At 43.7% G+C, this 71,795-nt stretch overlaps 2 protein-coding genes across 2 annotated transcripts in view; one reads left to right on the forward strand and one right to left on the reverse strand.

Annotated features, from left to right (window-relative positions):
- Positions 1 to 4,559: 4,559 nt before the first annotated feature.
- On the reverse strand, positions 4,560 to 45,702 carry LOC101464323 (alpha-2-macroglobulin-like). Its single transcript, XM_076879287.1, has 36 exons — positions 45,561 to 45,702; positions 45,301 to 45,481; positions 45,050 to 45,203; positions 41,233 to 41,285; positions 41,107 to 41,127; positions 40,392 to 40,557; positions 40,233 to 40,317; positions 39,995 to 40,136; positions 35,168 to 35,285; positions 34,965 to 35,074; positions 34,700 to 34,867; positions 34,238 to 34,465; positions 24,792 to 24,855; positions 24,552 to 24,697; positions 23,997 to 24,146; positions 22,970 to 23,113; positions 22,761 to 22,863; positions 22,526 to 22,664; positions 21,931 to 22,156; positions 21,544 to 21,670; positions 20,866 to 20,987; positions 20,729 to 20,780; positions 20,422 to 20,505; positions 15,692 to 15,868; positions 15,366 to 15,441; positions 14,307 to 14,463; positions 13,654 to 13,728; positions 7,073 to 7,235; positions 6,815 to 7,002; positions 6,078 to 6,290; positions 5,461 to 5,582; positions 5,260 to 5,350; positions 5,105 to 5,173; positions 4,919 to 5,024; positions 4,729 to 4,773; positions 4,560 to 4,626 (listed from the first exon to the last, which is right to left on the reverse strand). Exons 1-35 carry the CDS (start codon positions 45,638 to 45,640, stop codon positions 4,736 to 4,738), a joined length of 4,338 nt encoding a protein of 1,445 aa, XP_076735402.1. The 5' UTR covers positions 45,641 to 45,702; the 3' UTR covers positions 4,560 to 4,626; positions 4,729 to 4,735.
- Positions 45,703 to 54,858: 9,156 nt separating this feature from the next.
- The window catches only part of LOC105940577 (alpha-2-macroglobulin), a 25,273-nt gene continuing 8,336 nt past the window's right edge, over positions 54,859 to 71,795 (forward strand). Inside the window, exons 1-25 of the mRNA XM_076879290.1 lie at positions 54,859 to 55,001; positions 55,290 to 55,414; positions 55,494 to 55,674; positions 55,770 to 55,923; positions 58,453 to 58,505; positions 58,611 to 58,631; positions 59,181 to 59,346; positions 59,421 to 59,505; positions 59,602 to 59,752; positions 61,933 to 62,050; positions 62,144 to 62,253; positions 62,351 to 62,518; positions 62,753 to 62,980; positions 64,457 to 64,520; positions 64,615 to 64,760; positions 65,166 to 65,315; positions 66,008 to 66,151; positions 66,258 to 66,381; positions 66,479 to 66,626; positions 66,996 to 67,221; positions 67,482 to 67,608; positions 68,168 to 68,289; positions 68,375 to 68,426; positions 68,652 to 68,735; positions 71,465 to 71,641. Of these exons, the coding sequence (XP_076735405.1) occupies positions 55,335 to 55,414; positions 55,494 to 55,674; positions 55,770 to 55,923; positions 58,453 to 58,505; positions 58,611 to 58,631; positions 59,181 to 59,346; positions 59,421 to 59,505; positions 59,602 to 59,752; positions 61,933 to 62,050; positions 62,144 to 62,253; positions 62,351 to 62,518; positions 62,753 to 62,980; positions 64,457 to 64,520; positions 64,615 to 64,760; positions 65,166 to 65,315; positions 66,008 to 66,151; positions 66,258 to 66,381; positions 66,479 to 66,626; positions 66,996 to 67,221; positions 67,482 to 67,608; positions 68,168 to 68,289; positions 68,375 to 68,426; positions 68,652 to 68,735; positions 71,465 to 71,641 (3,079 nt within the window). The 5' untranslated portion in view covers positions 54,859 to 55,001; positions 55,290 to 55,334. The remainder of the gene's footprint in view (positions 55,002 to 55,289; positions 55,415 to 55,493; positions 55,675 to 55,769; positions 55,924 to 58,452; positions 58,506 to 58,610; positions 58,632 to 59,180; positions 59,347 to 59,420; positions 59,506 to 59,601; positions 59,753 to 61,932; positions 62,051 to 62,143; positions 62,254 to 62,350; positions 62,519 to 62,752; positions 62,981 to 64,456; positions 64,521 to 64,614; positions 64,761 to 65,165; positions 65,316 to 66,007; positions 66,152 to 66,257; positions 66,382 to 66,478; positions 66,627 to 66,995; positions 67,222 to 67,481; positions 67,609 to 68,167; positions 68,290 to 68,374; positions 68,427 to 68,651; positions 68,736 to 71,464; positions 71,642 to 71,795) is intronic.

Genomic DNA, 71,795 nt, shown 5'->3' on the forward strand with positions numbered 1-71,795 from the left:
TATGACGTCACAACATTCTGATTGGTCACTTGCAATGTTGATCCTGGAACAACATTTAGTATGATGATCTGGGAACAACACCAACACGAGGAAATCAGATCAACCAAGATCTACTTAACCCGGCGCTGACGGATGTTCCACGCCAGTCCGTTAGTCACCCCCACAGTGGTAACTAGACTTCCTCGAAAGCGTGCAATCACTTCTGGTTGGAACTGTGTTTCATCTGCCAACTTGTGTCCAGGTTTCTACTCGGCGTCTGCCACCTGCCTGTCCTGACCTGCCTGTATAGCCCCCTCTCACAGGGGGCTATACCTCCTCCCTCACAGAGAGAATTATGACCTTGTTTTCTGCTTGGCCGTCACCTAAAGATTTACATCCCTGATAAGCAGGAGTCCCACTATCTGTTTAACGTCTCCCATTACAACGGCCTCACTGTGGTAACTTTCCACATGCATGTAAACTAGTGACAGGAGTGCTCTCACTATGGTAAAGTGAGAAAGTGATATTACTATAACTAATGAGATGTGATTAAATATGTGATTAATACATGAGAAAAGAAATCTGCCACCACATTATTTAATGGCAAACAATCAAATTGAACTAAACAGTCACAGATTCATGTAGTGACTGTGTGCAAAACGTTACAAGACTATTAACAATGACACATTTGTTCCAACAAGCTCTCTGAAACCGATCTTTGTATTTTCCCATGTAACACAGTGGAGTATACTCAACGACCAAGATGGCGCCGCGTATGGATGCCCTGGTGCTTCAGTGCGTTACTTTTGTTTTGCTTTTGTGCATTTCTTCTGTGTCTGGGCACTCCTCTGGATACTCTTACACCAGAGAAGAGCTCCTTAACTACAGGACTACAACGCCTGTGGATTTATTTCCAATATTTGTCGCATCTGCGGCAGATTTACTGCTGACTCTGATCAGGAAAGTGAGACGCCGGAAGAGAGGAAAGCGAGCGGGCGCACTCGTGCGTTTGAGGAGACGCGGACTGCGTACTGCTCTTCCTGGGATCTTCCTTTCTAATGTACGCTCACTCGGGAATAAGATAGACGAACTGGCCCTGATGAGAAGCATGAACAGAGACTTTGCCTCCTCCTGTGTCTTATGTTTTACGGAGTCGTGGCTCAGTGAGGACATCCCAGACTGCGCGCTCAAGCTGGAGGGCTTTCATCTGCTGCGCGCGGACCGGCAGGCCGCTCTCTCTGGTAAGACCAAAGGTGGAGGTGTCTGCTTCTACATTAATAGTGGCTGGTGCACAGATGTAACAGTGATTGCTCAGCACTGCTCTTCCTCTCTGGAATACCTTTTTATCCACTGCAAACCGTTTTATTCTCCGCGGGAGTTTGCTTCATTCATCCTGGCCGCTGTTTACATCCCGCCAGACGCAGATGCGCAGGCAGCTCAGTGCGCACTCGCAGAGCAGATTCTCCACACGGAGCGGACATTCCCGGACTCTCTCATCATTGCTCTTGGGGACTTTAACAAAGCCAATCTGAGCCATGAGCTTCCGAAATACAAGCAGTATATTAAATGCCCGACCCGAGAGGAGAGGACATTAGACCACTGTTACAGCACGATCAGCGGGGCCTATCGCGCGGTGCCCCGCGCTTCACTCGGACTTTCTGACCACGTCATGATCCACCTAATCCCCGCGTACAGACAGAGGCTGAAGCTCTCCAAACCTGTCGTGAGGACCAAAAAACTGTGGAGCAACGAGGCTGTGGAGGAGCTTCGCACGTGTTTGGAGACCACAGACTGGGACACATTGAAGGCTGCTTCTAACAGCTTGGACGAGTCTACGGACACTGTCACCTCCTATATCCACTTCTGTGAGGACAGCATCGTGCCATCACGCACCAGGGTGAGTTATAACAATGACAAACCCTGGTTTACTCCTAAACTCAAAAAGCTGTGGCTGGAAAAGAGAAAGGCGTTCAGAAGCGGAGACAGGGACTGCTACAGAGAGGCCAAGAGGTTCACTAAAGAAGTGGACATTGCTAAACATCAGCACTCTGAGAAGATGCAGCAGCAGATCTCAGAGAATGACTCGGCCTCTGTGTGGAAAGGTTTTAGGAATATCACCAACTACAAGCCTAAAACCCCCCACTCCACTGATGACTTGCTCTTGGCCAACACCCTCAACGACTTCTACTGTCGTTTTGACGAGCCATCAGGCAGCCTTCACACCTCCAACGACCCCAACAATAGAGGCACTTTGGACACTCATTCCCCCACCTCTCCCCCCTCCATAGAGCCACCTTCAAACTGTTCACCTACAACACCCCCCTCCTCACCCCACACAAAAGAGGATTTCACACCACCTCCTCCCACCACAACTCTTCATATTCATGAAGCAGATGTGAGGAAGCAGTTTAAGAACCTGAATGCTCGGAAAGCTCCCGGCCCAGACGGTGTGTCTCCTGCCACCCTCAGACACTGTGCAAACGAGCTGGCCCCAGTGTTTTCTGGCATTTTCAACTCCTCACTGCAGGCATGTCATGTGCCTGCCTGCTTCAAGTCCTCCACCATAATCCCTGTCCCCAAGAAACCTAGGATCACTGGACTAAATGACTACAGACCCGTGGCTCTGACATCTGTGGTCATGAAGTCATTTGAGCGCCTGGTTCTCTCCTATCTCAAGACCCTCACGGCCCCCCTCCTGGACCCCCTGCAGTTTGCATACAGAGCCAACAGGTCTATAGACGACGCCATCAACATGGCCCTACACTTCATCCTGCAGCATCTGGACTCCCCAGGAACCTACGCCAGGATCCTGTTTGTGGACTTCAGCTCTGCCTTCAACACCATCCTTCCAGACCATCTCCGAGGCAAGCTCTCCCAGATGAATGTGCCTGATCCCATCTGCCGGTGGATCACTGACTTCCTGACGGACAGGAAGCAGCATGTGAGGCTGGGAAAGAATGTCTCGGACTCCCGGACCATCAGCACCGGCTCCCCTCAGGCTGTGTTCTTTCTCCTCTGCTCTTCTCCCTGTACACCAACTGCTGCACCTCCACCCACCAGTCTGTCAAGCTAATCAAGTTTGCAGATGACACCACCGTTATTGGGCTCATCTCGGACGGGGACGAGTCTGCCTGTGATGTTGTTCCACTGTCACAAACACACAAGTACTTGAAATACATGAAATACATGAAGTACACAAGTGAAAGAGCTTTGTTGGATTCCACAGACACACTCTGTATGTTAAAGGCTCTCACACACGTACGTACACACACACACACACACACACACACGTACGTACACACACACACACACACACACACACACACACACACACACGTACGTACACACACACACACACACACACACACACGTACGTACACAGACACACACACGCACACACACAGACACACACACACACACACAGACACACACACACAGACACACACACACGTACACACACACGTACACACGCACACACACACACAGACACGCACACACACACACACGCACACACACGCACACACAGACACACACACGCACACACACAGACACACACACACACACACACACACACACACACACGCACACACACAGACACACACACACACGCACACACACAGACACACACACACGCACACACACAGACACACACACGCACACACACACACACACACACACACACACACACACACACACGCACACACACACACGCACACACACACACACACACACACAGACACACACACACACACACACACACACACACACACACACACACACACACAGACACACACACACACGCACACACACAGACACACACACACGCACACACACAGACACACACACGCACACACACACACACACACACACACACACACACACACACACGCACACACACAGACACACACACACACGCACACACACAGACACACACACACGCACACACACACACACACACACACACACACACACACACGCACACACACACACACACGCACACACACACACACACGCACACAGACACACACACGCACACACACACACACACACACAGACACACACACACACACACGCACGTACACACACGCACTCACGCACACACACACACACACACACACACGCACGTACACATACGCACTCACGCACACACACACACACACACGCACGTACACATACGCACTCACGCACACGCACACACACGCACACACACATGCACACACACACACACACACACACGTTTCTGTCTGTATTTCTGTGGACGTCACTTGCCAGCTGTCACTGAATGTCTCCCACGAGCACGTTTAGCTTTTTTAATGTTTTGCCCACTTGTTGCCCACTTGTGGCCCACTTGTTGCCCACTTGTTGCCCACTTGTTGCCCACTTGTTGCCCACTTGTTGCCCACTTGCACCTTTTTGTTTTTGTCTAAACCTGCACAAAGACAGAAATGTGGCATGAGGCCAGTCTCAGCGGTGCATTCACAGCACTATATTTTCCATTCTGCCGATTATTAATAATGAAGCCTGTTATTAAAGAAGCACTAATAATACTGGAGCTGTTAACACACACGCTTACACACATGTGAGCAGAAAAAGTATCTTTATTCAAATGCAGGTTTAAACCTCAGGACCAGCCACAGCTTCTTCAAACTGTGAGACGAAGAATACAAGTTAGTAAAAGCTCAAAGTTCTTTTCATTGATGCTGTGAACATGAACGTGTGTGAAAGGTGTGTGTTGTTACAGCTTCGTACCTGCAGCTCACGAGACAAACATGTATTGGGTCTCAGCCTGGTCACCTGACAGAAACATGGTAGAAAAACATGAACGTGTCATTTCTCTGAGTCACTGATGGAAACATCAGCTTGTATGAACTGTTCAGTCTGATGGATCCTCTGAAGTGTGTCAGTGTGCTGTTGGAGTAAAGCTTAGTTAGACTTGGACCTGGTTGGTAGTAGTCATAGATCTTGACCACGGCTGGCTTCAGGTTGTCCACTGGGAGCTCCTGGATGATCTCTAAGCTGTGGTTGATGGGTGTGTCCTTTGATAACTGGACGAGACAGAAACAATCGCAGACACAGTTTGTCCCAAAGATCATCATCTGGTGTCCCCACGGTGACTTTCACTTACCTCCTCTAAGTACACCAGAACGTGATCCTCCTTTTGCTCAACACGACTCACCAGGAGGCCACGTTTGAGCTGTGAGGAGATGACATCATTTTATTATTATCCTCACAATTATCACATGAGATGCACTCGTTGGTAGAATCTGTCTAATTACTCACACTCTTCAAAGACTCGGGGTCTGGGGAAAATCCAGAGAGCATTTTGATGTCCAGGATCACCATGTTTGTAGTTTCCTCCTTTCCACTGTACCTGTGTTTGAACAGTGTGATTATACTGACCTGTGTGCACACTTGCTTTTCATCTACCAGCAGTTCCTCCACACGGGTAAAGAGCGCTCCTCTCACCTGTCACATACTTACAGTGATTGTATTTGCACAGTGAATTTGGGTCTAGCAGATTCACTGGTGTTGACCTCTAGATGGACTCTCACACTGAGAGTGGTGACATCAGCAGGTGTTGGGATGTTGTAGGTGGCAGAAATCTGGGAAACACACTTGGGTCACGTGTGGAACAGAACTAATCACACCTCAATGCACCCTGCTGTCACTGTTCTACACCATGACACATATTAGCACACATACTTTTATAGTCATACCTATATGTCTATATTCATCTTAATATGAGGATCTCTGTTATATCTACACTCATTTATACGAGTGCTTGATGTTTGTTGTATATTTGCTGCTATGACAACTCAGTTTCCCTGTGGGATTAATAGTTTCCCTGATTCTGATACAGACAGAAAGTTCATTTGTTTTTGCTCAGTTCTCCAATTTAGTTTAAAATAGCATTGTACTCTCTACAGTTATTACTGCCAGGTCTAATGTCTTTATTGTGTATGAAAATACATGTGCAAGATGAGCTTTATTGCATGTGACAATGCTAATGCTCTCTGAAGTTGTATAAGGAAAAAGAAAAAGAAGAAACCCTTTCTCTGACATCAACCAGGAGCTTCTCACGTGATGCTGTCACTGACCTGCACTGAAGCACATGCAGTACCCTTCACCTCCAGCCTGTATTTTCCTGACACGTCCTGCAGCGCCTCCTCCTGGTAGAGCAGTTTGTTGCCCTGATTTACATCAAACGTCAGCTGACTGCTGGGAGCCTGAACTGTCACTGTGCTCCAACCTTCAGCACTGAACACCAGAGTGGAGTAGAGAGCCAGAGCCTGAAGAGCCACCACCGTGTCCTACAGGATGGATTCATTGTGGTTAACACACACAGCATGTGTCTCCATATTTCATGGGCTTAAGTGGAATAGACATTAAGTTAAAACAGCCTGTGTCACTTTGAGACCCTCTCACAAAAGAGATCCTTAATCTCAAGTTTTCCAAAGTTCACTTCCTGGTTAAATAAACGTTAAACAGGTTAAAATATCTTTAACTGAGAATTATCAAAGTATAGAAATTACAGGTATAAACTCGCAGGTGATCTGTTATTTACAGGCTGTTACGTGTAGTTGGTGTACAGAAGTCTGAGGTAACATTGCTATTCTGTAAAAACAATGAATTTTTAGACAAAACTTGTCATGTTCTAACTAACTATGTTCTAATTATTCTAACTAAAGAATAAAAACTTCTCTGCCTGGCTAAAACAAATCTGTTTTACATATCTGATAGAAAACTGAAAGCTTCAGTATTATTTCTTCTGTCCCTGGTTTTGTCTAAGACTGTACTCAAAGATGAGCTTCATACTGTTCGGGTGGTGTCGTACCTGAGTGGAGGAGAAGCCTCCGTAATAGTTCTGCTGCCCAGTCAGCCACCTGATAATACCAGAGGCATATCCCAGATCCTCAGCAGTCGGGGAGGCGCTGAGTTTGGCCAACAGCACATAAGAACTGATCTCCACTGACAGGGAGGCTGATGTTTCTGCTGCTGTCTGAGACCAGTAGAGGAAACCTCCTACAAACACAATAACAGTCACGGTGATGCTAATGAAGCCTGAATGATGTCCTGCTAAAGGATGACTCACCTTCCCTCACTGCAACTGTGTCTAAGTGCTGCAGAAGGTGAGCTCGGGTCTCCACGTCTCCTGCCAGAGTGAACACATAGGCCAGCAGAGCTGTAGTGTAGGTGTTGCTCAGGTCACTGAGAGACTCCTTGAGACAAGCCAGGCTCTGGATCATCACAGGATCCTTTAAAAGATCAAAACAAAGAACTTTAATGGACAAACAGAAACCTTCTTTCATTAAACCCAGTGTGAGAAGAATAGGAGGCAGAGTTCTTGATTCAGTCACTCAAAACATCAGCGTGATAATAGACAACACAGCAATTAGAGGAAAGTACAGATCAAGCAAAGACTGGAGCAATCTGCTAGTAGTATTTACAATATAAAGAACATATTGAAAAAACACTGTACAGGTTGGATGGTGATACCAGTCCTTGCTGGTGAGAGTTCAGGTATGTGGATGACCTGGGTGAAAATCAATTCTCAGGACGTTCCACAATTCACAGATCACATTAACTCGGTGGAACGACACATCAAATTCACCAGGGAGGATATGAAAAGTGTCAGGTTAGTCTTCTTAGACTGTGAGATTTCCATCAGGAATGGGGGACATTTAAAAGCTGATGTGTACCGTAAACCTAAGCTCCAGCCGATCCAGGAGAGAAGGACAACTGCTGCCTAAGTGAAAACCTGTAGTGATCCCGTATGTGTCAGGAGTATCGGAGCAGCTGAGGCACATTTTTTTCTAAACACTGTGTCTCTGTGGCTTTTAAACCCCAAAACACGCTGCGCCAAAAATTGGTCCACCCCGACACAAACAGAGTAACATAGTGTACGGTGTTAAGTTCCAGAAGGATTGCCAGGATCTATACATCGGGGAAATCAAACAACCTCTGGCTAAGAGGATGGCACAACACAGAAGAGCCACCTCGTCAGGCCAGGACTCTGCAGTCTATTTACACCTACAGACCAGTGGACACTCTTTCAATGATGAGGATGTAACATCCTGGACAGGGAGGAACGCTGGTTTGAGTGTAGGGTCAAGGAGGCCATTTACGTGAAAAAGGAGAGACCATCTCTGAATCGAGGAGGGGGCCTAAGGGTACATCTTTTGCCATCTTACAATGCTGTGATTGCAGCCATTGCCCAACTCTCTGTGAATGGTACTGATGGCCATTGATCAGTGGTGCTTGATCAGTGGTCTTTGATCAATGGTCATGAGAATATGCATAATTACGCTTAAGGAACTGACCTCCCAGCCCACTGTTCCTTCAGTGGGCTGGTTTCAGTCATTATGCAAATGTCCTGTTTATAAGATTGAAACCTGCAGTCAGCTGAGACTGAAGAAGTCACTTGGATGAGTGACGAAACGTTTCTCCCACAAAACGCTACGTCCAGATGAACAGAATCAACTTTTTGGGGTATATGTAATATATATATTAGATTGCAGAGGTGTGGACTCGAGTCACATGACTTGGACTCGAGTCAGACTCGAGTCATTAATTTTATGACTTTAGACTTGACTTGAAAAAATATTCTAAGACTTGTAACTTGACTTGGACTTTTACACCAATGACTTGGGACTTGAATTGGACTTGAACCGCTTTACTTGAAAAGACTTGATATTTCACCCCAAATATAAAATTTAACATGCATATTATATAGAGATTGAAAATGTGACGTCATTCACGGGTAGAACCGCAAAGGATTCTGGGAACTCGTGGCAAGTGGTACTAGCGCACGCAGGCTTTCAATTGAAATCAGTCACACAGCGATAAAAAGAAACACAAAAATGGCAAGAAGCTGTTGTATGCAATAGCCGGTCGCATGACAGCCACAGGAAGCTGACGGGTAAAGAGATCGGTTGTTATCGGATTACGTCGTTGAAGAGAAATTGTTCGAGCCATGTTTCCGAAGTAACAAAGAGGCGACTGGATTGCAGCCATTCAAAGACCAATTATAACGTCCCAGAACACTCCAGCTCACAGGTTAGTCTGCTCCAAGCATTTACACGAAGGTCAGTCTGCTGTTGTAGTTAATACATCATTTTCATAACATAATTAGTGATATAGGTTACAAGCAAGTCTGGCGCTGAACAGAAATTGTCGCGCTATGCTCCTTTATTTATTGTGCATAAATAGTGAATTGTCCTGACACAATATTGCGTTTCGCTTCTGTTATTATGGTACATTGACAAAAACATATACTTTTATTCACAGGATAAAACAGGATTTTTGTATCACTAATTGCCCAGTACGATTACAGCATACAGTATTATTGTCACTGCTACATTTCTGTGATGCTACCAGAAATTATTTCCACTACTAATTAATTACCGTTGAGCTCAAAGGTCCTATTAATAAACGGTTAAGGAATGTGTATTTATGACGACGATTTGTGAGACTGGTAAACTTATGATACGTACGATGGTCTTTCGTTCTACACTGTGCATTTCAAGGTCCTGTACCCATCCGTCGGTAAACTGTACCTGGGCTTGTTGCAGTGACCTGAAGTTACTAAACTTCATGAGTGTATGCACTCACTCCAAGAACCATATGATTATAAATATGCATATAAATATGCTAAGATGAGATAGCTGACTTCATCTAACTAGCAAATGTTGTCCAGGCTACGTTGGTGATGCAGTTTTTTTTAATGTGTATGATATTTTTGTCATGCGATTTTAAAGCCGGTCCTACAACCGCATCCAAGAATAACATGCAGCGTATCTCAGAACTGTCGGTGAAAATTATTCTTGGAGCTAGGTTTAATTGAGCTGCATTTTAAAGAGGTGCAATTTCACAATTTGTGTATATTTTCTAAGTTCACTATTTTGTCATGTGTTGAGAAAAACACAGATTTTAAAATTACATGGTCTAATATTTACATTTAGCATAACTGCAACATGCTTTTTTCGTTTTTTTTTTTTTAAAGACTCGAAAGGACTTGAAATTCAAAGTTTCAGACTTGTGACTTGACTCGGACTTTTACACCAGTGACTTGAGACTCAACTCTGACTTGCCTGACATTACTTGAGACTTGACTTGAGACTTGAGGATAAAGACTTGAGACTTACTTGAGACTTGCAAAACAATGACTTGGTCCCACCTCTGTTAGATTGTATATTATATTGTTGGTTTATACACTTTTGTGTATGTATGTATATATGCATACCAGCTCGGACGTCGCCCGGATCAACTATTGGAACAAGAAGGCATTGGTGGGCAAGAGATGAAAATAGGGCGTTGTTGGAATGCTACTATACAAGTAACCCTGGCAGAAGGGGCTACATGAATAGGATGAGGGGCCTATGGAATCTTCGATACCCAGCATCCACATTGACGGTGAAAACACTAATAGCTCAGTGTTCCAACATTCGAAAGAAGGGTATTGCTCTCACAGCTAGAGATTGACGAGGTGCAACACAAATGCTACGGCAAGGGGGAGCCAGGACGCCAGGTCAGGGGGGGAGATGTCATCACCTCCACCCGAGATTTGTACCAAGCCCCAAGTGCTATAGTGCGAGAGGAACTGGCCTGAAAGATAGGATCATGGCAAAACTTGAAAACTGGAATCCCCGTAGCTGGTTACCAAGATGTGAAGATCTGCTAGATGATGTAAATGCGATACCTACAGCCACGATTATCGAGACTAACAAGCTGATCTACAGTACAGCAGCAGTGATCAGAGAGATGCTTGGCTACAGGTTGAACAGCCACAAGAAGGAGACTAGAGGCTAAGATCAAGGAGGGAGGTTAGCCAACTATCGGAGCTGCAGACAGGTGTGACAAAGACGGTGCCCAAGAAGAAGTATAGCAAGCTGTCCATGGAAACTGCCAAGCAACGACTAACAGCCTTGGCCAGCACCTTGCCATACACTAGTATGGCTCACGTCTACTGGTGGAAGAAGCTGACTGCACTCCATGAGCATCTGGCAGCATAAATGAACCAGCTGTTAGCTGACGAGAGACACCCAGAATGGCTAACTGTAGGGCGGACAGTCCTGAAGGGATCAGTCCCATCCAACTGGCCGGACAGTCTTGAAGGGATCGTCCCATCGGTCCAATCCAACTACTGACCAATAACCTGCCTCAGTACCACATGGAAGCTCCTGTCAGGCATCATAGTGGCTAAGATGAATAGACACATGTTCCTGTGCCCCACTCATTGGCAAGAATACCAGAGGTGCAAAACACCAGCTACTTGTAACAATCAGCCGAGACTGCCTGGATTGATTACAAGAGGGTCTATGACTTAATGCCCCACAGCTGGATCCTGAAATGCCTAGACCTGTACAAGATCAACAGGACTTTAAGAGCCTTCATCAAGAACTCAATGGGAATGTGGCGTATAACACTAGAGGCCAACTTCAAGCCCATAGCAGAATCACCATCTATCAAGGAGATGCTCTGTCCCTACGGATACTGACTACGGAATAAAGCAGTTGTCAGCCATCTCCTGTACGTGGATGACATCAAGCTGTATGCCAAGAGTGAACGAGACATCGATTCACTGATCCACACTACCAGGATATAAAGCAACGACATTGGAATATTGTTCGGACTGGAGAAATGTAGTCGGATGACAACAAAGAGTCAGAACTGAGGGAATCTAACTACTAGAAGGCAACATTGCAGACATAGAGGACAGCTACAAGTACTTGGAGATCCAACAGGCAAATGGAAACCACAAAGAGGCTGCTGGAAAAGCTGCTACCACCAAGTACCTGCAGAGGATCAGGCAAATCCTGAGGAGTCCGCTGAATGTTAGAACAGGATCCGGCCTATCAAAACCTACGCCCTGCCCGTCATCAGGTACCCTGCTGGGATAATAAGCTGGCAAAAGGAGGAGATACAGGGAGTGCAGAATTATTAGGCAAATGAGTATTTTGTCCACATCATCCTCTTCATGCATGTTGTCTTACTCCAAGCTGTATAGGCTCGAAAGCCTACTACCAATTAAGCATATTAGGTGATGTGCATCTCTGTAATGAGAAGGGGTGTGGTCTAATGACATCAACACCCTATATCAGGTGTGCATAATTATTAGGCAACGTCCTTTCCTTTGGCAAAATGGGTCAAAAGAAGGACTTGACAGGCTCAGAAAAGTCAAAAATAGTGAGATATCTTGCAGAGGGATGCAGCAGTCTCAAAATTGCAAAGCTTCTGAAGCGTGATCATCGAACAATCAAGCGTTTCATTCAAAATAGTCAACAGGGTCGCAAGAAGCTTGTGGAAAAACCAAGGCGCAAAATAACTGCCCATGAACTGAGAAAAGTCAAGCGTGCAGCTGCCAAGATGCCACTTGCCACCAGTTTGGCCATATTTCAGAGCTGCAACATCACTGGAGTGCCCAAAAGCACAAGGTGTGCAATACTCAGAGACATGGCCAAGGTAAGAAAGGCTGAAAGACGACCACCACTGAACAAGACACACAAGCTGAAACATCAAGACTGGGCCAAGAAATATCTCAAGACTGGTTTTTCTAAGGTTTTATGGACCGATGAAATGAGAGTGAGTCTTGATGGGCCAGATGGATGGGCCTGTGGCTGGATTGGTAAAGGGCAGAGAGCTCCAGTCCGACTCAGACGCCAGCAAGGTGGAGGTGGAGTACTGGTTTGGGCTGGTATCATCAAAGATGAGCTTGTGGGGCCTTTTCGGGTTGAGGATGGAGTCAAGCTCAACTCCCAGTCCTACTGCCAGTTTCTGGAAGACACCTTCTTCAAGCAGTGGTACAGGAAGAAGTCTGCATCCTTCAAGAAAAACATGATTTTCATGCAGGACAATGCTCCATCACACGCGTCCAAGTACTCCACAGCGTGGCTGCAAGAAAGGGTATAAAAGAAGAAAAACTAATGACATGGCCTCCTTGTTCACCTGATCTGAACCCCATTGAGAACCTGTGGTCCATCATCAAATGTGAGATTTACAAGGAGGGAAAACAGTACACCTCTCTGAACAGTGTCTGGGAGGCTGTGGTTGCTGCTGCACGCAATGTTGATGGTGAGCAGATCAAAACACTGACAGAATCCATGGATGGCAGGCTTTTGAGTGTCCTTGCAAAGAAAGGTGGCTATATTGGTCGCTGATTAGTTTTTGTTTTGTTTTTGAATGTCAGAAATGTATATTTGTGAATGTGGAGATGTTATATTGGTTTCACTGGTAAAAATAAATAATTGAAATGGGTATATATTTGTTTTTTGTTAAGTTACCTAATAATTATGCACAGTAATAGTCACCTGCACACACAGATATCCCCCTAAAATAGCTAAAACTAAAAACAAACTAAAAACTACTTCCAAAAACATTCAGCTTTGATATTAATGAGTTTTTTGGGTTCATTGAGAACATGGTTGTTGTTCAATAATAACATTATTCCTCAAAAATACAACTTGCCTAATAATTCTGCACTCCCTGTAGAAGCCACTGACATCAAGACAAAGTTCCTGACCATGCATGGAGGGTTTCACCCTAAGTCCAGCATGCTAAATGGAAGGAAGGAGGCCAGGGTGCTAGACTGCTGGTTAAACCTAACTCCATGGCTGAGCAGCACAAACTCTACTCCTTTTTTTGTTGAATACCTTGATATTCTTTGACTCTACTCACATGTTGGGATGTATTCATTTCCAAGAAGGCAGCAGTAACGTACGCACTGAGAGTCACTTCATCAGATACACCACCCTGTCAACAGAAGACATCATAGACACTTTATCATCAGTGCACCAACATTCAGGGATATGAAGTCATGAAAATGATTTTCAGCTGCATGTGGTTTTAGTATCATCAATGTCTTCATGCATGTTCAAACATCCAGCTAAAGAGATGGACAGGAAGTTGATTTTGTTCATCTGGACATTGTATTTCCAGTGAGATGGATGTTTCTTCACCTCGGGTTTCCCCAACCTTATAAACAGTTTGTGTAGTCATCTACTAATCAGAAGGTTGGTGGTTTGATTCCCAGCTGCTCCAGCCTGCATGCCAAATATTTGTGGGCAAGATACTAATCCCAAGTTGGTCTCTAGTGCATACTTTGTATTTAGTATAAATATGTGTGAATGCTACATAGAAAGCAGTGCTGGTGTGAATGGAACAAGATGTATGGAAATAATTTCTTAAATAAAATAATAGAATATACTGATGTGAGCTATTACAGTATGTAGTACAGTGTTTTCCATGTATGCATGACATTATTAATAAAATTTGTTAAATCCAGACTGGAGGCTGTTTCCACAGTCTAACAGCGAAGAACTGCAGGTTACCTTCATTCCGTTGTTGAAGAGTTTCCCAGACTTTTCAAAACAGCCATTTTCTTGTTGTTTATGTTGCAGCCAGGTCTTAGACTCTTCGATCTTTCTGGGATCAATAAAGATGAAAGACTGAGCTTTGGCAAAACTTCTTACCACAAACGCAGTCAGCCTGACAGAAAGAAAACAACACTTACACGTCTTACAACGATGGAAATGTTTGGCTGTGAGGTCACATTAAGAGAAAGAAATACTGATCATTTTGAAAATAAAGTTGAAATTTCAAGATTAAATTTGAAAATGTATTTTGAGACAAAAGCAGAAATGTGGATATCACAGTTGTTTCAGGACAAACTGCCACGGTTGCTTTATCCTCTGAATTAGTGAAATCGTACTTCAGACTCAGTTTTAGTAACAAGGAAGGAACTGATGTCACTTGTAGCAATAAAAACAGTGTGGCAGTAAGTATAAGTACACTGAAAAGCAGAAAGTGGTGCAGAAAGCTGCATGTGGTTAGATTTGTATAAAAGGAAATGGCTGCTAATGTACAGATGCAAGGATACCGATGGTTCCACGCTCGTGGAATAAAGAGGATCTATGCTGTATCACAAGACCACTGATTTATTTCACTACATCTACTCAAGGCATTTTATACAGGGTATAGCAGTCGTTTGAAACAACAATCATTTCAACTGTTTTCTTAGATTTGAATTTGACTTTTTTCACAAAACAGTATTAAGACTTTATTATTGAAATAGCATTTAGATGTTTTCTTAAAGTAAAATAACTTTAAGCTTTAAAATTTGACTTTATTCTAATAATGATCAATAACATTGTTATGTGGCTCTAATGCTCCTTCCTACCTACTAAATTACACAGTATTAACCAAAAGGTATTGTTAATGTTGGCTTAGTCAAAGGATTAAATGGAGAATTATTTTAAGTATTAGAGGTAGACATGTTTATGTTATTAATGGGTAGTCAAACTTCAAGAAACGTCTTCTGTTTGGTGGGACATTTAAAAACCAGTGTAACCTCTCTGGTTTGTGACATGTTTGATCAGTGATGTTCTCACCAAGTGTTTCCTGGTCCTGTTCCAAATGTGGTGTAAGCACCGTCAGCACTTTTGTAGTTGAGCTGTCTTTGGTATCCTGTAACAACAGGGACACCATGATCGAGACATTGTTGCTATGGTGATGATTGGACTCCATTTGTTTATGGATCTGCATGTGTACATCGAGATTTGGGAAATTCAATGACTCTTGCTGACAGATGAGGAAAATGACGCATTTGACCAAAAGCTGTGGCTAATGTTCTGCCTCCTGTCGGCTTGTTTCTTGAACCGTGTGTGTTGAAGTGATTCAAATGATTTCCTTCTTAGAGGAAACAATAAAAACTTGCCACTGGTGAGGAAGTTAGTAGCTTTTTCCATGATGGCTGCGGTGAGCTGCTGTGTGCCTTTCAGGTAGTGGAGGATGTAGATGTTGGGGGCCAGGAGAGCCATGTTCTGCTCCCCACATCCATACGGCATCTGCAGCAATCCATCCAGGTTCTTCAGAGCCCGGCCGAGGATGTCACCTGATCAAAAACACTGATTCACTAAAACTAACAAAACTAGTGTAAAACAACTTTGTATTATTGGGCAGAAATAACCTGAATACTTCAATATGCAATTTTAAATGATGATTTCATTTGCTGAGCGAAAAAACATCCAAACTGAAAATCAAAGATTGACTGTGATTAACCTATTTTAGAATTTGTTTTGGTCATGGCAACGACGTGTTTCTTCTGGACGTCTTTTAGCCTGCTTCCCTTTGTCAAACAGATTGTACTTGAGTGCTTTCTTGATCCAGCAGGTCTGGCCTTAATCAGGCCTGGGTCTGGTTGGTGAAATGAAACTCAGTCTTCCCAGAAATATTTGGAGTCTTGAGATCTATCAGTTTGGACAGGGTTAAAAAACAATTTCTACAGCTTTGGAACGCCAGTGCACCATGTTGGAACCCATTATCCACAAACTGAGAAAACTAGAAAAGATGTGGCCGAAATTACTCCATTAGCACATCGACGACTCACCGAAAAGAACTGAAGGCCTTGCCTTCCTCTGTAAAGGTCAGAGTTTACGATTCAACAATACAAAGGAGACGGGGCAAAAACAGCATTCATGGACAAAACCACTGCTGACCAAGAAGAACACAAAAGCTTATCTCACATTAGCTAAAAAACATCTCCATGCTCCACAAGATATTTGGGAGAATATTATATGGACTGAAGAGAAAAAGTTTTGAGTTTTGTTGCATTTGGCTTAAAAGTGACGCATCATTTCATAGAAAGAACATCATACCAACTGTGTGATGCTCTGGGGCTGTGTGGCGTAGGGTCATCATCACTAAAAACAGCCATAATGCTCGGATCTTATTTTCTACAGTTGACAGGCTAACAAACCCTCCTGTGTCAGTGGCAGCTGAACTTCATTCGACCATGGCCTGCAATGACTTTGCCAAATTCTTCACAGAAAAAATCCATAAGATTAGACAAGCAATTGGTACATCAACAGCAGATCCAGGATATGTACTGTGTCCACCAAAAAACTGTTTAAACACCATGAAACAGTTTGACCCTATTAACTCATTCACTGCCAGCCATTTTCAAACGTATGCTTTCAATTGACGTCTATAGACGTCAATGGCAGTGAATGAATTAACAGCAAAGACCTGGAGGACATCTTAGGTCAACTGAACTCATCCTCTTGCTGTTTAGATGTCCTGCCAACAGGTTTTTTCAAAAAGGTCTCAAAGACTTTAGAGTCAGACCTGTTTCAGATCGTCAACTTTTCTTTATTATCAGGTGTGTTTCCGGAACCACTAAAAACTGCTGTAATCAAACCTATACTGAAAAAGGACAATCTTGACAAGACACAAATGAAAAACTACAGGCCGATCTCAAATCTCCCATTTTTAAGTAAGATCATTGAAAAAGCAGTTTCTCAACAGCTCAGTTACTTCTTAAAACAGAATAATTGCTACGATGCCTTCCAGTCAGGTTTTAGACAGAACCACAGCACTGAAACCGCTCTGACCAAAGTGTTTAATGACATGTGTCTGAATACAGACAGTGGAAAAATGTCAGTCTTAGTTTTACTGGATCTCAGTGCAGCATTTGATACAGTTGACCACAACATATTACTCAAACGACTGGAGAACTGGACAGGTCTTTCAGGAACTGTACTAAACTGGTTCAAGACATACTTAGAAAACAGGAAATACTTTGTATCAATAGGTAACTTCACATCTGAGCAGACAAGTATCACATGTGGAGTTCCCCAAGGTTCCATCTTGGGACCCCTTCTGTTTAACATTTACATGCTCCCACTGGCACAGATTATAAAGAACAACAAAATAAACTATCACAGCTATGCAGATGACACACAAATATATATCACAATGTCACCAGGAGACCGAGGCCCTGTACAGGCTCTTGGTAAATGCATTGAGGAAATTAATGACTGGTTGTGCCACAATTTTCTCCAGCTAAACAAAAACAAAACTGAGGTAATAGTCTTTGGTGCCAAAGAAAAACGATTACAGGTCACCAGAGAACTTCAATCTATACACCTAAAAACCACAAACCAGGCGAGAAATTTGGGTGTAGTGATGGATGCAGACCTAAACTTAGAAAAACACATTAAGACAATAACAAAGTCAGCTTACTATCACCTCAAGAATATTTCAAGGATAAAAGATCTGATGTCTCAACAGGACCTGGAAAAACTAGTCCATGCATTCATCTTTAGTAGGCTTGATTACTGTAACAGCATCTTTACAGGTCTACCTAAAAAATCAGTCAGACAACTACAGCTCATTCAGAACTCTGCTGCTCGAGTCCTCACTAAGACCAAAAAAGTGGACCACATCAGTCCAGCTCTGAGGTCTTTACACTGGCTGCCTGTCCGTCAGAGGATAGACTTTAAAGTTCTGATGCTGGTCTATAAAGCTCTGAATGGTTTAGGACCAAAATACATCAATGACCTCCTGACCCAGTATGAACCTTCCAGATCCCTCAGGTCATCTGGATCCGGTCTTTTATCAGTTCCCAGAGTCAGAACCAGACACGGAGAAGCTGCATTCAGCTTTTATGCTCCTTATATCTGGAACAAACTCCCAGAAAGCCTCAGATCAGCTGAAACACTCAGTTTATTTAAATCCAGGTTGAAGACTCACCTGTTCTCAGCTGCATTTGAATAAAGCACCAAATCCACACTTTTAAGCTTAAATTTCAAAACTTACATTTTAACTACTGATTTTATCTACTGTTCTGATTTTATCTGTTTTGATTTTATATACTGTTTTGTTTGTTTGTTTGTTTGTTAATTAGTTTGTTTGTTTGCTTGTTTTAATCAATTTTAAATCATGCTTTTTATTTGTTTTTGTTTCTAATGTCTCTGTAAAGCACTTTGAATCACCTTGTTGTTGAATTGTGCTATACAAATAAACTTGCCTTGCCTTGCCTTGGGGTCCAGGGTATAATTGGCCGTTTTTGACTACTTTTGATTTTACCTCTATATCTCACCTTTAAAAACAGTTTATCTTGCCTTGTTTGGTATCGTTACTTTCAGCACAGCTTTAAATATCTGAAATTTGAGTTATTTTTTCCTTTTGGCATACTATACACAGTTGATCTAAATTCAGACAAAAATGTCAAAATCCGAGTAGAAAAAGTTAAATTTTTTACTGTAAAACCCACAAACATGTTTAATGAATCATTTTCATAACTTGAAATGCAAATAGAAAGAATAAAATTATGCACAAATTTTGCAAACAACAAAGTTATATGGTACTATTTACCTAAAAATGCAGCCCAGGCCTCAGGCGTTTTTTACATAACCAGTTAAATCTATTTACAGAACAATCAGTTCTGCATCAAATAAGAAGGCACACAAATGATTTGTGTTCAGTATAAGACAGAGGAGAACAGCACAGGCCTAAACCAGGTCTGACAGCAGGAGGAGCATCAGTCCAGTTTTCCATGTGGGAACAGCGTTTACACTGGACTCTACCTTTGACGGCGTTTTTGGAGCAAATGTGACATTCAGCAGTCTAACTGACACACAATACAACACAATAACTACACAACACACTAACTACAGCCTCCAAACACGCTAAACGTCACTAATGTGTGACATATGAAAACTCGCTCTCTCTTTTGCTCGCTTTCCGTCACTACTAAAAATGCCGTTCTCCCTAAATAATCAAGCGTCACATGTTGCCATATCATTTTTTGATTGGCTGACATGGTAAACTCTAACACCAATAGGGAAGGAGTGTTTTTTATTTTTATTTTTTCACGCGCAAGCAGAGAGTGTTTGCTAGCGCTGTCTGTAGAAAACGCCGTTTTTACCGTTCTTCCTGCTGTAAACGCCACTGTTTTGTAAAGAAAAAAACATTATGTGTATTTTTTATCATAACTCTGGTTTTACGTGGTCCATCGACACAATTCAAGAACTGGTATATAGTCTGAAGTCCGTTACTTTCGACCAACAAAACAACCTGAAGAGCCGGTTGGGAGCTGAAAGAGCCGGCTCTTTTTAATGCGCCGAGCCGAAAGAGCCGTTTCTCCAACAAGAGAAAGAAATCCCCTCACTATCTTGTAGCTGTGTTGTCTTAAATTGGTCATGTGATTTTGACGTGTCGGCGCATACGTCGACCCCAGAGGGTTAAGATGGAAAATGATCCAGGACACCAGAAAGTGGTCGAGTCAAAATCTGGACTTAAATCCTACTGACATGATTCTGCATGACCAGAACGATTGCGCTGGAAAACCCTCTGGTGTGACTGGGCCAAAACTCAGCGTTTCAAACAACACTTATGACTAAAGCTAGACTGCAGTTCTTCCTGCACAGAATGGCACAAACAGCCTTTTTGGGGTCCATTTCTTTTTCACACAAGGCCAGGAAGACGTGGGTCTATCTATAAATGAAATCATCTTTTAAAAGCTGAATACGGTTTTTACTTTTACTTGAACATGACGTCTCTTTTATTTTCTGTTGTTTTAGTAATTTGCCTTTTTAACAAAGCTTTAACCTGCCATATTTTTATTTGGCTGAATCAAAATTGAGATGAAATGATGAGGTTTACCCAGGACTGATACAGAAGTGCGGGCAGATCCTTCTATCACATTCTCAGGCAGATGTATCTCTGCTTCCTCCGTCAGCGGGCTTCCTGTGTACAGACACAACAAACGTCCAATCAGGAAGTCACGACTACAACAGTTACTGTCCAAAGTCACCAGGTGGCCTGATCTTCAGCACATATCGTTACATTTTGTGAAAGTAAAAGATGAAAATTTGGCACATTTTATGTACACAGTGCACTCCACTGCTAACTTTGAGCATTTAGGTCATTTCTTTATTTAAACTTTGTGACTGATGGACATCACACTGACCTTTTGGACAAAGAAGCCAGTTGTACGTCTTTGTCGTCTCACTTCCCTCAGCCTGAGGAAAAGTATCTTTAAAATGAGTAACAATTTAAATTTTATGAGTAAAAATGTTTTTCTCGTCTCGTATTTATGACACTGACCTTCACTATGAGAGATTTGGTGACCACGTCGATGCGACCTCTGTCTGGTACGCTCACAACCTCATTATCGCATGACACATGGGACGCTACGGCCTCAGCAGACACAGTCACATTCACAGCCCCTAAAAGCAGCAGCACAGGTCACCTTCTTCGTCTCTCCATTAAAATAAAGGTTACCGAGGTTATTTTACAGATTTTGTAGAAACTAGAAGGAAATGTGTTGGGACAAAAGGAGGCGGTTAACTGTGATCACACTAGATCTAAATCTAGATTTAATGTTGGTTCTAAATCGAAGGTAAGATCAATTACAATTGGAAATTTTACTGCATCAGGCATGAAAAACATGAGCTGTAAAAAACAGTCCAAAATGATGTCAGGGTTGCTGCTGAGTCCTGCTGGAGGCCAAAGTACTGCAAATCATAAGATCCATTTAAGATTAAGAAGAAATCATTTGCATGGCAATGCAACTGCAAACAGTCTGTTCTAATGATACTGTGCAAGGGAAGCATGCATAATGAATTGAAAGGAAGGTTTCAAAATGACTTGTAATTGGCTAAGACAGCTGCATTAAGTAAAGCATGAGGATGGAGGCAGCTGCTGCCCTCAGACTGGAGGTATAGACGTTCTGCCCCACTCCCTACAACCCCCACGTGTGGAGGACCAAAGCCTGATCCTCACCTAAGGCTGTTGGGATCATGGTCCACCTGAGGGTCTTGCGCTCGTTGGCACACAAACAGGATGTGTACAGATCACCAGAGAGAGGCGTGAGGGTGTAATCGGAGGACGGCCCAGGAGTGACAGTAACCTGTACGAGGAACACAGACATGGCTACATTTAAACCTGAGTTCAAATGTGAACACACCTACAGGTGAGCTTGTAGGTGTTGGTGAGCAGGGGCCCTTCAAGAACGGCCTGCATCCTGCATGGTTATATTGCCAAAGAAAAGATATTTTCTATTGTATTTTAATAACTATGATATAAATTTTGCTTAGAAAGTCATGTTTTCAGTATGGCTTTCCTTGGCTATGAACAGACATGTATCTAAACACTTTAATCATTCATTACCATGATGCAGCTGGTCAGGTAGTTAAAGACAGTCGCCCTCAGTTCAAAGTGCTCCCCCCGGATGATGGAGTAGGGCATGGTGAGTTCAAGGAAGAAAGGTTGGAAGACTTTCATTTCTTTACGAGGAGCCAAACCAAAACCCTGAGAGGACAAACAGAAAGCCTCCGTCTCCCAGGTGGTGATGGTGTCTGGGACAGTCAGGGACACGCCCCTTTTTCCATCGTCTCTGAAGCAGCAGAAACACACAAACATATTCTGTAACATAATCAAACATGTTTTTATGTCTGTAAATTACTTGTATAACAGTGTAGTTACATCCTGCAGTGTGAATGACTTGTATATGTTGCATTGACAAAGTAAAAGAGCTCCACGGTGCTGATGACAGTGAAATAATGTATCCCACAAAACTTTAAATATGACAAAACATCAGCCTGAAGCATCAAAACATGCTCAAGAAAAAACTCACAATTATTCTATTTTCATCTTTTTCATGTGTGCAAAGACACAGCAGAAAGTTCACATGGGTTTCTAAATGTGATCGTATAAACTTTTTAAAATGGAATATGCACCAGATCTCTTCACAACAGATACTTACCCAACTTCCACCAGATCCCAGATCCACGTCTCAGGGAAGAAAGAGCGAGCTGTCTCTATTAGTGGAGGAAGCTGCCCAGCAGATCCCACAACAGGACTACTTAGTCGTATAGAACCATCTCTAAACCGGGGAAGCATACCTAAATAAAAAGAGAAAAATAATTACCAGTTTACTTTTTGGTGAATAAAAAGAAAATTTGTATCAAAAACACAACACAAACAAGTGAAAGATTTACTGTAGGAGACATGATGAGAGCCATCATGGTAGACTTTTCCTTTGAACTTGAGGCATGAAGGCAATCGAAAAAGCAAGTTTGTCGCCATCTTCAGTCCGACTTTCTACATATTTCAGCAGCACACAAAGATCAGCAAAAACTGGTGCAACAACAAAAACTATTGTATTTAGATTAAGTTTGACGGACTCACAGGTATACTTGTATTTTACCTGGAAAACTGCATAGGCGTCATTTTGCTCTTGACTGGGGTGCGGCAAAACATATCTTTTTGGTCTCACATTAAGGCATTCTGTAGCATCATGAACTTCATACGGGATACCTGAGGATTTCTTGAGTGGGAGCAAGTCAAATATCTGAAAAGAAAAGTGCAGATCAGCAAAACCTCCAAACATTTATTGCCTGCCTGGTCACATTTGATCCACATGTGTTTTTTAACTCTTACCTGTAGTACTGGTGTAAATACAAGTACAGATTAGGCTCAAATCAATTGCTACATTATCTAAGAAGAATTCTGAAAAAATAAATAAATAAAAATGATCAAGTCAGCAGTAAGTGTTCGCAGATGTGAGGTGTTATAGTTGAAGTATCTGTTTACCAAATGTTACAGAAGTTCTACAATTTTACTATAAACACCACATCGTTCTTAGTGACTTATATGGCTACAGTAAGTGTTCTCCATTTGAAGCTGTCTCTGTAGCTCCTTAAACTCACTAAGTCTCACTTTTTCCAGGTTTTGCTGTATGTTTAACATCAACAAATACTCGTGTATTTGAGCAGTTTTGGTGCAAAGTTAAATTCTTCTCAAGTAAAGCAGACAGTGATTGGCAGGTCATACACTTGTTTGCATGGTTGAATTATTTGCTAAAAAAAAAAAGGTCATGATCCTGGATTTATCTCCATGCTGAAATATTAATTTGCTCAAAAGGAATTAATTTTATAAGATTAAAATATTGCTGTCTGCAACCACATGAGCAACAAGCATGGTACTTACTTACTCGCTAGAAAGACTGTCATCACAGACACATGCATTTGTAACCTTGTATTTTTTATACCAGTTTGCTTTAAGACAAACTCAGCATTTGACTGTTTAAAACAGTTCAATGTACGACTGCCCAAAGAATACTTATCAGGACACAAGTACCGGAGCGAAGGCATGAGCTGCTGGTAACTCTTGACACTACGGGCTCTGGAAATAAGGGATGTGTCCACCTCACTGGTGTTAATATCAGCAGTTACCTTATCTGCATCCAGAGTCTTCCCAGGCTCCTTGATGAGAACGCTCTTGTCGATGGCGCTCACACCACACAGAGAACGTGGCAGGGCCGTCACCTGCATGTTGGTCTCTTCACCTGGGACGGCTGAAGACGGTGAAAACTCCACTGACACCTGACACACACAAAACACCCGTAGAAGTTTAGTGACTGTGATAACTCCCCACGCACTGCTGGCTAAATGAGCTGCTTCACTGTGGTGAGTGACAAATCATGAGTCCCATGTGATGGCTGTAGCCCACGTTGGACACTGTATGAACACTGTGTCAGTGTTAGATAGGTAGGACTTGCATCATCATTGAAAAAGTGCTTGTATAAATGGGAGTGAGCGGGTCATGAGGTCATATAAAGAAGCAATTTGAATCCTTAGGTAGAGTAGAAACAGCTGTGCAACAACCAGTCCATTTACTGATGCTAGAAATCCTCAGGTGATTTAGCCAACTGAATTTGACTTTGATTTGAACGACATGGCATGACTGCAGACACCAAACACACAGCACACCTCTAGAATTACACTCACCTTGTTGCTGAAGCATTTGTCAGTAGAGAAGTCAGCACTGTGGGCAATTACATCCTCACTTGGCAGGACGGCATAAGCCACAACCTGGAACTCTGGAGCCATCTCAGGAGACACTCTGACTTTAAAGGACACCTGGCCCTCATTCACTGAAACACAGGTCCAAACATGCATCCACAGATCAACAAAACAGACCAACGTCAATGCTTGGCTGTGGCATTTGTGGAAATATGGGAATTTTACCCGATCTATCTTGCACTTCAACCTGTGTTTGTCCTTGCATGGTGACAGCTCCTCTGGACAACACCTGGAAGACAGAAATCATTTAAAAACAAGAATGAACTAGCACTGATATCTGTGGACATCAGAGATGGGCAGTGACGCGTAATCTGATTACTTTTTTCAAGTAAAGTAAGGGATTACTATTGCAAAATCGGTAATTAGATTACCGTTACTTTCCCGTAGGAACGCTGCGTTACTGCGTTACTAAAACCGTGATTTTTTGCGAGAATGTCTCACGACAGTGGCGTAAGCGAGTGCGCCGTTCGTGACAACAGCTGTGTGCAGATCAACAGTGGATCACATATCGATTGTGGGAGAGAGTATGAGCGTGCAGCGTTTAAAGCGTGGAAGTACTGACCTTACTTTGAGTTTGATTCCGTAAAAAGTGACAAAAACATTAGTGTCCATCGTGCGTGGGAAGAAAACTTCTTTTTACAGCGAAAAAACCCCTAAACTTCCAAACAAGCACCGAGTAGCTACGACGTAATGGGAAACTCACAGAGAAACTCGCGGATTCTTTAACTGACCGCCGCGGCACACCTGCACCAGGGTAAACCTCCGCCTACCCCGCTCCTGCTTTACAGGTGAAAATAGAGCAACAGGACCGCTGAGTCTTTGACTTTATTTATTTTCTGCTGTGTTTTACTTGCATCTATTTGAAAGAGTGAGTGTAAACACAAAAAATATTTTATTTTATGTGCTGGAATGTGCAGAAAATAGGTTTAAATGTTAAACTAATTTCTTCCAGTCAGAGAATGTTGCATATAATTAAATTTTTGCTTGATGCATGAAGTTAAAAGATTAAAACTAATAAAACAAGTTTTAAAAAGAGACTTTTCCATTTGATTACATTTTGTATGATGGATTATGCAGAAAAAGTAGAATTGGGCTGAAAGATCTATCGCTTTATCACCTCTTCAGGTTGTAAATCGTGTTTTTAAAAAGTAACTAAGTAACTAAGTAATTAATTACTTTTTGGGGGAAGCAATCAGTAATTAGTTACTGATTACTTTTTTCAAGTAACTTGACCAACACTGGTGGATATACACTACCAGTTAAAAGTTTTGACACACCTTCTCATTCAGTGTTTTTTTAATTTTTATTTTAATACTTTCTACAATGTAGATGCATACTGAAGCAAAGAAAAGTATATAAATATCTCTAAATATGTTTTATGTTTTAGAGTCCTCAGAGCTGCCCTTTGCTTTACTGGCAGTGAATGGTAATGGTAAATGGACTGGTTCTTATATAGCGCTTTTCTACTCTTTCTGAGCACTCAAAGCCCTGTACACAACTTTGCTGCACAACAGTGCTGCAAACCCTCGCCTGACGTGTTTCACCTCACAGGTGAGCCTTATCAGTGTCAATTGGTGGAATCTCCTGCCTTCTTAATGGGGTTGGGACCATCAGTTGTTTTGTGCAGAAGTCAGGTTGGTACACGGCTGACAGAACAGCTGACACAACTGTTAGAATTCATATTTGAATGTGTCCCCAGGTGCAGTCACAAAAACCATCAAGTGCTACGATGAAACTGGCTCACATGCGGACCGCCCCAGGAAAGGAAGGCCAAGGGTCACCTCTGCTGAGGATAAATTCATCAGAGTCACCAGCCTTAGAAATCACAAGTTAACAGCAGCTCAGATTAGAGTCCAGATAAATGCCACACAGAGTTCCAGTAGCAGGTAGTGATGGTAAATTTGATTCTTTTTGCTGAATCGAGTTTTAGTGAGTCACTCACCAAAGTGAATCGGGTGTTTTGAGTCATTTGAGTCACTGAGTCAGTTGACCAGAGAGTGCAAAAAATTTACATTTTCACTCAAACTTAATTTGTTTCCATTTTTTAGTAAATCCTACAGGTAAGATAAGTGATTGAAAAAGAAAAACAACCATTTTTATAGAGCAAAAAAGAGCAAAAAAAAAGATTTCTAAAGGTAACATTTATTTTATTTATTTTTATTTTATTTTATTAGTATTTTCCTCACGTGTTAAATATATATTTTCTCATCTAAATGTCCACTGAGCTGTGAGCCAGGGGGCGGTAATGCGCCTTAACATTGGTTGCCAACCAAGCAGAAGAAGAAGCTGTGAGCCAGGAGGGAGGGGGTGAGTGAGTGAGTGAGTGAGTGATTCATTTATGCTACGATTCAGCCAAGAAACACAAGAAACGGATATTAGACCAGTGGAAATCTGTGCTTTGGTCTCATTAGTCCAAAGTTGAGATCTTTGGCTCCACCTGACGTGTCTTTGTGCGACAGAGAAAAGGTGAATGGATGGTTTCTACATGCATGGTTCCCACTGTGAAGCATGGAGGAGGAGGTGTGATAGTGTGTATGTGTGTGTGTGGGGGGGGGGGGGGGGGGGGGGGGGGGGGGGGGGCTTTGCTGGTGACATTGTTGGGGATTTATTCAAAACTGAAGGCACACTGAACCAGCATGGCTACCACAGCATCCTGCAGCCACATGCCATTGCATCATCTATTTTCCAACAGCACAACGACCCCAAACACACCTCCAGGCTGTGTGAGTGCTGTTTGACCAAGAAGGAGAGTGATGGCCTAGCCTCCACAGTCACCTGACTTAAACTCAAAGGAGATGGTTTGGGATGAGATGGAGCGCAAAAAAGGCCAACAAAAATCAATAAAGCTGTCACATCAAGGTGCTTTCTATTGTAAGGTAGACCCTACAATAAGATTAATAACAGATATGATTCAGTGCAGAGAGGTCTGTTAACACATAGTGAGTGAGAAAGGTGACCCAGCGTTTTGTGTTTTATGATTATTTTCCTCTGTTCTAGTTATTCTGTGTCCTCCCCCCTTGTGTCCGGTTCGGGTTCTAGATTTCCTGTTTTGTTCTGAAGGTCTGTGTCTGTCTGTCATTGTGTTCAGCTTGTCTGCTCCGGTCCTCATGTGTGTTGGGTTCAGCTGTTCTTCCCTCCTGTGTGTGATTACCCGATTATCTTGTGTGTGTATATTTAGTGGGTGTCGGTCTGTGTTCGTTGTCGGCTCGTCTGTGTTTCTTGGCATCCTGTTCCTTAGTCTGCGTCTCTCTGCTCTGCTCTCCGTTTCATTAAGATTTCAGGTTTGCTCTTTAGTTTCGCCCAGTTTAGGTTTCCGTTAGTAATTTCTCACGCTTCGTTGCCTGTTTCTGCCACTGCCACCTTGTAAATAAACGTCACTCGTATCATCAGTCACTGCTGCATTTTGGGTCCTCCTTTCATTCCACAACACGACTGGTGCCAGCCGTGACAGTACGAGCCGACCAAACATGGACCCAGCAGCAACCGCACCTTCCCAGGAGTTTCGGGAGGAATTGATTGACTCCATTTCGAGGTTGGTTATGTCATGGTCGGACGGTCCTTCCCGGGGCGACCTGCCATCATCCTTCGTTGTGGACTGAGATATTTAACTGTGTGTCCGGATGGCAGCCGACGCTGGATTGTACTGGAAGCTCGGTAGTAAAGAGTGTTTGTTACTTGTAACATAGCCTTAGCCGGCTACCCTGTCTCACCTGTTGTTGTCACTCGTTTGTAGGAGGAAGTGATACGGAGCAGAAGGTTGGAGAGAAGGAGCCCGCTGGATTAAGCTCTCGGAGGAGAAACACACTCGGATAATCACTTGGGAGACTCACCTGCACACCACTGGGAATTTGGAGATGATCACCGTTGAATTTTTGTACTTCGCTTTGTGTTTTGAGACTGTTTTTGAGCACTGTAAATAAATGCACTGTTTGCTTCGCATCCAGAGCTCCGCGACTGAGTCCGTATTTCCCCATTACCCGTGACAGGTTAACCTGTGGCTTGAACGTGAGGGAGAGTAATTTCACCACGCTGTAGAAGCCAGGCTACAGCAGCTAATTTCTACTCACCCCTGGCTACTGGACTCTCTTCACCTGCTCGCACAGGACTTCATTCTAAAAGAACTGCACCTTCACCCTCCAGCCGCTACCGCTTCCCGACCCAGCCCGGTGGTGAATGTTTTGCACTGCCCGCCGGGGAATCTGCGGCCCGGCCCGCCGGATGTAGAATTACCCGGCCGGTCGGAGCTGTCTCCGAGAAGGAAGCGACATTCACACTGCCGACGCCCATTGCCACAGCCGGGCCCCGAGAGTTCTGTGTTGCCGGCTGTGGTGAGTAGAAAAGACACTCTTTCTGTTTCGCCAGACCTTGTGACTGTTTATACCGGGGCTGTGTTTTTTGAGTTAGCATCCCAGCCAGTAGCTCAGTTAGCTGCCCAGCCAGTAGCTCAGTTAGCAGCCCAGCCGTCACCTCCACCCCATTCAGCTTCACTACCCATAGCTCAGTTACAGTCACAGCCAGACTTACTACAAACTATGTTACAGCCCATAGCCCAGTCAGTAGCTCAGTTGGTAGAAGACTCATCAGCCTTATCATCAGCTCAGCCACCTATTCAGCCATCATCTTCACCTACTCCTCCTGTACAACAAGCTAAGTCAATCCAACCCGAAAAGAACAATTTTTCTTTTTTTTTTTTTAATTCATATTTTTATTAAGGTTTCAAAAGCAGGCATTCACAGTATGTACATCATGTAAGCATTCTTCATACTTAGGTTATCTGCCTTAAATACTGAAATAGTATTTTAATTTACATCCAAGTCATAAGGGAAGAATACTTACAACGATAAAAGTAATTGAAACCATCACATAATCCGAAAATCAAAAAACAAAAAACAAAACTAACAAACCTAAGAAAGAGAAAAAAAAAAAAGAAAAAAAAAAAAGAAAAAAAAAAACACGGATGTGTTGGTATGGGGTGATCCTATAAATATATATACATACATCATAATTATTGGTTTGTAATAGTAAAATCTGGCCTATGAGGCGTGATATATTTAACCCAGTTTTCCCAATATGATGTAAATTTCTCCAGCTTGTGGTTAACAGAAGCTGTTATCTTTTCCATGTTATAAATTTCCATTGTGATTTCCATCCATGTACTTATGTTTGGGCTCTCTGGGGATAACCATTTTCTGGTGATATTCTTTTTACAGGCCACCAATAAAATATTTATTAAATGTTTATCATATTTAGGCCATTCCTGAGGTATATATCCAAAGAACATAGTCTTACTCTCGAGAGGTATTTCACGTTTAAAGATATCCTGTAAGGCATTATGTATTTCTCTCCAATAATCCCTCAAGATTGAGCAGTCCCAGAAAATATGGTAATGATTTGCACTTTGATTTCCACAGTTCCTCCAACAAGCAGGGGGGTTATCATCATAATGAGACTTCTGAGAAGGTGTTATAAAGTATCTAATTAGGCACTTCCAGCCAAATTCCCTCCACTTTTGTGAGCTAGTACACATCCACTGATATCTCCATATTGCCGTCCATTCTTCCTCTAATATTTTTATCCCTCCTTCCTTCTCCCATTTTGTTCTAATATATGAAGTCGAATGTGGTTTCAAATCCATTAGACCCTTATAGAGACATGATACAATTCTATCAATAGTTTCTGAGTTATAGCTTTTTATAAACAGTTCCATCAAGCGTGTGTTTATCATTGTTACGTTTCTCATCTTCGTGTCGGCATAGTGCCTTAACTGCAGATATCGATAGAAGTCTTCTTTTTCTAATGAAAATGTTTTTCTAAGCATGTCAAAGCTGAACAATTTTCCATCCTTCATTATACTGCACAGGGCTGTTATGCCCTTACCTGTCCAGTCCTTGAATCTAGAATCCAGTTCATTAGGTTTGAACTCTGAGTCGTAAGCACACCATTTAAGAACTGTAATATTGGTCTCGAGTTTATATTCCTTTATAATAGTTCTCCATGTTTTAAGGGTCCTTTTCACCCACATGTTATCAGTATTTTTTATATAGGTTTGTAAGTTATTGTCAGCTAGAGTTGCCTGAATAGGTATAGACAGCATTTGTTCCTCAATGGTTTTCCATTGGGCAGTGTATGATTGGTTACACCAGCATATTATTGCTCTCATCTGCGCTGCAAAATAATAATATCTGAGGTCAGGGAGGCCCCATCCTCCCTTTTGCTTAGCCAGCTGTAGTGTTTTAAGGCGAACCCTTGGTCTTTTACCTTGCCATATATATCTAGATAACATTTTATCCCACTCATTAAATTGACTTTGGTTAATCTCTATTGGTAGGGTTTGAAATAGATACAAAAATCTTGGCAATACATTCATTTTAATAGAATCAATTCTTGAATTAAAACTAAAGAAAGGAATTAAATTCCATCTTACTATATCTTCCTTTATTTTTTTGTATAAGGGTAGGTAGTTCTGTTCGAATAGTTTTGTAAGATCTTTCGGTAAATTTATGCCTAAATATTTAAAACACTCCGTTTGCCAAAGAACAATTTTTCATCTGTTCATTTTAAGCAGAGAGACAAACCACACAATATTGTAATCAGTCCTCAAAAGCTGGCCAGTTCAGAGACTGTGACGCACCCCAGGGCCTCCCCAGAGGCTGGGTTTCAGCCCCCAGCCGACTCTGGACCCCTGGAGGTTAAGAAGCCAGCTGAGGACTGCACCCGGCTGTGGCTGCCTGAGCTGAGTCAATGCTCTGTGCAGCTGCAGTCTGCTTTGTGTTTGCCAGAGGCCACCGTGCCTGCTGGTCCTGTTCTGTTACTGCCAGAGGCCCGTGCGCCTGCTGGTTCTGTCCTGCGTCTGCCAGAGGTCCCCGCACCTGCTGGTTCTGTCCTGTGTGTGCCAGGGGCTCCAGTGCCCACTGGTTCTGAGACGGTTTTCGCTGGGGGGGCCCAAGGAGCCCGTCCAGCTTCCGGCCTCGTCAGCTGGAGGGCCCGAGGAGCCCGTCCAGCTTCCTGCCTCGTCAGCTGGGGGGCCCGAGGAGCCCGTCCAGCTTCCTGCCTCGTCAGCTGGAGGGCCCGAGGAGCCCGTCCAGCTTCCTGCCTCGTCAGCTGGAGTGCCCGAGGAGCCCGTCCAGCCCCAAGACTCGTCAGCTGGAGGGCCCGAGGAGCCCGTCCAGCCCCAAGACTCGTCAGCTGGAGGGCCCGAGGAGCCCGTCCAACCCCAAGTCTCGTCAGCTGGAGGGCCCGAGGAGCCCGTCCAGCCCCAAGACTCGTCAGCTTGAGGGCCCGAGGAGCCCGTCCAGCCCCAAGACTCGTCAGCTGGAGGTTCAGGAGAACCTAGCCAGCTTCCTGCCTCGTCGGCTGGAGGGCCCGAGGAGCCCGTCCAGCTTCCTGCCTCGTCGGCTGGAGGGCCCGAGGAGCCCGTCCAGCCCCAAGACTCGTCAGCTGGAGGGCCCGAGGAGCCCGTCCAGCCCCAAGTCTCGTCAGCTGGAGGGCCCGAGGAGCCCGTCCAGCCCCAAGACTCGTCAGCTTGAGGGCCCGAGGAGCCCGTCCAGCCCCAAGACTCGTCAGCTGGAGGTTCAGGAGAACCTAGCCAGCTTCCTGCCTCGTCGGCTGGAGGGCCCGAGGAGCCCGTCCAGCCCCAAGACTCGTCAGCTGGAGGTTCAGGAGAACCTAGCCAGCTTCCTGCCTCGTCGGCTGGAGGGCCCGAGGAGCCCGTCCAGCTTCCTGCCTCATCGGCTGGAGGGCCCGAGGAGCCCGTCCAGCCCCAAGACTCGTCAGCTGGAGGGCCCGAGGAGCCCGTCCAGCCCCAAGTCTCGTCAGCTGGAGGGCCCGAGGAGCCCGTCCAGCCCCAAGACTCGTCAGCTTGAGGGCCCGAGGAGCCCGTCCAGCCCCAAGACTCGTCAGCTGGAGGTTCAGGAGAACCTAGCCAGCTTCCTGCCTCGTCGGCTGGAGGGCCCGAGGAGCCCGTCCAGCTTCCTGCCTCGTCAGCTGGAGGGCCCGAGGAGCCCGTCCAGCCCCAAGTCTCGTCAGCTCGAGGTTCAGGAGAACCTAGCCAGTTTCCTGCCTCGTCAGCTGGAGGGCCCGAGGAGCCCGTCCAGCCGCAGCCTCATCATCCTCGCCGGCTGCAGCCTCATCATCCTCGCCTGGTCCAGCTTCAGCTTCACCCACGCCGTTGCCTGGTCCAGCTTCAGCATCCTCAGCGTTGCCTGGTCCATTCTCTGCTTCACCCACGCCGTCGCCTGGTCCAGCTTCAGCATCCTCAGTGTCGCCTGGTCCAGCCTCCGTCTCACCTGGTGCTGCGGGGGCCACGCAGCCTTTGGGTCCCAAACTGCCGCCTCGACATTGGCGATCATCTGCCAGGCCGCTTGTTGGGCGTCATCGCCACTATGGACGACCTCCCGAACGCCACCACTACCTTCCGCGCGGCCGGCCTCCGGACTTGTGTCACCGCCACCGTTGCCGTCCGCACGGTCGGCTGCCTGAACTGTTTCCCCATTGCCGTCCGCACGGTCGGCCGCCTGAACTGTTTCCCCGTCGCCACCACTGCGTTCCACATGGTCGGCCCCCGGAGATGAACTGTTCTAGGCTCCTGAGTGGTCAGCCTCCGGGATGGCCTCCTGAACTATGTTTTGGGACCCTGTTCAGGGACTCCAGTGTGTGTTGTGTTTTGGACAATTCTTTTGGATCACTGGAGCTTGTTTTTTGTTTGGTTTTGGTCCCTCCGTCCTGGACCCCCCGCCGCCCGCCCTGGGTTGGTCGTCTGTTTTTGTTTTGGGCTGTCTGGAGCCAGCCCTTGGAGGGGGGGTACTGTCATGGTGCTGGGTCGTTGACCCAGCGTTTTGTGTTTTATGATTATTTTCCTCTGTTCTAGTTATTCTGTGTCCTCCCCCCTTGTGTCCGGTTCGGGTTCTAGATTTCCTGTTTTGTTCTGAAGGTCTGTGTCTGTCTGTCATTGTGTTCAGCTTGTGTCCTCCAGTCATCATGTGTATTGGGTTCAGCTGTTCTTCCCTCCTGTGTGTGATTACCCGATTACCTTGTGTGTGTATATTTAGTGGGTGTCGGTCTGTGTTCGTTGTCGGCTCGTCTGTGTTTCTTGGTATCCTGTTCCTTAGTCTGCGTCTCTCTGCTCTGCTCTCCGTTTCATTAAGATTTCAGGTTTGCTCTTTAGTTTCTCCCAGTTTAGGTTTCCGTTAGTAATTTCTCACGCTTCGTTGCCTGTTTCTGCCACTGCCACCTTGTAAATAAACGTCACTCGAATCATCAGTCACTGCCGCATTTTGGGTCCTCCTTTCATTCCACAACAGGACTGGTGCCAGCCGTGACAAAGCTGACAGAAAATAATGAGGGACAAAACAGAGGAACCAGACATGAAGTCTGTGATTCACGAGACAGACGCCCTCCCTAGTTTTCCTTTTTGCTAAAGCATATAGTTTGGGCTGGATCAGGTATTTAGGCTGAAACAGATCGAAGCTGCTGGATTCTCATGATGGACTGAAAGTTTCTTCTTCAGTCATGATGGGCATTACAACAGTACTTTTTTAGCAAACACACAAAAAGTCTGGTCATGGTAAACTTTGTAGTTATGCCATAAAGTGAAAAGCTGAGAGATAACTCACCAGATAAATGACATCCACAGACCCCGGAGACTCTCCCACTATAGTGTAGTTTACTGATACGTCTTCTTCTGCGTCACAGGACACTGGTTTATCCTTCTTCTGTACCTCTAGAGAGCTGATTGTTTTAATATCAGGAGAAGACGGCTGGGACATGGATAATGTGTGAAATCCCCTGTCATAGTATGCAGTTTTGTATCCTGGGTAGCCCACTGTTGGTGTCAGGCTTGCCTAGTTGGGGATAGGAAACAAAAATTTAAAAACTTGATCTACAAATAACATTGGTCAACGAGGCTTTATAAGCAGGGCAAAGGTGGAGGAAGATGAGTCATAAACTGTTTCAGGATTGCAGCTTATTACTGTGGGAGGTATTTGGACATTTGCAGCCTATCACAAACCAATTGTGGCTTCATGCTGCTGTCATGGCTGCATTAAATTACACATTGTTTCCGTGTGTCAGCTCACATGGAGTTGGATATCCTGGTCAAAGTTATCAGTGCTGAAAGAAAATGAGGCCACACCGTTGCTGTCAGTTGTCAGATTTTGTAGTGAGCGTGCTTGCCACATTCGTCCCGTGAACAGGTAGACCGGTGCGTCACAAACTGGTGTATTATTGTGGTACACTGCTCTGACCTGTTGAAGAACACAATGCTCTATCAATGGAAAATACAAACAATTTAAATGTGCTTTGCTACGACAAACTGAGCTGAAAACAACATGTTAGGCTTACTTTTCCTTCCACATTAGATCCCCGTTCCCAAACCTTGGGCACGTTAATGAAAGACACTTTTCCAAGGACGTAAGAAATCGTGACTCTCTTCTCTTGAGGGAGTGAAACACCTGAATGTAAAAACTTTCATGTTACAATACTGCGAATGCCTTTTTGGTTAAATACACATCGATGTGTCATTTTAAAGGAATAACACAACTTGCCTGTTCCCTCTTCTTCCACTTTGGCCCTGATATCCAGAACATCTTGAAGCACCTTTTGGTCCATTTTAGTAAAAATTGACATGTTGAAGGAAAAAGTTGCACAGCCAGTCTTGTCTGCCTGGAAAGAGCAATAAAGAAAGAAAATCACTGATACAAGAATAAACCAAAATTAGAATCAAATCTCATTCACAATCGAATCTATAAAATATATTAAATGTTCAAACTAGAGAGGAGTCATGAAAGACTTGAGCTCATTTAGAATTTGATGAAAGCAATATGGTTTAAAAATGCAGGGTGGGGGGACAAAAGTCTGGAGGGGTCAGTTGTACTAAACATAAACAGCTGAAGGAACATTTTGCAACTGATTATGTTACCTGGCAACAGATCATTCAGATTAATGTGTATAAAAAGATCATCATAGAGAGACAGAGTTTCTCACAAATACAGATGGGCGGAGGTTTACAAATCTGCAACAGACTGTGTCTACAAATTGTAGAACAATGACAGAATAATTTCATTAATGTAAAATTATCAAGACGGGGAATATCTCATCATCTGCAGCGCACAATGTCATCAAAACATGCAAAGGTTAAGGCTGAAATCCACTATCAGATGCAGTCTCCAGGTCCTTGGGCAGCAATGCATGAAAAACTGTTGTTATTCTGCCACTCAGATCACTGCATGGCCTCAGGAACACTTCCACAAATCAATATCTGCGCACAAAGTTCACTGTGCCACCCACAAATGCAGGTTATGTGGGTGACTAAGGACATCAAAGCCCTCCTCAACAACAAGAAGAGGGCTTTCAGAGGGGGCAACAAAGAGGAGGTGAGGAAGATCCAGGTGTTACTAAAGGACAAGATCAGAGAGGCTAAGGACAATTACAGGAGGAAGCTGGAGTGGAAACTCCAGCAGAACAGCATGAGAGAGGTGTGGAGGGGCATGAAGACCATCACTGGAGCTGAGGGAGGTGAGAATAGAGCCGACGAGTTGAATCTGTTTTTCAATAGATTCGACACCACAGTGTCTGCTCCCACCCCCACAACCTCACCTGCAGTCAGCCTGGAATCCAGAACCACACCACTGTGCCAGCCTCTCTCTTCACATGTTGCCTCCTGTGAGATTCCTGACACCCCTCCCCCACCCATCACCTTCACTCAATACCAGGTTGAGATGCAAATGAGGAGACTTCACTCAGGCAAGTCTGCTGGACCAGACGGAGTGAGTCCCCTCGTCCTCAAGACCTGTGCCCCCCAGCTGTGTGGAGTCTTTCATAAACTGTTTATGCTGAGTCTGAGTCTGCAGAGGGTCCCGGTGATGTGGAAGACATCATGCCTCGTCCCTGTACCAAAGACGCCACGTCCCAGTGGCCTCCAGGATTACAGGCCCGTGGCATTGACCTCCCACATCATGAAGACCCTGGAAAGGCTCATCCTGGACCAGCTGCGACCCATAGTAAGACCACATCTGGATCCCCTTCAGTTCGCTTATCAGCCTCGTCTCGGAACAGAGGACGCCATCATCTACCTGCTCAATCGTGTCTACACCCATCTGGACCAGCCGGCGAGCACTGTGAGGGTCATGTTTTTTGACTTTTCCAGTGCTTTCAACACCATCAGGCCGACCCTCCTGGGTGATAAGTTAGCAGCGATGCAGGTGGATGCTTCTCTGGTGTCCTGGATTGTTGATTACCTGACAGGAAGACCACAATATGTACGTCTCCCACAGTGTGTGTCTGACAAGGTGATCAGCAACACAGGGGCACCACAGGGGACTGTCCTCTCCCCCTTCCTCTTCACCCTCTACACCACAGACTTCAGCCACTGCACAGAGACCTGCCATCTTCAGAAGTTTTCTGATGACTCTGCGGTGGTTGGATGCATCAGCAGGGATGATGAGACAGAGTACCGGGCTGTGATCGACTCCTTTGTCACGTGGTGTGAGCAGAATCATCTGCAGCTCAACGTGGCAAAGACCAAGGAACTGATCGTGGACTTCAGGAAGACCAGGAAACACTTGACCCCTGTTTCAATCCAGGGGGTCAGTGTTGACATTGTGGAGGACTATAAATACCTTGGAGTACACATTGACAATAAACTGGACTGGGCTAAAAACACCACAGCACTTTACAGGAAGGGCCAGAGTCGTCTCTATTTTTTGAGGCGACTGAGGTCCTTCAACATCTGCCAGAAAATGCTGAGGATTTTCTATGAGTCTGTGGTGGCCAGTGCGATCCTCTATGCTGTTGCATGCTGGGGGAGCAGGCTGAGGGTCGCAGATGCCAACAGACTTAATAAACTAATCCGTAAGGCCAGCAATGTTGTGGGGATGGAGCTGGACTCCCTCAAGGTGGTGTCGGAGAGGCGGATGCTGTCCAAGATAAAGACAATGTTGGATAACACCTCCCACCCACTCCATGACATGTTGGTCAGTCACAGGAGCTCGTTCAGTGAGAGACTGAGATTACCCATGATGCACCACTGAACGACACAGGAAATCATTCCTGCCTGTGGCCATCTCCCTGTACAACGCATCCACTTAACACACTGTTTGCTGCTACAGCTACACATGTTTCTTTTCCAACTATTTATTTATGAGTGACTTATGTATGTATGTATGTATATATATGTATATATTGTACTATTCTTAGTTAGTGTATTGTCTGTCTTGTCTTAATGTTGGTTTAAAATGGAGCACTGTAACAAAAAATAATTTCCCCCAGGGATCAATAAAGTATTCTGATTCTGATTCTGATTAAAGCTCCATTGCGCAAAGAAGTCAAATGTGAATGTGAACTGGAAACGCTGCATTCTTTTCTGGGCAAAAGCTCATTTAAAACGACAAACACTGCTCTGTGCTCAGATGATTCGAAATCTGAAATTCTTTTTGGAAAACACAGACGCCGTATCCTCCACAACATCCCAAACATCCTGTCGAGCTGGGCCTGTATAGCAGTATGATGGCATCACCTCACAAAACCACTGTATCGTTTAAATTTCCCAGCAGCATCTCATTTACATCCTCAAAATCTCAGTACTACCATATATATGTTATACAGTACTGTGAAAAAAATCTTCACCTACTACCTTTTTGTGTGTTTGTTTGTTGGCCTCCAACTAAACAAACCTTCTTGGGAATTTTTAAATGGTAAATGGCCTGTATTTGTATAGCGCTTTACTAGTCCCTAAGGACCCCAAAGTGCTTTACACAACCAGTCATCCACCCATTCACACACTGGTGATGGCAGCTACTTTGTAGCCACAGCCACCCTGGGGCGCACTGACAGAGGCGGGGCTGATAGACACTGGTGCCACCGGGCCCTCTGACCACCACGAGTAGGCAACGGGTGAAGTGTCTTGCCCAAGGACAAAACCGAGACTGACCAAGCCGGGGCTCGAACCGGCAACCTTCCCATTACAAGGCGAACTCCCAACTCTTGAGCCACGATCGCCCATTTTAAAATGGGCTTGAGCAGTTTGTGTTGAGACTTTGGCAGCTTTTACATTCATTTCCAGTTCAGTCCCCATACCTGATCATTCTTAGAGAACTTTTCTTTTTTTCATTCCTTTATTTCGATCAGGCACTTTATGTTGACCTATGAACCATCCAAGCACAACAAGGACACCTGCCTCAGGGGATTATTGTTTCTACACATAACAGACAACTTAGCAAACAACCAGTTTGAACTTTTATCCCATTGTCGATCCATCTTTTACTCCCATTTCCTTCTTTGAATCTGTGTTTGCATGTTTCAGTAAACCACTGTAGCTATTTCCCCCACTTTTCAGTTATTTATTTGTAACAAATGTTTGGAATCAAACATTTCATGTGGAATTCCAATAAAATTGATTCATGTTTGTGGCTGTAATGTGACAAAATGTGGAAAAGCTCAAGGGGGCCGAATACTTTTGAAAGCCACTGTTTTGAGACTCGACTGTACACTGTGTTCGTGTTTTCCTCTGAAACAATAAGCTCCGTTGCAGCAGCCTTTCAACGCCTCTCTCTGTCTCTCACTAGCAAACTTGACCCAGACAACAAAGTAATGCTAGTTTTTGGCTACGTGCCCAACATGAACCCAACGTATTAGCCAGAGGTCCCTTTACTACGGTTCGGAGTCACGGACCTGTTTTATATACGCGCGGAATAGTTTTCTATACGAGATCGCTGCAAAAAGTGCAGCTTTACCTAATGTCCACCTACTGTTACTCATTTATATTAAGATTTAAACATCTAGTTGGTGTTGGTGTGGAGAGTAGCCTTCAGTAATAGTAATAAATCACACAGAAATAGTAGTGGAATACAGTTTAACCTTCCCAACACTGAGCAGTAACTCAGTAAATCAGTCTAAATTGTTCAAACTTTTAACAGGAGCTGAATCTTTGGATATGTGTATATTTGTTCAGTTTGTTTAGGTGTCACAGTCTGATCAGAGGATTTTTGAAGTTCTTAGATTTCTCACAGAAGTTGTATTCTTTTGTGTGACAGACATGATGAGACACACCACTTGCCTTAGCCCTACCAGTAAAGCTAATCATCTAGCAGATATTAGAAACACCAACACAACCTATGCAGCCTTTTAGGCACAACAATAACCACTTCACTCCTTTGGAGCTGACACGTCCGTCCAAGAAAGATGAGATATCACTAAAAATTCAAATTCGTGGATGAAAGTATGAGATGATGAAATGTAGGGGAAAACAGTGAAGAGGACACACGGCGCCAGTTCAGCTGGGTACAGCAGGCAACCCGTTTGCTGTAATGCTAATGCAGGGGCCTGAATGTACCCAAAGTATCAGGGAAAAAAGAGAAATGAAGCCATAACTGTACCTGCTTTGTCTCTGTGTGGCAGGGCGCACTTATCTGCAATAGGGCCAAAAGATCGTACGTCGATATACCAAAGCTATACACATTAGTAGGTCTGCACACATTGACTGTAACACGTCCTGGTACAGGCTGTCCATACGTGTACCTGTATAAAGAAAAATAAGTAAACATTATGAGTCATTTGCTCTCCAAACTCCAGATTTTACAACACATAATTTGTCCTGAAAGAACTTTTCCTTACTTTGCACACACTTTAGCTTCAATGTCTTCCTGCCCAATACTCACTTCTTCAGATATATTTACTGTCACATCAAATTTGGGTAAAACTGGGGGAAATATGAATGTCAGCATTTGCACTCCATTACAACAAAGAATTTAAGAATAAATAAGACTGACTTACCATATTTCTCCACTTTGAAGTTGTGAGATATTTTCCTCTCACCCACTGACACAATGATCTGGTACGGTCCCTCACGGGCCTCAGCGTCCAAGGAGTAAGAAAGCTGCAGTATTCTGCTATTGGATGTTTCATTTAGCCACTGTCCAATCCTGTTACTGTGAGGATCCTGTTAAATCAAGTGACAGTGACAGCTACTACACAGGTGTAAGTACAGTACCAACTAGATTCTTTATTTTCCTTTTCAACAACATTAGAGCTAAAACGGGACAATATAAATTTAGGGGGACATAAAGATGTCCTGTCTTCATCTGTAGCCAGCTTTGTCCTCTTCTAGATGTGAAGCACTTGTTTATAGATGTTTAAAAGTTAAGTGATATAAAGAAACCTAAGCTGTAATGACAGGGAAGCTGTGGCTGTGTTTGTGCAGTAATTAAATCAAAATTATTAATTTGATTTAATCACTGTCATTTTATTTTCACATGTGGGGCATCAAGTGACAGAACAGACCCCTGCACGGTGTGTATTACATACATGCAACCCACTTTGTCCAGTTTTTAAACCTTGCACTGTCAGTAACTTGGAGTAATACTGCGGAAGCAGTGTGTATGCAAGCAGTGAGCAGGGAACCTTCAAGTCTGTCTGACTGCATGTGTTCAGTGTTGTGTTGATGCATTTGCAAGAGAAGGAAAAGCCTTTTCTAGAGGCGCCCTCTTACCTGAAGTTCAATGACATCATACTGAAAGAAAAAGGAAGAAAGACAGGTGGAGTTAAGAAACTGTTGTGTAAATCACTGCATCCAAATTGCAAACAGCATTATTAATAATACTGTTCAAAAACTCACCAGCTGATTGGCAGGTCGCATTTTATTATCCATCGCAACGACTCTGAAATTCACTTTGAGAAAAATTGAGAGGTTACCTCTGTTTCTCTCTTTATACTTTAAAACAAAGTCACTGCAACTTATCAAACATGGATGTGATTGGTTACCCTACACAGCAAGCCAAGATGGAACACCTCACCCAGGAGGCGCCCAGGAGGCATCCTTGTCAGATGCCCGAACCACCTCAGCTGGCTCCTTTCGATGTGGAGGAGCAGTGGCTCTACTCTGAGCCCCTCCCGGATGGCCGAACTTCTCACCCTATCTCTAATGGGAGAGGCCAGCCACCCTTCGGAGGAAGCTCATTTCCGCCGCTTGTATCCGCGATCTCTTTCTTTCGGTCACTACTAGGGATGGGTACCGGTGTCCGGTGCCATGATGGCACCGGTTCTGACATAAACGGTAGTAACCAGACCGAAAAGCAGCGCACATTTCGGTGCTTTATTTCGGTGCTTTTTTTTCCTGAGCTGTGATACACTTTAGATTCTAGCCAATCATTTTACGTTTCCGAGGATAGTAGGCGGGTCCAGGTACGTACGTTCTTTTAGAGCAGAGCTACAGATTAAAAATGCCCAAGTCGAAGCGGTCAAAGTCTGGCTGTACTTCACAGCAAAAGATGCAAACTCAGCAGCAACAAGTGCTTTAAGCTGATACTGTGATACTGTCAAAGGAGGTAACACCTCAAATTCGATGAAACACCTGGCGACGCATAGCGTTTTTTTTAAAAGCCCAGAAACGCGCCGTATTTGATAGCTTGCTGCGAGACCTCACACCGAGCACATCTACTGCGGGTGTGGTGCCTGTTATCGACCCGGAGTTAGCAACATCCCCCAAAAACACTAAGAGGAGAGTCCTGGCCCCTAGCCCTGCCAGTGTAGCAGAAATGATGATGATGATGATGGCAGCAGCAGCCGTTCTTCTCTGCGTGAGTAGCTTAATGTTGTTCGTGTGTAATTTACATTGAGTAGGCTAACCACGTTATTACATTAATGCAGGTAAGGTGAACTAGCAAACATCATCATAGCTACATGCGGCTGTCCTCTTGTTTGATGGCAGATACTCCCTTCACCCTGGCCAAAAAGGCTAAAATGACCAAAGAAAAAGTGGAAAACAGTTAAACATGAGAGGTTCTTGGACAAAGTTTGTGTTTTTTCCATTCTTTAAACACTGCTTCCAGCCAAGAGTGATACCATATATGCCACATAGCTGCAGAAAAGGCTAACATTGTTATCTTTTTACAAAAAAACAGCTGACCATGAGAGGACCAATTTTGTGTTCTCCATTCTTTAAGCACCAGTTTGAGCACCGGCACCGTTTCAAAAGTTTGGCACCGGTATCGGATAAAACCTAAAAGATACCCATCCCTAGTCACTACCCACAGCACATGGCCATAGGTGAGGGTAGGTCGGCCAATAACGTCGCTTTTACACTCAGCTCCCTCTTCACCACGACGGACCGGTGCAGCGTCCGTATCACTGCAGCCGCAGCACCAATCCGTCTGTCGATCTCCAGCTCTCTTCTCCCATCACTCGCGAACAAGACCCCGAGATACTTGAACTCCTCCACTTGGGGCAGCCCTGGCGGAGCCCATCACCCACCAGGAATGAGTCCGACTTATTGCCGGCAATGCGAACCAAGCTCTTGCAACGGTTGTATAGGGATCGAATGGCCCGTAGCAATGGGCCAGACACCCCATACTGCCGCAACACCTCCCACAGGACACCCTGAGGGACACGGTCGAATGCCTTCTCCAAGTCCACAAAACACATGTAGACTGGTTGGGCAAACTCCCATGCACCCTCAAGTATCCTCGAGAGGATAAAGAGCTGGTCCAGTGTTCCGCGACCAGGACGAAAACCGCATTGTTCCTCCTGTATCTGAGGTTCGACTGGCGGACGAACTCTCCTTTCCAGCACCCTGGCATAGACTTTCCCAGGGAGGTTGAGGAGTGTGATCCCCCTGTAGTTGGAACACACCCTCCGGTCCCCCTTCTTAAAAATGGGGACCACCAGCCCGGTCTGCAAGTCCAGGGGTACTGCCCCTGATCTCCACGCAACATTGTAATTGTCACTGCGTAATTAATGACACATTTAATTTATTATTTAATTATGTGTTTAATAAATTTTGGCACCCGAGGCCCTCCATATTCTTCCCTCACGATTTTTTTGTACTTTGAATTCCAAAGCCATGTTTAAACATATTTATTTTATTGTGAAGTTTTAAAAATTAAAACCGTTAAACTTTCACATAAAAATAATTTGACTCTGAAATAAACTAAGAGGCATTACTCAGACATGATTCATTTTGTGCTCTCTGTCCCCGATTACAAAGTTAAGCTGAATTACTGCCTAATTCTCCATCACAACAGCAGGTCTCAAAATGGAAAATATAATATGGCCTTTGCCCTTTGGGGGAAGTTGTGCACTCTGAGTATTCTGCATATTTTATTTCTCATCACTGTGAAATAACTGCATACCATTCGTTGTCAGTAGCTGTCTTTTGCAATGTGAAGTTCTTCCTTAGTGTGAGCTCAAATATGAAACTTGTGGGATTTTTTTTCCTTTTGTTGTTTTTTAAAATACCATATTTTTCGGACGATAAGGCGCACTGACGATGAACGTGTCTGAAACGGGTCTGTCTTTATACATAAGGCGTACTGGAATATAGGGCGCATTAAACGCCTTATAATTTATGCTATGTAACTTGTCCACTTTCGGCTGTAACAAAACTAATAAAGGTTATCTTATCTTATAATAATGACTAACCTGGTATTGTGGATGGATTATGTCATTTGTTCTCCTGACTGAAGTTTGGTCCATTTAAAGCATCTTTCCATGTGATTGCATTCATCAAAAACCATCGGGAACGTTTATCGAATGGAAAAAATTTAGCGTTCATCCTCCAGCTTCACTGTGTTTATGTTATGCTAACATAGCTGTGTCGCTAGCGATCACGTAGCACATCATTATATACCAGCTAGCCCAACTTCAGTAACCCTACTAACATCACTGCTGTTTAGCTTTCTGTCTTCATTTATGTTGGAAGTGATAGCATAGCATGTTTTACAAGCTAGCAAAACCAGTGAGCTAACTTCCTGCTAACTTCTAACTTCTAAATTTAATAAATTCTGTTTGCATGGATGCCTGGATGTTAAACTTAATTGTTACACCTGGTAAAGCAGCAAGGCTGATCATTTTATTAAAGAGGAAAGAATTTAGACAGTTTTTAACTCTCAGTGATGCTGCAGTGTTCATTTGATTTTAGGACCTGAAGTGACGGCGTTTAGGACCCAGATTAGGCCGAGTCTGCGAGGCTTCTGATTACGGTAGCCGTAATGCTCCGACAATCCATCAAGCAGTGCGGCTTCGTACCTTACCAAAGGCGTACTAAAACATTTTTTGACAGATTTTTGAGCACTGTGTGCCACATAAAATCTGTTTGTGGTCAGTAAACACAACCAGAATTCATACATAAGGCACACTGTCAATTTTTGAGAAAAAGAAAGGATTTTAAGTGCGCCTTGTAGTCTGGAAAATACGGTAGTTATGTTCAAAGATGGAGTCGGATTTCAAACTTCGAATAAACATCTCGATCGACCGTATTGATATCTTGAAAAAATTTTGCTCTATGAAGCAAACATTTCACATCAATCACTGTATGTGTGTCCAAATTTTGGACCACAAAACTTGTTACACAAATTGGAGATGGTGGAGCAGCTGGCTCATGATGCTGGAATTTGAATGAACTACATGTCTTATATAACATAACAGCACATTGTTACCTTTTTGTCCAGGGAGGTAGATGGGTTTGTCTGTTTGGATGAATGTGACGGGATCAGACGCTTGGATCATCACTTTTCTGACTTGTTTGGAGTAAAATGTGTCTCCTCGTACCTCCACCTGAAAATGTTGCACCTCCTTTCGTACCAAAGGAGCCTGAGACAGTGGGATATTTAGATAGTCATTAAAGCCTATAATGCTTACGATAACAACTAACAAACACACTTTGTGTGTGAAAGTGCTGGTTGCCAACCTCAAACTGAACACAGGTTTGAAAGGCCTCATTTGATGTATGCGTGAATAAGGTTGTGTTCTTCTCTCGGGACATCAAAGTGACAGTCATGACCAGAGTCCCACTGGGCTGTCGGAGAGTTGCACAGAATTTGGCCTCAGCTCCAGCTTCAATAACTGCAGGAATGGCCACCAGGTACTGGCTGCATACAGCATCACACATACAGCAGTTACTGCAGTGAACAACTCACACAGACAAAAACACGCTGAAGACAAACTCACGGTTCAGCCACCGCTTGATCCACATGCATCCAGCTCAGGAGGACACACAGAGTGCAGCTCAGGATCCAGAGACGGTCCATGACTGGTTGTGATCGTTCTCAGTGTCAGCTTCGGCTAAATATCGGCTGATCGTCCCCACCCACATAACAGCCACGTGTTTGAAACGCACTCATGTACTCTGATCTCCACAAAGTCTATCACTTACACATTTACAAAATCCCATTCCTGCTTTCAACATTGAACACTAAACTATAGACAACAGTAAAGCTTGTTGTTCAGTGTAAAATATTACAGTAACATACAGTGCTCCGAGGTGATGTTTCTAAATCAGCTCAGAGTTTAATTTGGCTGTTACAAAAAGTTATTTTTATTCTGTATGTGTCCATGTTTGTCTTAACACCAGTGCTGGGATACACCCCTGTAGTCTGTAACTACTGATATTTTCTAATCACTGGGAACTACTGTCATGAATCGCTGTGCGGCAGGCAGGAGTTGGAACCAAAATGCAGGACTCAGGCACGAGGTTTAAACACAAAGAACTCAGCTTTATTCGCTGGCAGGAGAAAGACATACAAAGCAAACTAAACTGAAAACTCACAAACTAAACTCACAGGGAGATCCACACAGCATGAGGGATGACGCGACACTGACTCAGAGAAACACAGGGTTTAAATACACTGGGGAGTAACGAGGGGAATGAGACACAGAAGGAGAGCACAGCTGGGAGAAATCAGGACTGACGAGACAAACAAAGCAGGACACATTCACATAAGACACGGACCTTCAAAGTAAAACAGGAAGTTTCACACAGAGACGCGAACTTGACACAGTGGAGACAGCAACTAAGAAACAGAGACATAAACCATAAGGCAGAGGACTAAGAACCAAAATACACAGGGAAATACTCAGCTTGGAACACAAGAGACTAGACTAGAGGGAGTAACGAAAGACCAACCATAAGAACATAATTCACAATGCAGGGTGACAGAAAACAAACTCAAACATGCAAAGACACAATTACACGAAACAGAGGGGACACAGAGAGACATGAAGGGCAAGGGATCAAAACTAGAAACCATAGAATAAAACACACAAGTATGATAATACAAACATCACAAAGAACTAAAAACGCTGAGTCAGGAGACCCAGGACCGTGACAACTACAGTAGGTGTAACTCCCTTTACCCAGCGGGAGATGTCTGACTGCCATGTTTTTGACCTTGTTTCTCGGGAAATGGTACAGTGGACACATGTGTGACACATGTGTGACTCCTGTGATTAAAGCATCTTTCTTTCAGCTTAACGAGTGAACCGTCAGCTCGTTCAAACGCACATTAAAGTCTGTTTGGATTGACACCACCGAACAGAGGCAGCAATATAACAGAGCTAACATTAACAGTGCAGTGAATCCTGCTTGTGCCGTGATAGTCAGGACTGCAAACCGAGCAGCATCACTGACTTTCAGCTTGTTGTGTTTGTGGATATATGACTGACTTTAATTAATAAAATCCATTTTAATCCATAAAATCATCACATTCTCTGTAAGATTAAAGTCAACTATTGAACGGCGTATATTTTGAAGTAAAGGCTTTAAAACCAAGTTAGTAAAAACATCGCTAATGTCACATAACTTTCCCGACATGCGGCCAACAGTAATGTTTTAATGTTCTTCATTATAAAAACATTTGCGCATAAATAAGTGACATAATATTCAGTACTTACTTCTGAAAGTTTACTCTTCGGCGGCTCCGCTTCCGCCGTTTTTTTCAGCAAAATTATCCACACCACAGCTGCACTATGAAATCTGGGATATGTTGGGCCATGAAGGCTACACCGACCCATCCTTAAAATTCAGGGAAATTAAGGACGCATTTGAGGGCCGCATTTCGAGCAGCCTTTGAATTGGGACAGCCTTCATCGTGTTGCTGTGACGTAATCGGCCTTAAAATGCGGCCTTTAAGGCTGCAGACCCCAAATCCAGTCATTGGTACTTCCTGGCTTGTGTAGTTACTAGGTAACAAAAGCTCAACACTGCCCCTAGCGTCCTGGAGCACTTCCGTTGTGTTTTGGAATTTGCATGTGCTTTGGGATTTGCAAGTGCTTTGGAGTTTGCAAGTGTTTTGGAGTTTGCATGTGTTTTGGAATTTGCATGTGCTTTGGGGTTTGCAAGTGTTTTGGAGTTTGCAAGTGTTTTGGAGTTTGCAAGTGTTTTGGAGTTTGTATGTGTTTTGGAGTTTGCAAGTGTTTTGGAGTTTGCAAGTGTTTTGGAGTTTGTACGTGCTTTGTCTCTAGGGGCCACCGTATAAAACAGATATAGATGTGTTTATCCTACCATAAAACAATAAGAGAAGGTACGACCGCTGCCATGCTCCCAGGAGGGTGTGAATGCCAGAACACCCTGGAATGCACACAAAGTCTTTGCAGACTATTAAGGATCAGATCCCTATCAATATGACACCGACTATCAACTCTAAGCATATATGAGTAAATATTTCTAAGCATGAATGACAATCAACAATACAAATCTAACACTAGATAGAAGAGCAGCTCCAGCACGCACATTACTGATATCCACCTGTGTTACCTCACTTATATGAGGAGCTGGATCATTTCTTAGGCACAAATGCATAACCTTATATGAGTAACTCTGGATTAAAACAATGACATACTTAGGTGCAGAGATAGGCAGTAACGTGTTACAAGTAATCCAGTTACCTTTTTCAAGTAACGGGTAATGTAAGGGATCGAGCACGCTGCGTTACTGCGTTACTAAACCGTGTTTGTTGGTGAGAGTGTCTCATGACAATGACGTACAAGTGTGACGTCCATGGTAACGGACATGTGCAGATCAACAATGGAAAATGTATCGAGTGTGGGAGAGAGTACGACCATGCAGCATTTAGAGATTGGAAGTACTTACATTACTTTGAGTTTGATTCCATTAAAAGTTACAAAAACATTGGAGTCCACTGTACACTCTGTGTGCGAAGAAAACTTTACAATCAACAGAAAAAGTTTACAATGCCTTTGAACATGGACACTGCAGGCCTACTTGTTGTTCCTAGAGTATTTAAAAGTAGAATGGGAGGCAGAGCCTTCAGTTTTCAGGCCCCTCTTCTGTGGAACCAGCTTCCAGTTTGGATTCAGGAGACAGACACTATCTCTACTTTTAAGATTAGGCTTCAAACTTTCCTTTTTGCTAAAGCATATAGTTAGGGCTGGACCAGGTGACCCTGAATCCTCCCTATAATTGTTAAAAGGCCGAAAACCTCTCCTGAGGTCAATTACTGATGTGTCCTGATGTGTCAAAGCTGTCTCACACCCGGCTTTTGGGAAGTCTGACCACAACGCCATCTTCCTCATTCCCCAGTATAAACAAAGCATACGGAGGGAAGACGTGACCACGAGGGAGGTAAAACGGTGGACTGCCCAATCAGAAGCTACGCTACAGGACGCACTCAATGACGTCGACTGGGACATGTTCAGAGCATGCGCAGTCGACATCAACGAGTTTACGGAAGTAGCAGTATGCTTCGTCAATATGCTAGCGGAGGAGATTATCCCCACTGCGAGAGTCACCACATTCCCAAACCAGAAACCGTGGATGGACAGATCGATCCGCACTGCAGTAAACGCCAGGACCGCCTCCTACAACGCGGGTCTCGCCACTGGCGATATGAGCGCCTACAAAGCGGCCTCATACGGCGTGCGGTGCGCGGTGAGAGATGCCAAACGCCTGTACCGGGAACGTGTGGAGTCCCGCTTCCACCAGGGCGACACACGGAGTATGTGGCACGGACTACGCACCATTACGGACTACAAAGCCAGGGACACTGCGCCGATCAACGCCGACTCTGCATTCACCAACGAGCTGAATCGGTTCTACGCCCGTTTCGAGGTTAACCAGGCGACTAATGCTATCTACCGCCTGGCTACCGAGGACAGTGACGTCATCAGCGAGAGACCGGTGACCAGCATCGCGGAGCATGACGTCCGAGCGGCACTGAGGAGAGTGAACACAAGGAAAGCGGCGGGGCCAGATGGCATCACCGGCCGTCTGCTGCGCTGCTGTGCTGACCAGCTAGCAGGTGTGTTCACTTACATCTTCAACGAGTCCCTGGCGAAGTCTGTGGTCCCCACATGCTTCAAAAGATCCACCATCATCCCTGTGCCCAAGAACAGCAACCCCTCATCCCTGAACGATTACTGGCCAGTTGCACTGACCTCGGTAGTAATGAAGGTGTTTGAGAGGCTGCTGAAGAACATCATCTCCTCCTCCATCCCAGACACCATAGATCCGCTGCAGTTCGCCTACAGATCCAACAGATCCACAGAGGATGCCATCGCCCACGTCCTACACACCACACTCAGCCACGTGGACAAGAAACAGGGTAACTATGTGCGAATGCTGTTTGTTGATTACAGTTCAGCGTTTAACACAATAGTGCCCTGCAGACTGTTCACAAAGCTCAGGGATCTGGGACTTAACAGCCGTCTGTGTGCATGGGTGTTGGACTTCCTCACTGGCAGAACTCAGGTGGTGAGGGTGGGCAGGTGCTTCTCCAACAGCATCACCATCAACACAGGAGCACCTCAGGGATGTGTCCTCTCGCCACTGCTCTACTCCCTCTACACTTCAGACTGTGTGGCCACCCATGGCTCCAACACCATTGTGAAGTTTGCTGACGACACAGTGGTGTTGGGTGCCATCTCCAACAACGATGAGGCGGCCTACATGGATGAAGTGAAGAATCTGGCATCGTGGTGCCAGGACAACCACCTCCAGCTGAACGTCAGCAAGACCAAGGAGCTGGTGGTGGACTTCAGAAGGGGTCAGCACAGAGACTACAAGCCCATTATCATCAATGGAGCTCCAGTGGAGAGGGTGCAGTCCTTCAAGTATCTTGGTGTCCACATCTCCTCAGACCTGACATGGGCTGCCCACATTCAGGTCCAGACCAAAAAGGCTAGGCAGCGCCTGTATCACCTTCGACAACTGAGGAAGTTCAGGGTCTCTCCAAAGATCCTCAGGATTTTCTATACAGGCGCTGTGGAGAGCATCCTCACACAGAACATGACATCGTGGTTTGGGAACAGCTGTGTGAAGGACCAAAAAGCTCTCCAGAGAGTGATCCGTACAGCAGAACGCTGCTGCAGGATTGCTCTCCCCCCGCTTCAGGACACCTACACCAGGAGATGCCGGACTAGAGCAGCGCAGATACTGAAGGACCCGTCCCATCCTGGCAACAAACTGTTCCAACTTCTGCAATCTGGTAGAAGGTTCCGCATCTTCCGGGCAAGGACAGAGAGACTCAAGAGGAGCTTCTATCCCCAAGCCATCCGTGCCCTAAACACACACACCTGCCCTCTCACATCATCTATAATTGACTGAGACAGGACTCTCTTCCAGACACTAAACCAAGGCACAATGTACATTCCAAATTCCTTTAATTTTAAATATGTTTATATTGTCTATCCTGTAAAATAGTCAGATGTCTATTCATATTAATGTACAGAATTCACCTGCTTGCTGCTACTACTGCACATTCACCCAGTGTATATACTATAGGGCCAGCTCTGTTCTAGGATGCCCTCTGGACCCAGTGGAGGTGGTGAGTGACAGGAGAACGGCGGCTAAGCTGTCATCCCTGATGGACAACATCTCCCACCCCATGCAGCAGACTGTGACAGCACTGAGCAGCTCCTTCAGTGGGAGACTGCGGCACCCACGGTGTGGGACGGAGAGATTTCGCAGGTCTTTCCTCCCCACTGCTGTCAGACTCCATAATAAAGACTTTAACTGATCAAGCACACACATCCATACATATGCAATAATACTAAGTGCAATAATCCTTTCTGTCATCGTTGTATTTTTACTCAGTTGTATATAGTATTTGTATTTGTATTCTATTTTTATCTTATTGTATATTTATTTTATTTTATTCTACTGTATATAGTATTTTATTTTATTCTATTCTGTACAGTTGTGTACTGTATTTATTCTTATTGTATTCTAATTTTTGCCTCATAACTTTTGCACTGTCCACTTCCTGCTGTGACAAAACAAATTTCCCACGTGTGGGACTAATAAAGGTTATCTTATCTTATCTTATCTTATCTTATCTTATCTTATCTTATCTTATCTTATCTTATATATATATATATATATATTTATAATGTTCTTCCTCTACACCCCCCCCCCCCCCCCCCCCCCCAAATTTTTGCACATGTCGAGGAGCGTGTCAGGCCACATTTCACTGTGTGTTATACTTGTATAACTATGCATGTGACAAATAAAGAACCTTGAACCTTGAACCTGAAATCTGTATGTAAAACGCAGTGTAAATAACAGGTAATAAGCTGGCTCGTGCTGCTGTCTCAGAGTCCACTGGGGGTGGTAGAGTCAGCCATAACCTTTACTAATGAGTTTCAGTCAGTTTCCCTAACCACTCTGCTTTTTCACTACCTAATCCTAACCGAAGACTCTTTCCAGTCATCTTGCCTGGCTGTGCGGAACTCTTTCATGGATGGACACAGTATGCCCCTGGACCCGCCCCAAGTGAGATCCCAGCGAGGTGGAGCACAATATCCATAGAGGCTGGGGTCTATCACACCAAGTAAGGCCCCAAGTGAAGGCTGTGTAAAGATGCACCAGCACATAACAGCAGGGTGCAAGATGCTAGCAGGCAAGGCATACATGGAACGCCATAACCAAGTGGCCGGCATAGTGTACAGGAACATCTGTGCCGAGTATAACCTGGAAGTCCCGAGGTCAAAATGGGAGATGCCCCCAAGGGTGGTGGAGAATGACCGAGCTAAGATCCTGTGGGACTTCCAGATACAGACGGACAAAATGGTGGTGGCTAACCAACCGGACATAGTGGTGGTAGACAAACAGAAGAAGACGGCCGTAGTGATCGATGTAGCGGTTCCGAATGACAGCAATATCAGGAAGAAGGAACACGAGAAGCTGGAGAAATACCAAGGGCTCAGAGAAGAGCTCGAGAGGATGTGGAGGGTGAAGGTAACGGTGGTCCCCGTGGTAATCGGAGCACTAGGTGTGGTGACTCCCAAGCTAGGCGAGTGGCTCCAGCAGATCCCGGGAATAACATCGGAGATCTCTGTCCAGAAGAGCGCAGTCCTGGGAACAGCTAAGATACTGCGCAGGACCCTCAAGCTCCCAGACCTCTGGTAGAGGACCCGAGCTTGAAGGATTTACCACAGGGGCGAGTGGGGATTTTTTATAATAAAAACTCACATACATTAGAGTGAAGTAAGAAACATTTTTGTAACCTGTGACAACAAACACAACAACACAAATCTGAAAGAGAAGAACTGTGTGAGAAAATGATTAAATACTGTATATGTAACAGAGAGACACGGAGACATCATGTTAATATGTAAAAACATTTAATGTGGTTCATACAGCAGGGAATTAAAAGGAACGGACTTCAGCGTGAACGACCAGTTCCCCAAAGAGATCTTGGAACGACGCAGGGTCCTCTTCCCAATCCGACGCGGCTTCATCCAGAAGGGCTCCCTCGCTGTCATCGCTGTGGACCGGCTGTACGTGGACGGACAGCTCCACCGCGACCCCAACATCACTCCGTGGCTGTATTAACCTCACACCACATAGGAATCAGCTACACCCTTTCCCTATCCACTCACACTAACTTGCATTAACATCTGTCTAACTTACCAGTATCAAATCGCATCTTAAGTGTGATATGATAGCAGAATTAACACCGTCACTCTCCGTCAGTGGTTTGATTGGAATGTTTCCGGGGGTTTTTGGGGTTTTTTTTCTCTCTTTTCCCCTCTTGTTTTTATGCTGCTCACCCCTGTCCTTGGTTTCTTTCTTTATTTCTTTCACTGCCTCGATCACCTGCTTCCACACTCATCCACAAACAACATCCTTTATTTTGACACATATTTTGGCACGATCACGCACAGTCATGCGCTCAACGGCAGCACATTTACATCAGTCAGACAGCGCACACAGTCGTATAGGATACACACACTTAAGCCAAGCGTACTCATATTAGTAAATATGCACACACATTTTTTTCTCTCTCCTTCTCTTTATTTATGAACAAGTGATGTATTCTCTCCACCTGTCTAAGCGACACACAAAGTGTACACCCCTAGTTATACACAGACAACTATGGGTGCACTAAGGTTTGGTACATGGAATGTAAATGGAGCTGGCTCCAGAGAAAAGAGGTTAAAAATATTTAACCAACTCAAAAAACTACAGGCAGATGTTGTCCTTTTACAAGAGACCCACAGACCTCTTAGAGGTTCGAATGATCTTAAAACACCTGAGTTTCCTAATGTGTTCTCAGCTTGTTATAATTCTACACAAAGAGGAGCAGCAATTTTAATCCATAAAAATATTAATTTCACAGTACTCGATACAGTTATAGATCCAGGGGGCAGATTCTTAATCATTAAACTATCTATACGTGATAAAAAGCTATGTATTGCAAGTGTATATGGTCCAAATGCTTTGAAATTGATTTCATGAAAGTATTTAACTTCATTTGGGATAACGGACTTTACTGCAGAATTCCTTTACTGTAGTCAAATTTATAAGAGAAAATTGTTGAGCTGTTAGAATGGGAGACAATCCAACTTTATGACGTTTGTCACGATTTAAATGAGCATGCTGTCTAGTCCTTGGCCACATGTTTCAGCACATTAACCATGAGTGAGCTCATACCATAAATACATGTATCATATTAAATATCTAATAATATCTAATAATATCATAACAGCAGCAGATATTCAGTATATCAGTAGACTTCAGTCCTTCATAGGTTCAGTGCTGTTAACTGTTTTTTTCTGTTATTTTCTGGATTTGTTCATAAGGATGAACACATCTGTATGTGTGTTTAAACATGCCCCACTGCAGCACATTAGTAAGACAGAACAAACAAAAACCCTTTTCCCGTAAAGGCAAATCAAAGAAGACAAATAGAATAACATGGGGTAATACTGCTGGGTCCAGAGGGTCAGACATAATGACTCATTCTCAGCAATGTTACAGTTTAAAAACCAGACCAGAAATCCCTCCACACTCAGCAGTGTGACTGTCACTGCTGTTATTTCAGCAGTTTGATCTGTGTTGTTTACTAAAGTGCAACAAAAGCTGTTTAACATGTTTCATTTTGAATTCTTACAGAAACATTGTGATTTTTGTCTTTTAAGCAAATATAGCAGTCTGTGACATCACTGATGAATCCATCCGTTGTGTTTGAGCCTGTTATCACTACACAAACGTTTGTTTAGTCTTTCCCGAGAAACAAGGTCAAAAACATGGCAGTCAGACATCCCACGCTGGGTAAAGGGCACTGTTGGTGGCTACACTTACTGTAACGCCCAGTGATTTTAGAGAATATCAGTAGTTACACACTACAGTGGGATATCCCAGCACTGACGGTAAGAAAATGCACATTAATAAGTAAAACAGGCACATTCGAAACAGAAATAACTTTTTGTAACAGCCGAATTAAACTCTGAGCTGATTTAGAAACATCACCTCGGAGCACTGTATGTTACTGTAATGTTTTACACTGAACAACAAGCTTTACTGTTGTCTATAGTTTAGTGTTCAGTGCTGAAAGCAGGAATGGGATTTTATAAATGTGTAAGTGATAGACTTTGTGGAGATCAGAGTACATGAGTGCGTTTCAAACACGTGGCTGTTATGTGGGTGGGGACGATCAGCCGATATTTAGCCGAAGCTGACACTGAGAACGATCACAACCAGTCATGGACCGTCTCTGGATCCTGAGCTGCACTCTGTGTGTCCTCCTGAGCTGGATGCATGTGGATCAAGCGGTGGCTGAACCGTGAGTTTGTCTTCAGCGTGTTTTTGTCTGTGTGAGTTGTTCACTGCAGTAACTGCTGTATGTGTGATGCTGTATGCAGCCAGTACCTGGTGGCCATTCCTGCAGTTATTGAAGCTGGAGCTGAGGCCAAATTCTGTGCAACTCTCCGACAGCCCAGTGGGACTCTGGTCATGACTGTCACTTTGATGTCCCGAGAGAAGAACACAACCTTATTCACGCATACGTCAAATGAGGCCTTTCAAACCTGTGTTCAGTTTGAGGTTGGCAACCAGCACTTTCACACACAAAGTGTGTGTTAGTTGTTATCGTAAGCATTATAGGCTTTAATGACTATCTAAATATCCCACTGTCTCAGGCTCCTTTGGTACAAAAGGAGGTGCAACATTTTCAGGTGGAGGTACGAGGAGACACATTTTACTCCAAACAAGTCAGAAAAGTGATGATCCAAGCGTCTGATCCCGTCACGTTCATCCAAACAGACAAACCCATCTACCTCCCTGGACAAAAAGGTAACAATGTGCTGTTATGTTATATAAGACATGTAGTTCATTCAAATTCCAACATCATGAGCCAGCTGCTCCACCATCTCCAATTTGTGTAACAAGTTTTGTGGTCCAAAATTTGGACACACATACAGTGATTGATGTGAAATGTTTGCTTCATAGAGCAAAATTTTTTCAAGATATCAATACGGTCGATCGAGATGTTTATTCGAAGTTTGAAATCCGACTCCATCTTTGAACATAACTACCGCATTTTCCAGACTATAATGCGCACTTAAAATCCTTTCTTTTTCTCAAAAATTGATCCGCCTTTTGTAAGGTATGAAGCCGCACAGCTTGATGGATTGTCAGAGCATTACGGCTAGAAGAGTCAGAAGCCTGGGTCCTAAACGCCGTATGTTCAAGTCCTAAAGTCAAACGAACACTGCAGCATCACTGAGAGTTAAAAACTGTCTAAATTCTTTCCTCTTTAATAAAATGATCAGCCTTGCTGCTTTACCAGGTGTAACAATTAAGTTTAACATCCAGGCATCCATGCAAACAGAATTTATTAAATTTAACAGAGTTAGAAGTTAGCAGGAAGGTAGCTCACTGGTTTTGCTAGCTACCTAATATAGCATGTTGTGACTGAGAGATTTCTGGATAGAAATAAAACATAAAGCTCTGCTATCACTTCAAACATTACCGAAGTTGGGCTAGCTGGTATATAATGATGTGCTACGTGATCGCTAGCGACACAGTTATGTTAGCATAACATAAACACAGTGAAGCTGGAGGATGAACGCTAAATTTTTTCCATTCGATAAACGTTCCCGATGGTTTTTGACGAATGCAATCACACGGAAAGATGCTTTAAATGGACCAAACTTCAGTCAGGAGAACAAATGAGATAATCCATCCACAATACCAGGTTAGTCATTATTATAAGATAAGATAACCTTTATTAGTCCCACACGTCAGAAATTTGTTTGGTTACAGCAGAAAGTGGACAGTGCAAAGTTACATAGCATAAATTATAAGGCGTTTAATGCGCCCTATATTCCAGTACGCCTTATGTATAAAAACAGACCCGTTTCAGACAAGTTCATTGTCAGTGCGCCTTATCGTCCGAAAAATATGGTATTTTAAAAAACAACAAAAGGAAAAAAAATCCCACAAGTTTCATATTTGAGCTCACACTAAGGAAGAACTTCACATTGCAAAAGACAGCTCACACGCTCCACAGCCGTCCCCTTAATGTGGATGGGTGGATGTGGGTCAGCATTCCTCCTGTAGTCCACGATGAGCTCCTTGGTCTTCTCGGTGTTAAGCAGCAGGTTGTTTGTGTCGCACCACTCAGCCAGACGATCCACCTCCTCCCTGTAGGCGGAAACTTTCTGCAGCCATTAACAAACACCAGAATAAACACCCCGAGGCTGCTTTTATTGTTGCTGGCGACTTCAACCACACCAACTTAAAGACAGTCCTCCCCAGATTCCACCAACATGTCTCCTGCCACACCAGAGGAGACAAGACTTTAGACCATGTGTATTCCAACCTGGCTGGAGCCTACAAAGCCACACCCCTCCCCCACATTGGACAATCGGACCATCTCTCCCTGTTCCTCACACCTCGGTATTCACCACTCATCCAACGTGTGAAACCTGCTGTGAGGACAATTAAAGTGTGGCCAGAGGGGACAGACGCAGTGCTCCAGGACAGATTTAAAAACACAGACTGGAATATGTTCACCCACACAGACCTGGACCAGTACGCCTCATCTGTACTGGATTACATCTCCGAAACCACAGACAGTGTCACCACCCAGAAACGGATCACCATGTACCCCAACCAGAAGCCTTGGATGAACCGGGATGGTCGTCTCCTCCTGAAGGCCCGCAACACCGCCTTTAGGTCAGGAGATGCACACGCCTACAGCACAGCCAGGGCTAATCTATAGAAGGGCATCAAAAAAGCCAAACACCATTACAAAAAGAAGGTAGAAGAACACTTCTCCAACTCCAACCCCCGACGCATGTGGCAAGGACTCCAGACCATTACAGACTACAGGACCACCAAACCCTCCCCCGCATCCTCTGATGTCTCCTTCCTCAACGAGCTCAACAACTTTTATGCTCGTTTTGAGCGAGGGAACCCCACAACCACAACCAAAGCAGACATGACGCCAGACCACCAACCTATGACTCTCTCCCCCACCGATGTAGGAGCGGTGCTCAGCAGGATCTGCTTTCTGCAGAAAGCAGAAAGAAAAAAAATCGTGAGGGAAGAATATGGAGGGCCTCGGGTGCCAAAATGTATTAAATACATAATTAAATAATAAATTAAATGTGTCATTAATTAAAATATAAATTAGCAATATCAGTTCAATTTCAATAAATTCTATACATATGTCTCATACATGTCAGTCCATTATCTGAGATCTGTCTAGGCTTGCTGTGCAGGGTAACCAATCAGATCCATGTTTGATAAGTTGCAGTGACTTTGTTTTAAAGTACAAAGAGAGAAACAGAGGTAACCTCTCAATTCTTCTCAAAGTGAATTTCAGAGTCGTTGCGATGGATAATAAAATGCGACCTGCCAATCAGCTGGTGAGTTTTTGAACAGTATTATTAATAATGCTGTTTGCAATTTGGATGCAGTGATTTACACAACAGTTTCTTAACTCCACCTGTCTTTCTTCCTTTTTCTTTCAGTATGATGTCATTGAACTTCAGGTAAGAGGGCGCCTCTAGAAAAGGCTTTTCCTTCTCTTGCAAATGCATCAACACAACACTGAACACATGCAGTCAGACAGACTTGAAGGTTCCCTGCTCACTGCTTGCATACACACTGCTTCTGCAGTATTACTCCAAGTTACTGACAGTGCAAGCTTTAAAAACTGGACAAAGTGGGTTGCATGTATGTAATACACACCGTGCAGGGGTCTGTTCTGTCACTTGATGCCCCACATGTGAAAATAAAATGACAGTGATTAAATCAAATTAATAATTTTGATTTAATTACTCCACAAACACAGCCACAGCTTCCCTGTCATTACAGCTTAGGTTTCTTTATATCACTTAGTTTTTAAACATTTATAAACAAGTGCTTCATATCTAGAAGAGGACAAAGCTGGCTACAGATGAAGACAGGACATCTTTATGTCCCCCTAAATTTATATTGTCCAGTTTTAGCTCTAATGTTGTTGAAAAGGAAAATAAAGAATCTAGTTGGTACTGTACTTACACCTGTGTAGTAGCTGTCACTGTCACTTGATTTAACAGGATCCTCACAGTAACAGGATTGGACAGTGGCTAAATGAAACATCCAATAGCAGAATACTGCAGCTTTCTTACTCCTTGGACGCTGAGGCCCCTGAGGGACCGTACCAGATCATTGTGTCAGTGGGTGAGAGGAAAATATCTCACAACTTCAAAGTGGAGAAATATGGTAAGTCAGTCTTATTTATTCTTAAATTCTTTGTTGTAATGGAGTGCAAATGCTGACATTCATATTTCCCCCAGTTTTACCCAAATTTGATGTGACAGTAAATATATCTGAAGAAGTGAGTATTGGGAAGGAAGACATTGAAGCTAAAGTGTGTGCAAAGTAAGGAAAAGTTCTTTCAGGACAAATTATGTGTTGTAAAATCTGGAGTTTGGAGAGCAAATGACTCATAATGTTTACTTATTTTTCTTTATACAGGTACACGTATGGACAGCCTGTACCAGGACGTGTTACAGTCAATGTGTGCAGACCTATTAATTTGTATAGAGGTTTTGGTATATTGGTGCACAGTGAGGATGATTTGGCCCTATTGCAGATAAGTGCGCCCTGCCACACAGAGACAAAGCAGGTACAGTTATGGCTTCATTTCTCTTTTTTCCCTGATACTTTGGGTACATTCAGGCCCCTGCATTAGCATTACAGCAAACGGGTTGCCTGCTCTACCCAGCTGAACTGGCGCTGTGTGTTCACTTTACTGTTGGCATTTGTTTTAGATTCAAAGAACAAAATGGGAATAAAGGATGTGTTTTAGCTACAGGCTGCTTAACAATGTGCCCAGTGTTGGGAAGGTTACTTTTAAAATGTATTCAACTACAGATTACATGCCCGAAATGTATTTTGTAACATATTCCGTTACGTTACTCAATGAGAGTAACGTATTCTGAATACTTTGGATTACTTAATATATTATCATGCTTTTTACAACTACATGAATGAACTATTGCTGTGTGATTACTGAAGGTTACTCTCCATATCAACACCAACTAGATGTTTAAATCTTAATATAAATGAGTAACAGTAGGTGGACATTAGGTAAAGCTGCACTTTTTGCAGTGATCTCGTATAGAAAACTATTTCGCGCGTATATAAAACAGGTCCGCGGCTCCGAACCGTAGCAAAGGGACCTCTGGCTGATACATTGGTTCCGTGTCGGCTTGTAGCCGAAAACTAGCTTTGCTTTGTTGTGTGGGTCAACTCTGCTAGCGAGAGACAGAGAGAGGCGTTGAAAGGCTGCTCCAACGGGACTTATTGTTTCAGAGGAAAACACGAACACAGTGTACAGTCGAGTCTAATATATATGAAACAGGAAACACCGCCGTGTAATCCATTTATTTCAACAAAGTAACTGTATTCTGAACTAGGACGCTCCAAACCCACACAGAAAACCATCAATGTGTGGCGCCACGACGGTGACTCTGCACTGCAGCACTGCTTTAAATGCACAGACTGGTCTTCAGGGATGCTGCTGTGTATAAGGGGAAGCTGGATTTAGAGGAGTATAGATTGGCTGTCCTCAGCTACATTAGTAAGTGTGTGGAGGATGTTACCACCACCAAGTCTGTGATGTGGTATCCAAACCAGAAGCCCTGGCTGAATGCAGAAATCCATTCCCTGCTGAAAGTCAGGGATGCCGTCTTCAGGTCTGGTGATGCACAGAAACTCAAGAGGGCTAGGAGAGAACTGACTGCAGGCCTTTGAGAGGAAAACAATATTTAAGTCTGTGGGTCTTTGTGCTGATGCACCTGTAGAACTTCCCTGAGGGAAACAGGCTGAACATGTTGAAACCAGGGTGGGAGCTGTCCTTGGTGATGTTTGCTGCTCTGCTGAAGCAGTGGGAGGAATAAATGTCCATCAGGGACGGGAGAGGGCTGTGCTGCATTGACTACACTCTAAAGTCTCGCTCTGTCCAGGAGATGTCAGCAGAGATGAGGACACCAAGGAACCAAAAGGTGTGGTCGGACTGGTGGAGGTTGGGGAGGGGTATATCTCTATATGCATGTTTGATGTTTGAGTAAACATGATCTAGAGCAGGGGTCGGCAACCTGTGGCTCCGGGGCCGCGTGCGGCTCTTTAGTCCTTATAGTGCAGCTCCGTGTGGTTTGGGAAAATAAATGAGAAGTATTTAGCGGAAGTGTATTTTATTTATGTTAGTTCTTTTTTAACTTGTAGTTCTAAATTGGAAGATTATTGTGATATTGAAATATAAATATAAAATTATATTCTATTATTTTATAAATAAATGTTTTTATGTATAAAGTTACGTTGAAACCAAGCACACCATTGTTGTTCTTGTGACATTACCAATAAGTTTCATGTGTCACATGGCCCTCTCCCTAATGAAAAAACAAAAGTTGTGTCCAAGATCTTTGCAAGCTCCTTTGACTATCCAAGATGGCCGACTTCTAAATGCCACCGTGGTCACCACCCATCTTGAGGAGTTTGCCCCCTCACATATACTAATGTGCCACAAACAGGACTTTAATATCACCAACCATTCCCATGTTATTACGGTGTATCCATATAAATGGCCCACCCTGTAGAGCGTTCTCCTCTGGTCCCGTTGTTGCACCAGCTTTCATGCACGTAGAATTCATCAAATTCTAAATGAGCTCAAGTTTTTCATGACTCTATAAAATATCATAGTTTGAACATTTAATATATTTTATAGATTCAACTGTGAATGAGATTTGATTCTAATTTTGGTTTATTCTTGTAGCAGTGATTTTCTTTCTTTATTGTTCTTTCCAGGCAGACAAGACTGGCTGTGCAACTTTTTCCTTCAACATGTCAATTTTTACTAAAATGGACCAAAAGGTGCTTCATGATTTTCTGGATATCAGGGCCAAAGTGGAAGAAGAGGGAACAGGCAAGTTGTGTTATTCCTTTAAAATGACACATCGATGTGTATTTAACCAAAAAGGCATTCACAGGATTGTAACATGAACGTTTTTACATTCAGGTGTTTCACTCCCTCAAGAGAAGAGAGTCACGATTTCTTACGTCCTTGGAAAAGTGTCTTTTATTAACGTGCCCAAGGTTTGGGAACGGGGATCTAATGTGGAAGGAAAAGTAAGCCTAACATGTTGTTTTCAGCTCAGTTTGTCGTAGCAAAGCACATTTAAATTGTTTGTATTTTCCATTGATAGAGCATTGTGTTCTTCAACAGGTCAGAGCAGTGTACCACAATAATACACCAGTTTGTGACGCACCGGTCTACCTGTTCACGGGACAAATGTGGCAAGCACGCTCACTACAAAATCTGACAACTGACAGCAACGGTGTGGCCTCATTTTCTTTCAGCACTGATAACTTTGACCAGGATATCCAACTCCATGTGAGCTGACACACGGAAACAATGTGTAATTTAATGCAGCCATGACAGCAGCCTGAAGCCACAATTGGTTTGTGATAGGCTGCAAATGTCCAAATACCTCCCACAGTAGGAAGCTGCAATCCTGAAACAGTTTATGACTCATCTTCCTCCACCTTTGCCTTGCTTATAAAGTCTCGTTGTCCAATGTTATTTGTAGATCAAGTTTTTAAATTTTTGTTTCCTATCCCCAACTAGGCAAGCCTGACACCAACAGTGGGCTACCCAGGATATAGAACTGCATACTATGACAGGGGATTTCACACATTATCCATGTCCCAGCCGTCTTCTCCCGATATTAAAACAATCAGCTCTCTAGAGGTACAGAAGAAGGATAAATCACTTCCCTGTGATGCAGAAGAAGACGTATCAGTCAACTACACTATAGTGGGAGAGTCTCCGGGGTCTGTGGATGTCATTTATCTGGTGAGTTATCTCTGGGTTTACTACAAAGTTGAACATGACCAGACTTTTTGTGTATTTGCTAAAAAAGTACTGTTGTAATGCCCATCATGATTGAAGAAGAAACTTTCAGTCCATCATGAGAATCCAGCAGCTTCAATCTATTTCAGCATAAATACTGATCCAGCCCAAACTATATGCTTTAGCAAAAAGGAAAAAGCCTAAACTTAAAACTCGGAGGGCGTCTGTCTCCTGAATCCAAAGTGGAAGCTGGTTCCACAGACTTCAGGTCTGGTCCCTGTGCTTTGTCCCTCATCATTTTCTGTCAGCTTAGTAATTAGCCTCAGTGTTTGGTCCTTTGTTCATGATATCCTTAGTTTTCTCTCTCTGCTAAGTATTTAAATTCTTAGGCCTTCTTAGTTTTAGTCATCTGGGTTCTGCTCTCAGTTAAAGTTGTTTGTATTTTAGCCCTCATTATAGTTATTGTGCTTTTCCTGTGTCCCCTGCACTTTTGACTGATTGACTGATGACCTTTATTGATCCAGAAGGAAATTGGGTTAAAGGCTGCCAGCACTCCAGCGCCATCTTACCCTTCCAGCCATACATACATTGCACAAACATGACATGGGGACGACAGGTCAGAAGAGGTAGAACAGTGGAAATACCCAATGCACGAGGAAAGACGAGGAGAAAAAACACCCACAGAGACTAAGCCCTTAAAGGGAGATCGGTTTGAGAACAGAAAAAACACCTCAGCACACGAATCTTCAAATCTCACAACAAAAAAGACATCAGAGGCATCATTAAGAAGAAAAGTCTTGATCCTAATGTTCTTTCTAACTTCAGGCCAGTTTCTAAACTCTCTTTTATGTCCGCAATTTTGGCAAAAGTTGTTCTCAAGCAACGTCCGACCTTTTTAGATGTTTGTGGCATTTGTGAAGCATTCCAGTCTGGTTTTAAATCTTGTCCTGAGACTGCACTTTTACGAGTTTTTAATGATCTTCTTATAACTGTAGACTCAGGTTGTTCTGTTGTTTTAGTCCTTTTAGATCTGACTGCTGCCTTTGACACAGTTGATCACAACATTCTCTTATGGAGACTCAAGCACGTGACTCAAGCACGTTGTTGGTCTTAAAGGCTCAGTTTTATCATGGTTTAAATCATACCTGTCAGAGAACTCATGTTCTGTTGCTATTGGGCAATGCCCCTCTTCCTCTGCCCCTGTGTGTTGTGGTGTGCCACAGGGCTCTGTTTGGGGTCCAGCTCTGTTCTCCTCATACACGCTGCCTTTTTTATTTTTATTCCTATATTTAGGAAATACAACATTCCCTTTCATTGTTATGCTGATGACATCCAAATTTGCTTCCCTTGAATCTGGATGTCTCTTAACCTTTTAATTCAAACACATTGAATTAAGGTGTCAAAACCTTTCACTGGTAGTGATGTCCACAGATATCAGTGCTAGTTCATTCTTGTTTTTAAATGATTTCTGTCTTCCAGGTGTTGTCCAGAGGAGCAGTCACCATGCAAGGACAAACACGGGTTCAAGTGCAAGATAGATCGGGTAAAATTTCCATATTTCCACAAATGCCACAGCCAAGCATTGACGTTGGTCTGTTTTGTTGATCTGTGGATGCATGTTTGGACCTGTGTTTCAGTGAATGAGGGCCAGGTGTCCTTTAAAGTCAGAGTGTCTCCTGAGATGGCTCCAGAGTTCCAGGTTGTGGCTTATGCCGTCCTGCCAAGTGAGGATGTAATTGCCCACAGTGCTGACTTCTCTACTGAGAAATGCTTCAGCAACAAGGTGAGTGTAATTCTAGAGGTGTGCTGTGTGTTTGGTGTCTGCAGTCATGCCATGTCGTTCAAATCAAAGTCATCTCCAGGTGGCTGAATCACCTGAGGATTTCTAGCATCAGTAAATGGACTGATTGTTGCACAGCTGTTTCTACTCTACCTGAGGACTCAAATTGCTTCTTTATATGACCTCATGACCCGCTCACTCCCATTTATACAAGCACTTTTTCAATGATGATGCAAGTCCTACCTATCTAACACTGACACAGTGTTCATACAGTGTCCAACATGGGCTACAGCCATCACATGGGACTCATGATTTGTCACTCACCACAGTGAAGCAGCTCATTTAGCCAGCAGTGCGTGGGGAGTCATCACAGTCACTAAACTTCTACGGGTGTTTTGTGTGTGTCAGGTGTCAGTGGAGTTTTCACCGTCTTCAGCCGTCCCAGGTGAAGAGACCAACATGCAGGTGACGGCCCTGCCACGTTCTCTGTGTGGTGTGAGCGCCATCGACAAGAGCGTTCTCATCAAGGAGCCTGGGAAGACTCTGGATGCAGATAAGGTAACTGCTGATATTAACACCAGTGAGGTGGACACATCCCTTATTTCCAGAGCCCGTAGTGTCAAGAGTTACCAGCAGCTCACGTCTGGGCAGTCGTACATTGAACTGTTTTAAACAGTCAAATGCTGAGTTTGTCTTAAAGCAAACTGGTATAAAAAATACAAGGTTACATATGCATGTGTCTGTGATGACAGTCAGGTAAATGCATCACCTGCCAGTCAGTGTCTACTTTATTGAGAAGACTTTAACTTTAAACTGCTCAAAACTGCTCAAATACACGAGTATTTGTTAATGTTATACATACAGAAAAACCTGGGAAAAGTGAGACTTGGTGAGTTAAAGGAGCTACAGAGACAGCTTCAAATGGAGAACACTTACCATATAAGTCACTAAGAACGAACAGTTTATAGAGAAATTGTACAACTTCTGTAAGATCCCTCAACTACAACACCTCATATCTGTGGAGGCTTACTGCTGACTTCATCATTTTTATTTATTTATTTTTTAAGAACCCTTCTTAGATAATCTAGCAGTTCATTTGAACCTAATCAGTTCTAATATTTACACCAGTACTTCATTTAAGAGTTTACAATTATGTGGACCAAATGTGACCATGATCATGATAGATCAGTCAAAACTTCATAGGACTAAAAATGTTTGGAGGTTTTGCTGAACTGCACTTTTCTTTTCAGATATTTGACTTGCTCCCACTCAAGAAATCCTCAGGTATCCCGTATGAAGTTCATGATGCTACAGACTGCCTTAATGTGAGACCAAAAAGATATGTTTTGCCGCACCCCAGTCAAGAGCAAAATGACGCCTATGCAGTTTTCCAGGTAAAATACAAGTATACCTGTGAGTCCGTCAAACTTAATCTAAATACAATAGTTTTTGTTGTTGCACCAGTTTTTGCTGATCTTTGTGTGCTGCTGAAATATGTAGAAAGTCGGACTGAAGATGGCGACAAACTTGCTTTTTCGATTGCCTTCATGCGTCAAGTTAAAAGGAAAAGTATACCGTGATGGCCATGTTGTCTACCATGATGGCTGTCGTCGTGTCAACTATGGTGAATCATTTGCTTGTTTGAATTGTGTTTGTGATACAAATTTTCTTTGTATTCACCAAAAAGAAAACCGGTAATTATTTTCCTTTTTTTCTTACAGTACTAGGTACGGGTCCAGCTCCAGGTATTGGATATTCTCCTGGTCCTGGGCTGGGATCTGCTGGGCATCTTCCTCCTGAAGCTGCACCAATAGAGACAGCTCGCTCTTTCTTCCCTGAGACGTGGATCTGGGATCTGGTGGAAGTTGGGTAAGTATCTGTTGTGAAGAGATCTGGTGCATATTCCATTTTAAAAAGTTTATACGATCACATTTAGAAACCCATGTGAACTTTCTGCTGTGTCTTTGCACACATGAAAAAGATGAAAATAGAATAATTGTGAGTTTTTTCTTGAGCATGTTTTGATGCTTCAGGCTGATGTTTTGTCATATTTAAAGTTTGGTGGGATATATTATTTCACTGTCATCAGCACCGTGGAGCTCTTTTACTTTGTCAATGCAACATATACAAGTCATTCACACTGCAGGATGTAACTACACTGTTATACAAGTAATTTACAGACATAAAAACATGTTTGATTATGTTACAGAATATGTTTGTGTGTATCTGCTGCTTCAGAGACGATGGAAAAAGGGGCGTGTCCCTGACTGTCCCAGACACCATCACCACCTGGGAGACGGAGGCTTTCTGTTTGTCCTCTCAGGGTTTTGGTTTGGCTCCTCGTAAAGAAATGAAAGTCTTCCAACCTTTCTTCCTTGAACTCACCATGCCCTACTCCATCATCCGGGGGGAGCACTTTGAACTGAGGGCGACTGTCTTTAACTACCTGACCAGCTGCATCATGGTAATGAATGATTAAAGTGTTTAGATACATGTCTGTTCATAGCCAAGGAAAGCCATACTGAAAACATGACTTTCTAAGCAAAATTTATATCATAGTTATTAAAATACAATAGAAAATATCTTTTCTTTGGCAATATAACCATGCAGGATGCAGGCCGTTCTTGAAGGGCCCCTGCTCACCAACACCTGCAAGCTCACCTGTAGGTGTGTTCACATTTGAACTCAGGTTTAAATGTAGCCATGTCTGTGTTCCTCGTACAGGTTACTGTCACTCCTGGGCCGTCCTCAGATTACACCCTCACGCCTCTCTCTGGTGATCTGTACACATCCTGTTTGTGTGTCAACGAGCGCAAGACCCTCAGGTGGACCATGATCCCAACAGCCTTAGGTGAGGATCAGGCTTTGGTCCTCCACACGTGGGGGTTGTAGGGAGTGGGGCAGAACGTCTATACCTCCAGCCTGAGGGCAGCAGCTGCCTCCATCCTCATGCTTTACCTAATGCAGCTGTCTTAGCCAATTACAAGTCATTTTGAAACCTTCCTTTCAATTCATTATGCATGCTTCCCTTGCACAGTATCATTAGAACAGACTGTTTGCAGTTGCATTGCCATGCAAATGATTTCTTCTTAATCTTAAATGGATCTTATGATTTGCAGTACTTTGGCCTCCAGCAGGACTCAGCAGCAACCCTGACATCATTTTGGACTGTTTTTTTTTTCAGCTCATGTTTTTCATGCCTGATGCAGTAAAATTTCCAATTGTAATTGATCTTACCTTCGATTTAGAACCAACATTAAATCTAGATTTAGATCTAGTGTGATCACAGTTAACCGCCTCCTTTTGTCCCAACACATTTCCTTCTAGTTTCTACAAAATCTGTAAAATAACCTCGGTAACCTTTATTTTAATGGAGAGACGAAGAAGGTGACCTGTGCTGCTGCTTTTAGGGGCTGTGAATGTGACTGTGTCTGCTGAGGCCGTAGCGTCCCATGTGTCATGCGATAATGAGGTTGTGAGCGTACCAGACAGAGGTCGCATCGACGTGGTCACCAAATCTCTCATAGTGAAGGTCAGTGTCATAAATACGAGACGAGAAAAACATTTTTACTCATAAAATTTAAATTGTTACTCATTTTAAAGATACTTTTCCTCAGGCTGAGGGAAGTGAGACGACAAAGACGTACAACTGGCTTCTTTGTCCAAAAGGTCGGTATGATTTCCATCAGTTACAAAGTTTAAATAAAGAAATGACCTAAATGCTCAAAGTTAGCAGTGGAGTGCACTGTGTACATAAAATGTGCCAAATTTTCATCTTTTACTTTCACAAAATGTAACGATATGTGCTGAAGATCAGGCCACCTGGTGACTTTGGACAGTAACTCTGTTGTAGTCGTGACTTCCTGATTGGACGTTTGTTGTGTCTGTACACAGGAAGCCCGCTGACGGAGGAAGCAGAGATACATCTGCCTGAGAATGTGATAGAAGGATCTGCCCGCACTTCTGTATCAGTCCTGGGTAAACCTCATCATTTCATCTCAATTTTGATTCAGCCAAATAAAATATGGCAGGTTAAAGCTTTGTTAAAAAGGCAAATTACGAAAACAACAGAAAATAAAAGAGACGTCATGTTCAAGTAAAAGTAAAAACCGTATTCAGCTTTTAAAAGATGATTTCATTTATAGATAGACCCACGTCTTCCTGGCCTTGTGTGAAAAAGAAATGGACCCCAAAAAGGCTGTTTGTGCCATTCTGTGCAGGAAGAACTGCAGTCTAGCTTTAGTCATAAGTGTTGTTTGAAACGCTGAGTTTTGGCCCAGTCACACCAGAGGGTTTTCCAGCGCAATCGTTCTGGTCATGCAGAATCATGTCAGTAGGATTTAAGTCCAGATTTTGACTCGACCACTTTCTGGTGTCCTGGATCATTTTCCATCTTAACCCTCTGGGGTCGACGTATGCGCCGACACGTCAAAATCACATGACCAATTTAAGACAACACAGCTACAAGATAGTGAGGGGATTTCTTTCTCTTGTTGGAGAAACGGCTCTTTTGGCTCGGCGCATTAAAAAGAGCCAGGACTTTCAGCTCCCAACCGACTCTTCAGGTTGTTTTGTTGGTCGAAAGTAACGGACTTCAGACTATATACCAGTTCTTGAATTGTGTCGATGGACCACGTAAAACCAGAGTTATGATAAAAAATATACATAAAGTTTTTTTCTGAACAAAACAGCGGCGTTTACAGCAGGAAGAAGGTAAAAACGACGTTTTCTACAGACAGCGCTAGCAAACACTCTCCGCTTGCGCGTGAAAAAATAAAAATAAAAAACACCCCTTCCCTATTGGTGTTAGAGTTTACCATGTCAGCCAATCAAAAAATGATATGGCAACATGTGACGCTTGGTTATTTAAGGAGAACGGCATTTTTAGTAGTGACGGAAAGCGAGCAAAAGAGAGAGAGAGCGAGTTTTCATATGTCACACATTAGTGACGTTTAGCGTGTTTGGAGGCTGTAGTTAGTGTGTTGTGTAGTTATTGTGTTGTATTGTGTGTCAGTTATACTGCTGAATGTCACATTTGCTCCAAAAACGCCGTCAAAGGCAGATTCCAGTGTAAACGCTGTTCCCACATGGAAAACTGGACTGATGCTCCTCCTGCTGTCAGACCTGGTTTAGGCCTGTGCTGTTCTCCTCTGTCTTATACTGAACACAAATCATTTGTGTGCCTTCTTATTTGATGCAGTACACCTGATTGTTCTGTAAATAGATTTAAATGGTTATGTAAAAAACGCCTGAGGCCTGGGCTGCATTTTTAGGTAAATAGTACCATATAACTTTGTTGTTTGCAAAACTTGTGCATAATTTTATTCTTTCTATTTGCATTTCAAGTTATGAAAATAATTTGTTAAACATGTTTGTGGGTTTTACAGTAAAAAATATAACTTTTTTCTACTCGGATTTTGAATTTATTGTCTGAATTTAAATCAGTTGTGCTAATATAGTATAGTATAGTATGGTATAGTGAAAAAATAACTGAAATTTCAGATATTTGAAGTTGTGCTGAAAGTAACGATACCAAACAAGGCAAGATAAACAGTTTTTAAAGGTGAGATATAGAGGTAAAATCAAAAGTAGTCAAAAACGGCCAATTATACCCTGACCCCAGAAGGTTAAATGCCCAAGTTTTAGATTTAAGGCACAAACTGATAGCTGGACATTCTCCTGGTAGAGAGTTCTTCCCTCCAGGTCATGGCGAGCTACTGAAACAGCAGAGGCATGATTTAACACTGGGCACCAGCTGCCTTAACCAGACTCCTCCGTCACTAACCACCTGAACCCAATGCCCCACCCCTCCCCTGCAGCTGAGCCGCAGACAAAGCTACGCCACACAGCCCCAGAGCATCACACTGCTACCACCGCTGTTGGTATGATGTTCTTTCTATGAAATGATGCGTCACTTTTAAGCCAAATGCAACAAAAGTCAAAACTTTTTCTCTTCAGTCCACAAAATATTCTCCCAAATATCTTGTGGAGCATGGAGATGTTTTTTTGACAAATGTGAGATAAGCTTTTGTGTTCTTCTTGGTCAGCAGTGGTTTTGTCCATGAATGCTGTTTTTGCCCCGTCTCCTTTGTATTGTTGAATCGTAAACTCTGACCTTTACAGAGGAAGGCAAGGCCTTCAGTTCTGGGTGTTGTTGGGATTCGCTTGACTTTTTCGGTGAGTCGTCGATGTGCTAATGGAGTAATTTCGGCCACATCTTTTCTAGTTTTCTCAGTTTGTGGATAATGGGTTCCAACATGGTGCACTGGCGCTCCAAAGCTGTAGAAATTGTTTTTAATCCTGTCCAAACTGATAGATCTCAAGACTTCTCGCCTATTTTTGAATTTCTTTTGGTCATGGCAAAGACGTGTTTCTTCTGGACGTCTTTCTTCTGGACGTCTTTCTTCTGGACGTCTTTTAGCCTGCTTCCCTTTTATCAAACAGATTGTACTTGAGTGATTTCTTGATCCAGCAGGTCTGGCCTTAATCAGGCCTGGGTCTGGTTGGTGAAATGAAACTCAGTCTTCCCAGAAATATTTGGTTAATCACAGTCAATCTACGATTTTCAGTTTGGATGTTTTTTCGCTCACTAAATGAAATCATCATTTAAAATTGCACATTGAAGTATTCAGGTTATCTCTGCCCAATAATACAAAGTTGTTTTACACTAGTTTTGTTAGTTTTAGTGAATCAGTGTTTTTGATCAGGTGACATCCTCGGCCGGGCTCTGAAGAACCTGGATGGATTGCTGCAGATGCCGTATGGATGTGGGGAGCAGAACATGGCTCTCCTGGCCCCCAACATCTACATCCTCCACTACCTGAAAGGCACACAGCAGCTCACCGCAGCCATCATGGAAAAAGCTACTAACTTCCTCACCAGTGGCAAGTTTTTATTGTTTCCTCTAAGAAGGAAATCATTTGAATCACTTCAACACACACGGTTCAAGAAACAAGCCGACAGGAGGCAGAACATTAGCCACAGCTTTTGGTCAAATGCGTCATTTTCCTCATCTGTCAGCAAGAGTCATTGAATTTC

The sequence above is a fragment of the Maylandia zebra genome, linkage group LG3 (genome assembly GCF_041146795.1).
Source record: "Maylandia zebra isolate NMK-2024a linkage group LG3, Mzebra_GT3a, whole genome shotgun sequence".
Lineage (NCBI taxonomy): Eukaryota > Metazoa > Chordata > Actinopteri > Cichliformes > Cichlidae > Maylandia > Maylandia zebra.

Bases quoted from the DNA above. Each gene is read 5' to 3' on its own strand.
- LOC101464323 (XM_076879287.1), bottom strand. From the start codon at position 45,640: ATGGACCGTCTCTGGATCCTGAGCTGCACTCTGTGTGTCCTCCTGAGC. The intron at 35,075-35,167 runs GCAAGTTGTGTT...TTTTACATTCAG, and splicing joins AGTGGAAGAAGAGGGAACAG to GTGTTTCACTCCCTCAAGAG. The intron at 20,506-20,728 runs GTCAGTGTGATG...GTCTGTACACAG, and splicing joins CTGGCTTCTTTGTCCAAAAG to GAAGCCCGCTGACGGAGGAA.